The 64,283-nt window shown below is 40.7% G+C and overlaps 2 protein-coding genes across 2 annotated transcripts; both read left to right on the top strand.

Annotated features, from left to right (window-relative positions):
* The first annotated feature begins 1,409 nt into the window (after positions 1 to 1,409).
* LOC121349505 (cytosolic phospholipase A2 epsilon-like) lies at positions 1,410 to 32,858 on the top strand. Its single transcript, XM_041460018.1, has 21 exons — positions 1,410 to 1,805; positions 3,014 to 3,103; positions 11,685 to 11,757; positions 14,945 to 15,081; positions 15,559 to 15,690; positions 16,750 to 16,790; positions 18,178 to 18,220; positions 18,891 to 18,948; positions 19,346 to 19,512; positions 19,632 to 19,718; positions 20,689 to 20,726; positions 22,563 to 22,710; positions 23,564 to 23,700; positions 24,626 to 24,848; positions 25,258 to 25,372; positions 26,447 to 26,584; positions 27,527 to 27,634; positions 28,827 to 29,018; positions 29,785 to 29,951; positions 31,333 to 31,519; positions 32,650 to 32,858. The coding sequence occupies exons 1-21, from the start codon at positions 1,410 to 1,412 to the stop codon at positions 32,856 to 32,858; spliced, it is 2,886 nt and encodes a 961-aa protein (XP_041315952.1).
* A 4,521-nt stretch (positions 32,859 to 37,379) lies between these two features.
* On the top strand, positions 37,380 to 54,057 carry LOC121349479 (cytosolic phospholipase A2 epsilon-like). The gene is made up of 20 exons (XM_041459968.1): positions 37,380 to 37,457; positions 40,146 to 40,218; positions 41,154 to 41,290; positions 41,687 to 41,818; positions 43,315 to 43,355; positions 44,102 to 44,144; positions 44,791 to 44,863; positions 45,354 to 45,523; positions 45,682 to 45,762; positions 46,498 to 46,535; positions 47,179 to 47,314; positions 47,963 to 48,099; positions 48,503 to 48,725; positions 49,416 to 49,530; positions 49,858 to 49,995; positions 51,248 to 51,355; positions 51,892 to 52,083; positions 52,537 to 52,703; positions 53,108 to 53,294; positions 53,849 to 54,057. Exons 1-20 carry the CDS (start codon positions 37,413 to 37,415, stop codon positions 54,055 to 54,057), a joined length of 2,445 nt encoding a protein of 814 aa, XP_041315902.1. The 5' UTR covers positions 37,380 to 37,412.
* Positions 54,058 to 64,283: the final 10,226 nt, after the last annotated feature.

Below are 64,283 nucleotides of genomic sequence, written 5' to 3' on the forward strand. Positions count from 1 at the left end.
CTGGCAAAATTGTTACGCTCTAATGAGAAGTATCCTCGTATTTTTAGTATCTCATGGCAGGTTTTCCAAGGTCAACCAGGTCTTCTTTTCTGACCAGATTTAAAGGAGAAAAAAAAAAAAAACCCAACAAAAAACCAAAACAAACAAAAAACCCCCCCAAACATCAAAAAGAAACCTCTGAATGACTGTTGTTCTCTAAAAGAACTGCAGAAGGAGTTCTCCAGGATGCAGCTCAGAGTGTCTATGACCTGAGGCCAAAAGATGCTCTTGTACTTCCAGTGTGGCCAGAGCTACTTTTCATGCTGGGAATGCAGATGCTATGACAAAGCCTACTGTTACTGGAGCTTCTAGTTTGTTATTCATTTGTTTTTCTGTGTTTGAAGATGGTAATTTCCATTGGGTGAGCCTGGAGATGTTCATCTGCTCTTTTGTTCATGTCCTTTGGTTGAACAAATCTCTGTAAAATAAAAGTGATAAAACTTAACCACTTGATCATGTATTCCATTCATCGTGACATGAGTTTCCCACAGTTGTCATTTAAAGTTCAACTGCCTTTCTCTGGAAAATGTATAAAAACATAACTCTTACCTGCTTTGCACAGCTATTACATATTTCCTTGTGCCTCTTTTGCTAGATTTAAGGTATTGCTGGATGCAGCAGTGGTCCTGGGTCATGCCTGGAGCCATAGGCATTGACTTCAAGACCTCTGCTACCCTCTGGAAGTGTCCTTCTCCCCTTCTGTCCTGTCACACCCTGGTGCTGCTGTTCCCAGCCTGTCATCACCTCTCAAAATGAAGCCCTGTCCCTGCACCCACACCATGGTCTCTCTCCCCTGGGAAGAGGGAACGGGAGCAGCCCAGGAGGAGCTGGGAGCTGCATGCCCATGCAGTGACCTGCCAGGCAGCAGGGATGCCATCTCCAGGCTTACCCTGCGGCACAGGGCTCTGTCCCTCTGCAGGCACTGAGCTCAGGTGCCCTGCCTGTGGGGAGACATTGACCAAAGTGCACAGGGCCGTGCCAGCATGCAGAGAAGTCACTGCCAGTTATTTACATGTGCAGGCCTCTTTCAGGGTCCAGTTTCCCCCTGCCTCAGGGCAGGGAAGAAGTGGGTTTGAAGGAGCAGGCCTCGGTGGCAGCAGCCTCCACACACAGAAAAGGGTGGCAGCAGTGCAGGACCTGTGGGACAGGCGCTGGCTGGGAGAGGCTCCCCGCCAGAGGAAGGTACCACATTCCTTTTGGCTGTGCTGCTTGTGCTGCAAGGTCCTTCCCTGGAGCAGTCCATCCTCAGCGCTCCACTGCCTTCGCAGTGGGAGGGGAGTCCTTTGCTTAGAGAGATGAGATGGGTGGGGCCTCAGGTAATTTTATAAAATAACAAGTCATTGACTCCCACAGGAGTACATCCTGCAAACATGTCTTGGGAAGTGCTGCCAGTGGAGGTACCAGGAGCAGATACTGAAAACGTGTCTCTGGAATCACTACCCACTGAAGTGCCAGGAGGAAATCCTGAAAATATGTCTCTAGAACCGCTGCCCACGGAGGTGCCAGGAGTAGAGCCTGAAAATATATCTCTGGAATTGCTGCCCGTGGAGGTGCCAGGAGTAGAGCCTGAAAACATGTCTAAAGGGCTCCTGCCCATGGAGGAGCCAGGACAATGTCCTGAAAACATGTCTAAAGGATTCCTGCCCATGGAGGAGCCAGAAGTATATGCTGCAAATATGTCTCAAGAATTGCAGCCCATGGAGCTGCCAGAAACCCTGTATTACATGAATAAAGGGAAGACCATGATACCATCAAATGCACTAGGGGTAAGAAAACAGCTTTAAAGTCTCACTTAAGGTCCTCTGCATTTGACAGAAAACAAAATCCGCTTTGTGAGTGTGTTTGTATTCAAGCTAGTGTGCAAATCTGCTGTCTGACTGGACTATACAACAGTTCCTCTGCCTGAAGGAGTTTAGGGTGAAATTTTCTCTTCAAGGCTGTCAGTGGAAAAACTCCTTCTGGATCCACTGGAGGCAAAGATCTCATTTTCATAGACAAAATGAGAGAAGTCAAAGTAGTATAAGGACAGAAAAAGATAAGAAAGGGGAAAAAATGAACAGGGGAGATACTTTCTTCAGGGGACTGAATTGTCAGCTTTTTTTCTTCTGCAATTAAATGCTACTTTTATTAAAAGTTTCTTATTTCTGTATAAATAGCAAGATTTTGACATGTATAATAATGTGTCAAACTCATTTTTTTTTGTTGTTGATAATGGGATAAGGACAGGATAGCGACCAGGAATAGAGAATTGAATTTCACATACACATTTCCTTTTTTGTTCTGAAATTTTTCATTTTGCTTTGCATTCTCAGCATTATTTCAAGATTTGCATTTAGTTTTAAATGTAGTACATTACGCATTGTTCTGTGTGCTCCCTGACTGGATGAAGGCACATCACTTCAGGAAGAGCTTTGGACATAGAAGCGGAACATCTTCAACATTTTTTTGTAGAAACTGTCCTTTAATGGTGCTCTATGAAGTGCTTCCAAAGGGAGCACCCTACATTGTAGAAGTATTTTGGAACTTCTCTTTCCTGAAAAAGATTGAAGCATTTGATTTAAAATTTTGCAACTGCAGTGTTTCGCATTCTGTGTTCAAAATCACAGATGTTCTAGGGTATTTTAAACTTTAATATTGGTAAGAGCATATTGCAAAAGATCATATTCAAAACAAAAAGCAAAACCTTTTTTACTGGATAGAGACACCTTCTAGGAACCTTAGAGCTGTGATGGTTTTCCTTCATTTTCTCATTGAAAGGGTACCCCTGACATGGACTTTGTGCCAGTGTGTACCAAAACATGTGGTGGTTTGTTCATTAATCTGAATGCAGTAACACAGCTGGGTGTAACCAGCAGCCCTTCTAATCAAGGTTTCATCATAAATTGTTGCAAGTAGAAATAAATTATCTATCCTGATAATGCTGCTGCTGTTGTTTTAACATTATCATTTATTGTTTCTTTCTTCATTTCTTCAGGATGGAAGCTCAGGCCTTGGTTCCTTGGGAGATGGTGAATGGCAAAAAAGGAAAGACGATGGTACTGGGCCAGACCAAGGTGATTTCAAGGTATTAACAAGATAATTCAGAACCAAAGAGAGCTAAGGGTTTTGTTTTTCTCAAAAGGGGAGAAAGCTCAGGTGGATAAAGAATGATGGCAGCAACTTGAGTGTTACCAGGGAAATGCCCCTAAATTTATTGCTTGAATCATTTTATTCCTCTTATGTTTATAATTTTCATAGAACATAGAATGTTTTGGGTTGGAAGCCACCTTTAAAGGTCATCTTGTTCCAAATTCCTGCAATGAGCAGAGACACCTTCAAGTAGACCAGGTGGCTCAGTTTCCTTAATTGTTTGTTTTATTCCTCTGTTACATTTTCTTTGGAACAGGCTGAATATTTAGTATTTTAATGTCTCACTTGTAGAAGAAATCCACTGGTGAGCTTTCTGTTCCACAATGCTTTTTGTAACTGAAAGGGCCAAAAGTAACAGTGAGACATGCTCTGCTGCAATGCTTTGGTACCATGATCTCCATCCTCACAATTTATGAGGGAGTCCTAGATTATTGAACCCTGATCTTTTATGACTTCTGTGCTCTATCAGGAAAGAAACTGAAGTGGGATTCTGTAAAAGGAGTGATGCTTGAATGTGCTAGGGCTATTTCTGGGGCATGAGTTCCAGTCAAAGTTTTTTTTCGGTTAGAATTTACTGGTTTTGATGGGAGTTTTCATTCTGCTACTGTGTGATGAGTCTGGGCATTATTTCCTATCTGTCAATGGACAAGTTTGAGTGATTCATATAACAATTTTGCCCCATGAAGTGCCTGCTTCTGAGGCAGATAATTCTGTGAAAATTTGCACTATAGTCAATGCAGACAAGTTCTACTGAGGCAAAATTAAGCTGAAAAGGAGTTTTGTCTGAAGGCTAAAATCACTCTGTGAACAGGCAGATAGGTGAGCTTTGTGATAAGCTGTGTAGTTCTGCTGCAATTTGGATGCTCACAAATTTAAACAAATTCTTATTCACATTCACAGTATTTTTTGTTTTTTCACATGCACTCTTCAAGATTTAGCTACTGTGTTTTCCCAGTATGAGGATTATTACTATTAAAAAAAAATAGTAGTGTTAAAAGATTATACTGTATTTTCATAGGATATATTATGTAATAAATCTAGGCTCTTTGTGACATTTCATCTTGCAAATATTTCAGTTACAATGTCTGGTATCTCCAGCCTGGGAAGATACTAATATTCTGGACCATATCTAGGCTGAAGAATTCTGTAAATAGTAAAAAAAGGCAGAAAAAAACTATTGATCAATTTTTGGTATAATATCTCTTCCTTACAAGGGGTCAGGAACTTAAAGCACAATGAGAGAAAGAAAAAAGATACGAGCTCCTGGGTTATAATTACTTAGGATAATTATACATATGACAAGTAACTTCTTGTCTCCATTTCTTAATCCCACATGGTGATGTGTTTGTTTTTCCATAGTGTGCTCAGGATATAGACTTAGATCAAAGATATTTAAGGGTCATGAAATTTCAAGGGGACAGATGTGACAGTAGCAGACCAAAAGAATCATCTGATATATCCATAACCAGGACCACTATATTGGTCCTGTCTCACACTGAAGGATTACTTTTTACATTATAAAATTACAAAATTCATGACAATGCATTGGTGATGGACTAAGTTGTTTTTTCATGTGGTTACAGAGGCACTGTTTTTGTCTGTGTTCAGAATTTCACACTCCAGTCTATGCACTTGCATGATCATTATTTGGCTACACCAACAATCATTCATTCATGTAAAGGATGCATACATATATATTTTTCTTTCCTCCTAATTTTTTCTCAAATATTAATTTTTCATCACTGAAACTACCAGAAGACTTAAATATGAGGGTCTCTGTCTGCTCAGAGGGATTGTCTGTTAGAAACCTTTGCCAGCAACTGCATGTGTCTTTACACCAACATGATGATTTTTATCTGCATTAAGAAATCTGTATTATTTGGGCCTTGGCTGGTACTTAAGCCCATGCTAAGGTAACAGGCAGAGCCAGCTCTGGTATTTTAGACATCAGTGTTTGTACCAAAATATTTGAGGATTGCAGCAGGTCTCATATAATAATGTGTGTGAGGGAAGGGGAGGGGAACAATTGGATGCATAGTTCTAAATTCACCATGAGCCATCTTTTAATAAGGCTAAGACGCATCATATCTCAGGTCAAGTCAAACCTCATTTCCCTACCAGACATGGGCTCCTTGTTCTTTCAGGGTTGTGCAGCTGGGACAGCTGCAGCCCTTAAACAGAAGAGGGACAAGTTAAGCTCTCACCCTTGTGCAAAACAGGAGCTCTGGTTCCTGTGTGTTTTGGAAGCTGGAAGTAGCTCTTGAGATCATGGGAAGGGCGGGGAGCTGCCACACTGCAGAGCAAGATGTGACATCTGCTTCTGGTGCAGGTTGGGCTCGGTAATGTGGGCAGGAGCTGAGGCAGGCAGGAGGGCTGGGACCAGGCTCCTTGGCATGGGCTCCTGGACTCCCACAGGGGCCAGACCCTGCTGTCAGGAGCAGCTCCAGCCCCAGGCTCAGCATCCACTGGAAAGGCAGGAGTCTAGTCCTGAGGCACCCCCAGCCCCACAGTGCTTGCAGCAGCATGGCTCCAGCAGCTCTGCTCAGCTGCAGAAGCTGACTGAGCCCAGGTGCCTCCTCTGCCACCCTAAGTGTTGGTATGGGGTTGCCTAAAATACAGACTGCTGAAATTACATGTTCCAGCACACCTCCCACTTCAAAAATGAACCTCACAGAATCAAGTGGGGCCACTTCCCATCAGCTCAAAAGTTTGAAATATGGTTTGTCTAATCCATATTTGACATCAAAAATGCAAAACATCTGTACCTGAGATAGCCCTACAAATGTCCTTGAGAATCAGTAGTCAGAAAGAGAGATTTTCACAGTGTGATGTATGTCCTGTGGTAATATCTACCTTAGGATGAGAATCCAGAAATGTTCAACAGCTGTTAGACATAAACACTAATTTTACAGCTATCTGGAATTAGGTGTAAAGAGTCTCAACCCTCAGATGGTTCATGCTTAGCCTAGTTTCTTTCTGTCATATTTGTTCTACTTAGGGAGGGCAGAGCACTATAGAAGGGCACTGGGGTTTTTTTACAGATGGACTATCCTATTGCTCTGGATACAGTCTTACATACAAATAATTTTGAACATGCAGTTGAACAGTTGAAGTTTTCAAATAGACCTATTTTTCAAAATCTGAAGAAGTCTGATTGTTAAACATCTGCAAACACTAAAAGGTGAAGGTAATGTTAACAGTACTGAAAGGACTATGCAACTAGCCTGAGTTATCAATCAAATAAAACATCTCTGCAGATTTATATAATAAGTATTAGAAATAATAAATAATGTTTGTATTTATTAAACATAATTATACATCTCTGCATTTATGGGACCACTGTGCAGTGAAAGTATCCATCTTATGTTGATCAGTATTTGAAGTTTTGGGGTTTTGGGAATGTCTTTCAAGCACAGTATACTGTGCATAGTCTCATTCCTCCAAATTTTTCTGAGTACCATGATGAATATATGTATGAGGAAGCAATAATCTGAAGGATACAATTCTTATGACCTTGCATATACCTGTCATGCTCCTCTGGATGTGGAGAATTTTTCCCTGCTGGAACCAGGGTTACTGTGGCTGTGTGCCTGAAAAAGGCTTTTCCATCTGGGTGTTGGCATTTTAAATTCTTTGGTATCCAACCAAGACTTCTGCTACTCGTCATGAAAGGGTGGTCTGATCAGAAGAAGAAATGTTACTAATAAAACCCATGAAACACAGCTGGTAGAAAGCACTGCTGCGGCAGCAGTGATCATCAGCATCACCAGCATGCCCACGCACAGCCCCACAGCCCTCAGCTGAGGTGCCCTCCCCAGCCTGGAGGAGGTGAAGGAAGGAAGCAATTAAAGCATCTTTTTCATCCTGGAGCCTGATTTTGTCAAGAATGAGGAAGAACTTCAGAGAGGTGGCCAAGAGCAGCAGGTCTGGGGAGCCTGCCATGGGGTATCCCAGCACATCCCACAGCATCCCATGGCTGTAGCAAGCTGGGGCAGGGATTGGTGAGTGATGTTCACAGCCTGAAGCATCCTGACTGCAACTGTAAAAAACTCACACTCTTTAGGGAGACCTGACTCTCCGACAGCTGAAGATAGACTTTGACACACCACCAGCTCTAGATGCACCATCAGCAGGGAATGATTTGGTCTCTGGCTACCATCTAGTTAAATTAGCACTTGGAGGTGAAGAAAGGAGTGCCCTGCAACATCCTGGGAGTGATTTCATCTCAGCAGAATGCTTTTCCAGGCCAGCAATGCAGGAATACCTTAGACAAGGCAAGGAATTGATCTTTGCCAGGAAAAGCTGCTGAGCTAGTAGATGACATAGGAACACATAGAGGAATTATTACTGGGTGATTGCAGGAAAAATGTGTGGATAGAGATGAAGTTTTTTTTTCATGGGTTCCATAGATGACACATGTTTTTTCAAGTTGGTGTGTAGAAATGGCTTTTCCAGTCATTGTAAAAGTAAACTGATTGTGCTAGAGGTATTTTTAAATCTTGTCTGATCTTTGTAGGATGGTTTGTGGAATATTATGCAGTGCAGTTGCACTGGTATAGGTAATAGTACCAGCACACTGATGCACATAGTTTTCTTTGCTTCCTCATCACAGTTTTGCACCTAGCATGACAAAGACCACCTACTCATGAGACCAGGTGGAACACATTCCACATTTCATGTAGAAAATCAGCAGCTGAATATCTGGTTGGAGGATACCTGCTTATTGGTGATGATACAGTTTTCACACACACAAACTGAATATGAATTTCAGGATCTCTGCATTATTCTTCTGTTAGTTTATAACTGCTTTGGAATAAATACCAATCTAAAAACAGCAATAATCAAGTCTGAGAACATGTTGACTGCTCCTGAAGGTTCAAAAGTAAGTTCTCTTCTCTGGGTCTGTGTTGTTGGATGACTGGACTCTGCTTTGAAGAGGCAGCTACAATATTCCGCTACCTGATGGAACATCTATGCTAAACCAAGCATCTAACACTAAAAAAAAAACCTTAAAAGCATTCACTCAGCACACATTTGACTGTACTGTTGTGGAATTGTGTGACTGGAGTAGTCTACAATAAGTGAAGGGCTGAATGTTCATACTATTGATATCACAAGCTGGAAAGATGTAGCTAGCAGTTGTCCATGCTGGCAGAGTCTGTTAGATGAGGAAGCCTAAAGGCTGAAGAAAGAAAGCTACTGAGAGAAAAGCAAGTTGAAAAAAAAAAATACAAAAAGGTAAAGAAGTAGAGTCACCCTCTGGTCTCATGGACTCTTGCCTCATCATTAAGGAGTCCTGCCATTTTAGAGCTCCACAGCCACTTGTGACAGGATGTATTACACAGCTAAACTAGTGGAGTAATTTACAGCAGTGCTTCTTGAGATGGATGCATGCCACACATACCTTCATCTGAATATAAGCATGACTTTAAAGAGGCTGCAGAGGCACAAATGTTCCAGGAATGCAGACAGCCTGCATCACCAGAGTGCTCATGAGAGAGAATGTCTGTTTTCAAATTCTTACTCCTCATCTGGGAGAAAGTGGGCATCATTCACATGACGAAGGAATTCCTTTCTTATACCAATGTAGTAACTTAGTGCCAAGTGTCATACCATGTTGCTCTTTTTTATGGGAAGAGCAATAACATCGGAAGAAGAGACTATGAGGTCTGTTTTACATTAGATGGACCTGCTGTTTGGAGAATCCCAGTAAAACTTCATTTCCCTGGGACTTCAGAGAAACTAGCACTGTACAGCCTACTCATGCACTGGCACCTCAGAGCGCTGTACTGCATGCATACTGCATGTTACACACACATGAGCACAAGCTGGGAAACACCAGATTGAAGACAAGCTGACAAGTTGCTGTGGTGGAAACCTCTCCGTATATGGAACCTCATTACCAAACAGCAGGTTTTTTTGGGGTTTTTTTGGTAAAAATATCATAATAGGTGTTAAGCAAACAGAATAACAGAACCCCTGTCTTTTGTTTTATACATGCATGACTGCTATTTTCTTTGTCTCTATAACTAGACCCTGGTACATCATGTTGTAGTTGTCCCAACTGCTATTTAAATGCATTTCTTTTGTTTAAGATGCTACCGAAATTAATTAAAATAGCAAATCCTCCAGGGAGCAGAAGAGCTGGCAAGGCCTGATCACCGGGTGAATTGCACCCTCCCCATTGTCTTTGCTAGCGCCACGGGCAGGTGCCGGGGCTGTCAGGACGCCTGGCTCCTGCCTTTTCCTGGGGTAACTGCCTGCTGGCATCTGCTTCTCCCCAAGTGCAAGCACAGGTCCTGATTACTGTAGCTTCTGTTAAGCCACTGTTTGTTTGTTTTTTTTTTTTTTGAGGTTTTTTTTCAGTAAAATTTCAGTAAATCCTTTTGTGAGTCCTATGTCTCTGAGAATTGATTTCCCCATGCCAGATAGGGAAAATCTAGCTAACTTGTTAGAAAGTCATTGCATAGGAACCAGGAAGAAGGTGATCAGATGGCAGAAACCATCTAATATTCCTTTAAAAAAAAAAAACCAAAACCCCCCCAAGTTTTCTCCTATCTAAGAATCACAAATTGTTTTGCAAATAATGAATTCATTGATTCTCACTCAAGCAATGCCTCTTGTCAGTGGAAGTGTTGCTAGAGCTGATCCAGGAGCTGGCAGCACCTTACACAATCTTTGGAGATAAATGCCTTCGACAATTTCGCCCATGTTTATGCAGAACCTAAGGAACAATGAGTTTCTGCCTTCCAGGGCATATGCTGGGGTGCCTAAGCTAATTCCTAACATGTGAGTGTGGTGATCCACTTTGCTAATTACCCAGCTGAGAATAAGGGTAAATTAACAGGGTGTAGAACTGTATTAACATGGCTATACTGTTTCTAAAATCTGAACCAGTGTCTGCATGGGGTAGCTCTGAGGACATGTCCTTCCACCAGTTGTCTGCCAATTTTGTAGCTTCTGTAAGGATTTTTCTCTTTTGAGAACAATTAAAATAGAAGGTAAATAGATTTTGTTGGTTGAACTTCAAGTAGAAGCACTAAAAAAAGAAAAAAGCCATCAATTTCTTGAGATACCTATAAGAGGGGTGGAAACAGCAATGGTTTTTAAGAGCTCTGTAAAAAGATTTTAACATAACATGATATGTTAGAGGAGAGAATAGAGGATTCTAGTCGCATATTGGAAAAGTAATTTGTCGTGATGAAAGAGGCATAATTATCTGTCCATCTGTAAATAAGACCCTTTTGCTCTGTTCTCTTGAGAAAAAAAAATGGGTTTAAGTGAGGTTCTTACAGTTTCTGTCTTAACATCTATTTTGTCTGGTTGTTTATAATGGTTATAGGAAGTCTCTGAAGTGCTATAGAAATAGAAGGATGCTTCTAAATGAGAGGAAACCTGTTTATAAAAATAGCAGTTGTCAAAAAGAATGATTTGTGGGGCTCTGCTGTAACCACTTATGCAGGTGGAAATGTTTCTAGAAGTGTGAGGAAATAACCATGTGTCACAGCCACAGGAAATGCTGATTTATTTATTGGCTTGGTCAAAATAACCTTATGCAGATAGCTCTGAGCCAGAGACAGGTTTATGGAATGAGCCAGCAGGAAATCGTGTTCCTTAGAAGAAGGAACTCACATTTGTCTTCTAATAATAAATAGGAAGAGGTCCCTGCAGCCACAAAACCTGGAGAGACTTGTTTTATAGAAGATTAAGGCCAAGATATTTAAAGGGAACAAAGGAAATTTAGCACTTTCAGTCTTCATGGTTTTTTTAGAGGAAGGTAGTATGCTTTATTTTTCTCCAAAGGCAATTTAGCTCCATAGCTAAATCTTTGGATCCTAAATCCTCTGGAAACAATTTGCAGTCATTGGCTTATCTTGTAGTTGTGATTTACTAAAGTTTACATTACTATTACTCCTTTTCTTGTACAATTGTAAATTGCAGTGAAACGATGTTTCTGAAGCAGAAAAACACTCTTAAAAAGTGGTACTTTGGGTTTATCCCATGGGAGTCCACAGCAACAGATATTCTCCACAGCATTTTTTTTTCAATGTTGTGGGACCATATGGGTGGTTACTAGGGGGGTTGACTGTAACTCTGACTAAGACTGATGGCATTTTGACAACTTCATCATGGTGCCCACCAGTGCATTTAATCTGTTCAAGAGACTTACTGTAGTTATGTTGTAGCCCAAACTCAGCAATTTCATAGTGAAAGGTTTTGCAAGCATCTCACAGGCTGTGTAAGTTGTCAGGGATTTATTCCTTTTTGGAATTCACAGTCTTTTCTGCTCTGATGAGCAATCTGGAACCTCAGCGTAACAAAGCAAAAAGACAGTGAAATATATAAAATGTTAAGACATTTTTAACAGCAGAAGCTTCATTCTGCAAAATAGTGAGATAATTGGCCCGTGTTTTACTAACTGTATTTGTGCTTTGTGGAACCCAATCAGTTTGCACATTTGAAATTTTTTCCCACCAAAGGCTTATTCAGACCCCCCTTTTACTGTTCCTCTCTAGATAGAATCCTCTCCTTGCTACCTGTTGACTGTAAGGATCATCCGGATGAGAAATCTCCAGCGAGTGGATGCCTGTAAGTGTCTCCATTCTTAGTGGTAACTCAGGAAACAGGCAAATTATATCTTTTTTAATTGTGTAACAACCTTTTCTTAGTGTTTCTGAAATAACCCAGTGTTTATGTAAACTAATTGTTATAAACCAGTCCTTGCTGCTTGCTGTTGTTCCATTGTTCTCCCTGTGCTTTCTGACTGGTTTCAAGACTTGAATGTATTTTTGGGAATAAGTACTTTCTGCCAAAGAAAGGAGAGTTTCTGACAGAGGTAGATTAAAGACTCCATTCCATGTTTTCAAAAACAAGGGGTAATTCTGCTGATGGGTTGTAGCCCCTTGGGAAATGTGGCTGGGAGGAGCAAACTTTTTCAACATCCTGTCTTGATTCTGACAAAGAGGAATTGAACAGGAAAAAGTTTTTCACAATCATTACGAGCGCAGGCTAATGCCATCATTAATTACCCTGAGAACAGTTAAATAAACATACTAACTGAGGGCTGGATGCTTGGTCCTTTCTAAGGCTTCTGCAGCAGACTTACAGTTGAGCAAGAGTGTGAGTCACGTGGCAGGAAAGTGGTGGGAAGGGGAGTAAGTTGGAAAGGAAAACACCACTGTTTTGTAAAAGAACATGGACTATCCACATGTGTGCTGTGGACAGGTGTTCCACACAAAATAGACAAGTTAACAGTTTGTTTTGTTTGAGTAAATAGAGCTATGTGACTACCCATGAAAGGATGCTGAAATTAGTTTGAGTGAGCTTGGAAGGGAAATGATGTAACCCTCACGATTCTCTTGATTCTCCTGTTTCGCTGTGAGCAGCAGTGATTGACTCTATAATGTCCTGCACATGAAGAGTCAGGAAAGATTTTTCTGAGAGACAAAGATCTGGATTTACCATGTAGTACCATTCCTGTCTTACCTTGTGCTTGTCCCATTTTTCTGGAAGATGTATCAGAGGACTCCCCTGTGTCACAGTTCTGAGTGAGGCAGAAAACAGCTGTATCCTAAGTCACATCACTGGGCTGTGTGCTCTGCACCTCCCTCCTGGTCCATGGCTGTGGCACATGTGTGGTGAAGCAAGAACACAAAAAGGCCTCATCAGGAACTCATCTCAGATCTTCTGCATGTCAGGCAGCAAGGCAAATAATGAGGTTGTAGAAACAGATTGTGCAAGCAGAACTGAGGCAACATTTTGCATTAAATACACAGCTGACTAGTTTGGCTGCATCTACTCATATAATTAAGGATTGCTTGATATGCTTTGTATCTCAAAGTACAGTTAAGATATACAGAAATGATGAATCACATCAGCAGAATAAAGTACTTGCCAGCCAAACAGCCATCAGTCATTGGTCTTGAATGATAAAGCCAAAGTCATATAGTAGTTACAAAAAATCACCTTTAATGCATTTTAAAATCAGTAGCATTACTTCTAGATTATCCAGATATATTCAAATACATATTTTTGCAGTTTCAAAATTCCTCAAAGCAGTATTGTCTGCATGGAATTTCCCAGATTTAAAAAAAATTAAAAACACTTGAGGAAACAAAATAACTTGAAACAACTTTTACATCTAGAGGGACTGAATAGTCTACAGTCCTTAAGAGTGAAAGTGAAGTTATTGAGGAGGACATGGAAGCTCTTGCTACAAAAAGGAAGAGGCAAAGAAGGTGAATAAGGATTCATTTTCCACAAGGAGGCTAAGAAACAAGAGTGGTGGGAAGGTAGAATTAAAGCAGATGATATGGCTCTAGACAAGTACAGTGAAATTGCTGTCAGAATCTCATTTTTAAAGGCAATAGAGCAAGACAGGCAGAAGGCTAGGGCCTACTCAATGTTTTCCAAACAAACTTCTCCAGTGGAGGAATTCTTTTTTTACTCAGTAGGAATATGTTGATTTCTCAACAACTTTTTTTAGAAAAAACAGTTGACAGAATTAAACTTTGTTGTTGTTGTTTCTGCATTGTAATGTTAAAAAGTTGAAAACCAACAATTGTGGTGTCTATTGACCTATATGTCTATATTCATATATAATTTTTGAAGCAATTCCGGATTTTTTTCCCTCTCACTTGGACAGAAAAGCAGCAAGGCTTCTTGAACACTTTCAACAGCACGAAATGCAGCCTCCAACCAGTTTGAGAGAGTCAGTAGCTGTAGGGTGACATGGGGCAAAACCTGGTGGAGAAGCAAAGAAAAGAAGAAGAGAAAAAGGTCCTATTGCAGACAGGCAAGATTTTGCTTTTCCCCACAGGTCGGTGTACAAGCTCCTGTTCCTTGCTCTGCCTGCATAGTCCTTACCTGCTGCTGGAGGATCTTCTCCATTTACTGCTGCCATTACTTGTCTCTCTCAAAAGTCTCACATCACAGGACATCCATTCTCAAAGCTAGTTACCTTTTGCATTACATAATAGCTGATCGTTTTATTGTTGACGTCTACATTAGAGAGGTTTTCAAGGACCCAAAGTACCTACATAGGTTACCTGCATAACCTCCAAGAAGAAACACAGTAAATGGCAGTTTTGTCTGTAGCTGTTTGAGATATACCTTAATTTAGGTGCCTGTGAGAAAGGGGATGTAAAATCCTTAACTAACTTTCTCCTGGTGCCTTTTGGGAGAGAGACTTGGTCCCCCTTCTTCCTGTTAGTGGCAGTTAGTGGCAGTTAAATTCCAATGTCTAATTCAGTGAGCTCCTTCTGGAGGAAGCTTCTGCCATCTCATACAGCAGGTGTAGTTCTGCAGCTCCTTTCACAAACTCTCACAAAGAACATCACTGAGGGCAAGGCAGAGATGAAGACCTTTTGCAGTTGTTCTCAAAAAGTGGAGTAGGGTCCCAAGCCCTCTTATCAGACAGCAGCTCAGGGTTTGTGTGTGTGTGTGTGTGCATGCACACATGAGCACAGGAAAGCTTGTTGGCTGAGAAAATGAAGTGGCTGACTAGAAGAAAAAATTCTCAGCATTTTTTTTTTTAATATCAGTGTTGTCTGTAACCCATGCAAGGAAGAACAGAAGCTGCCTCCTCTTCTAGATCATCTTGTGGTCAGTGCTTTTTCCCTCTCAGGAGGGAATCCTGGAAAGTTATATTGCATCAGACTTTTCTATCTTTAAATAACTTATGCTTGTTTTCGGTACCAGTAGCTGCAGTAACCTCTCCAGTGTCCTGCAGCTCTGCTGCCTTTGCCAATTAACAATTGTTTTCTCCCCTGCCCAGTAAGCCAGGCTGATTGCTACGTGTCCTTGTGGCTGCCGACTGCGACGTGTGAAAGGTCACGCACTAAAACCGTGAGAAACTCCGACAATCCGGTGTGGAACGAAACCTTCTACTTCAGAATCCAGAGTCAGGTCAAGGTAAGGAGCCAAAGTTGTCTGCTTGAAGCAACCTGAAGATTTCATGTATGTATCTCCTGAACTGTGCCCAAGAAGTGTTTAAAAGATGGCACACGATAAAGGGCTGCTCAAAGCATTTAACAGCAGAGATGACAGAGTTCCTGTGTCTGTTCAATGTGCTAGGTAGGAGGGCCAGAAAGTGAGCTCGGTTTTGAAGTTTTAGAAAAACAAGAGACTCTTACAGGTTGATGCCAGATGGATACAGAATCTGGGAGTTACCCAAGCTGTTGTATAGGCATAGCCAATGTATTTCATCACAGCAATTAAAATTAACTAAACAAGAATTAATAATGCAGTTCAAGTATATATTTTTTAAGGGGGCTGATGTTTAATTTCTCAACTTTTCTTCTCAAGCTCATCCTCAGCAGTACTTTTTGCCTGGAGCTAATGATGTCCAGCCTGAGAAACTATAACAAATTCTTCTCCCTCTTTTTCCAGAATGTGCTGGAGCTCACAGTGTATGATGAGGATTTTGCTACTCCAGATGACCATCTCCTCTGTGCACTCTTTGATACTGCTAAACTTCCACTTGAAAGAACAGTGATCTTGTACTTCAAGCCTAGCGCAGATGTGAGAGCAACTAAGCATCTAAAGCGACTGAGAAACCAGTGGAGAGTTACAAAACAGTTTCAAAATCTTTCTAAACCTGGCATGGATAACTTATCCCAATAATGAGCACGTTAATTGCCATTCAAATTATAACCACAAAAATTTGGCTAAAAAATCTGAATTTGAGAATCTTCTTTGCAATATTTTATAAATTATTAAAGACCATAGGGCTGAAGCAGTGCAGTAGGTAGGGGAGGGATCTAATTGTGAGCTACCTCTGAGCCAACACCAAGGCCATATAGCTGTTGCAGGGTGAATAATCTGCATATTTTTTACCATGTAATTCATAACCTGAGTAATTCCCATAATTCATAAACCCCTGCCCCTTTTCTTGTGTCTACTTTCACCCCAAAAGGCAAAAATGAATTTGCCCCACACATACATAGTATGTATCCCACTATGAATGGATGACGATTCACTCTTTCTCAGTTTCCCATATGTAAAATGGGAAAAATAATCTTGATTCCCTTTGAGATCTAAGGATGAGATCAGCAAAATATCTCACATACAACTTCTTGCTACCAGGGACAGGTTCTGGTATCCAAACTAGGTCATTCACAATCAGCTTGTACACATCAACACTGCCTTACTCGGGGTTGCATAACACGAATTCTGAATCACTCACTGTTCTGTGTCTATTATGGTAAAGTAATGGGTGTAGTGTTTAATTTCCAAGATAATAGCCAGTACAGGAAGTCATGGCAGGACAGTGACAGGAATAGTTGGAAGAAAAGGGTGGAATTCAGAAAGTATAGGAAGTTGGAAATTGGTTTTTTTGCAGCAGCTTCACATTAAGAAATATAGGTTGTTTTGGTGATATTGTAAAGTCAGAAGAAGACGAGGAGGGAATCATTTAATCATCTGACTGAATTGTTGATTCAGACCACCCAGTCTGAAGTATTTATCACAGGCTACTCATTGCAACCAATAACTTCAATATTACCTATCAGGGACTTGGGTTTAGACTAGGGACAAAGCATTATGTAGCTACTTCATTTAATATCTTCTTCTTGCTTTCAGGCCAAGGAGGAACTAGAGGTTGAATTCAAATTGGAGGTCGCGTAAGTGATACAGAAATTATTTTAAAAATGCAAAAATCATTAGTGATAAAACAAAAAAACAGTATTAGATGTCATGCTTTGAGTATTTCTGTAAAAAGTTCCAGCCTTGTCCTATATTATTGCTGCAGTCCCCAACAGCTGACGGATTAGCTTGTTCTGTAGCTTAGCTGCTCTCAGCAATGCACCTAGCAGTTACCCAGAAAACTGTGTGGATGCCCCATCCCTGGAACTGTTCAAGGTCATGCTGGATGGAGCTTTGTGCAACCTGGTCTAGTGAAAGGTGTCCCTGCCCATGGCAAGGGATTAGAACTAGATGACTTTTAAGATCCCTTCCAATCCAAAGTATTCTACAATTATATGATTTACCTACCTGGGGACATTTCAGAAGGCTTTCTGAGTGTGCGAGCATTCCTGCCTATCTATTTTTCCTTGCTTGTTTCAGGTTATGTATTTGACACAGTTTTAGTGTTGAAACATCCTAGTTAGGTTTTCAGTGTATCTCCTATTCCTTCAGTTTTCCCTTGCAGTACTCTTTGAATCCTAGCATTTGTGTTTTCTTTCTGCTTAACACGATCACTATGGGATGGGAACTCTTGTAAGGATGTAAGGCTCCTTCTCCAGCATGGTCAGCCTGCCACCCATGAATCACCATTTTTATTTCTGTGTTGCCACAAGGTAACTAAATCATGGCAGAAATAAAGTGACTAGCTAAGGCCAGCTCTTATACTATTGGAGAGCCAAGGCCAGAAGTCAAGTTGCTCCACACCATCTCCTGACTTCACTTGAATGATCTGGAAAGCTTTTTGGGTTTTTTCCCATGTAATTGGTACTGGCTGCATTGTGCCACTTTGAAACAGGCTCCCCAGGAAAGTGGTCACAGCACCAGCCTGCCAGAGTTCAGGAAGCATTTGGACAATGCTCTCGGGCACATGGTGTGAATCTTGGAGTTCTCCTGTGCAGGGCCAGGAGTTGGACTTGGTGTGGATCCTCATGGGTCCCCTGCAACTCAGAATATTTGCATGCCAGCAAATATGTATAACTGTCTTCCCAACAAGGACATACTGGTGTATCAGCTGAAATACATTTATTTCACACATTACAGTGAGAATAATTTGACTGCCTAACAGGAGATTCCATTTTAGATGATCATGAGATTGCACTGTATAAAAATACCATGTTACACATTGCTCAGCTTTGGTACAGAGATGAGTCTCCTCAGAGCAGTGCTCAGTCCATGCAAGCAAGGAGAGGAGCTTGTTACACGCTTGCTGGGGTCCCCTCAGACTGTTGGGTTTTTTTAAGTGGGAAGAAAGGGCAACATCCTGGGTAAAGATGAATGGGATTTGCTTAACTTTAAAATATCCATGTTTTTAATTTTCTTTCCCAGACCTGGTCCTCATGAAATGATTGCTAGCAATGGAGTGCTGGTGGTATGTGTCTGTCCCAAGATATTTTCTATAAGTGATTCCTTAATGTAGAGGGAAATGGAGGGTGGGAGTTAAAGAAGCCAGTCAGCCAGTTCTTTCTCTTTCTTTCCTCTTTCCTATTTAGATACATTCAGAATGGGACATTTTATTTACTTTTCATTGGAGATATCCCATTTGTCCTATACTTCCCTATTTCTGATTTTTCCTATACTTCACCACACCACACACACAAAATTTTTCTCTGGTACTAGTACAAAAACACATTATGTTGAAGAAGAGTGAGCACCATAAAAAAAAAAATCAACCCTCAAAATGCTGAAAGAAATGCTTCTTCAGAAAACCCTTCCTACTGCTAACTCTTGATCTCTCAGGACACATCTTTATTTATTTCCTAGTTTAACCCTTTGTATTTATGCTACTATCATGAAAATTATTTTCTTCCTTTATTTATTCCTCTCACTGTGCTCAATCTTAAGTCATTGTCACACACAGTTCCTACAACTCCCTCCAAAGCTTTACCTTTTCTTTAGTCAGCAGCTAATGTGAAAAAGCCCAGAGACATGAGGGAATTCAGAACTCCAAGTTACTCCAAGCTGAGGGGTCCAGAGCTCACTATAATGAGGATGGGATGTGATGATCTTTCTCACAAAATCCTGCAATCTGTCTTTCCCAGTGTCGTGAACTTTGCTGCTTGGAAGTTGAAGTGGCAGAGAAAACGAAGCAAAAATCAAGTAAGGTTATTGCTTTGTCATCTATTTACCAGTAGTTGCATGCTTACTTATGAGAAGATGCCCCTTCCATATAATGTGTTAGGGAAATACACAGTGCTTACAGTATTCAGTGAAGTTAATGTCAGGTAAACACATTAGGATGTTATAGACTCCAATGACCTCATCTAGATATATGTTAACAAGGCCTATTACATGCACAATGAAGTTGAAATCCCAGTTCTATATCACAGCAGGAATATTCAGAGTCCCCTTTCTATCAGAAGAGCATCTACTTTGCTCTTTTCCCTGTAGTGCCACCACTTTGCCCTGGGCAAAGCTATGCCACCTGCACCCCACTTTTAATCAAGCTAGCATATTTTTCTGGTTAATCATATTAATCTTTGTTTTGCTGCTTTAGAGAAAGAGCTTTCCCTGACTGTGAAGGGCTCCTTTGAGGGGACGCAGGATATCGTGCTGGGCCCCAACGGAGTCGTCAGCCCAGCGTGTCCCACCGAGTTCCACTACATCAAGTACGCGGAGCCAACGCTGGATGTCATGCTGCCAAAGAAGAGGCGCTACCACCCTGTATGTTGGAGTGGCCTCAGTGATGGAGGGATTTTCTTGAGTGGCTCTCAAGAAAGGGGGAGGAAGGAGAGAGGGTAAACCCATTCCTGGTTGTGTCCTAAAGCATGTTGTTTTCCCAGTGGTCCTGTAGGTACAGTACAGAGACGGGCTCACCAGTTGTGATGCTGAACTCGCTGCCCATGGGAAGGAAAACAACCATTGCAGAGGTAAGCATCCATTCCAGGTGTTGGTAATAAAGGGTCACTCAAATAGAAACCATTCCTCATAAGGTTGTCCCAGATGGCCACTAAGAGTGTCAGGAATGTTCTGATTTTCTATTAGACTTTCAGAAAACAGGAGCTTTGTTTCTCCAGATGTTTTCTCCACAGAGCCAGGTTGTCCCTGCTGTATTAATCTCTATTATGTGCCAGTAGTGGAGACAGAGATGTACAAGGATGTAAGAAAATACCATATTTCCTTCAGAACATCCCCCGCTCTTTACCCAAAGACTCATTGACTCCCCTTTTGCTTAAGGTCCAAACTGAAAGTTGCTCCTCGGGCACAAAATAGGAAAACATCAATAAACCTGTCCTTAGTCAACCATATATTTAAGAGGACAATATATTGAAATATGCTTAAAATATTAGTCATAGGGTATGTATTTTAAATAATATAATGAGACTATTGATTTAAAAGAGCCATTAAGATATCCTCTCAGAACAAAGCACATTTTGTAACTTAATATGAAGATTGAAATAATGATTTTTAAGAGAGGATAAAGTGTGGGCAGAAGCAAATGCAGACTTTGCAGTCTCTTCGCTGTGAGACTATGGCCAGGATGTCAAAGATGTGCTGGGTACTAGAGCATGAAGAATGGAAAGCACACAAAAAATGGTAATTCAGGATGCTGCAGAAAGCTTGTGAGTCTTACAGGAAATGGGAGCTACTGTGTGAGTCTCGGAAACCTCTTATACCAGGATGCTTAATGGTTTCTGCAGCCTGGGAGGATTTAGGATCCGTAGGGAGGGATGTTCCACTAATGATAAGTGAATGCCTTTGGGAATATATGCCAAGATCTCAGACATTTAAGTTTGTGATTGCCAGGCCTTGCTGGGTTATAAATCAAGCTCCAACCCCAAGACAGAAAGGGAAAATAGAAAATTCAAAATTAAAAAATTACACATTCTTGTTTTCCAGGAGAAAAGATTTGACTTGAATGTGACAGCAAAAACTTGGTAAGAGATTTTCTTCTATTCCTTAAGACTTGGATAATTGATTTTGATATTGTTTTAGCCACATGGAAATGATACAAGCAAGCATTCTCAGTCTGAAAACTAGAATGTGCTCATAATAAAACATAAAATACATGCACAATATATAAAACATAATTAACCTTAGGAAGATTTTACTTTAATCAGTTGATAAAACATTAAAATAAACATGTGTTTCTTTAAGCATTATCCCTTTCCTTCTGACCACAGAATATTTTCTTTGGTCAATGTCAGTCTCTGAAATTCACAAAAAGAACAAAGCTAGCTGACAATGACAGAAAAAGAATAGTCAGATGTAAACATTAAGTTTAATCAGGAATTAAGAATTATTTTTTTGCTTTATTGTCAATATTCAATGGTGATGAACCTTGCTTTCTGTCAAATCTAATTATACTACATATTGAGTAGAAACTAAAGTAAACAAGTTAACTTGTGATTTGATATCTGTAGACATGCTTGCTAATACTCATCAGTAAACATGGAGATACTTCAGGTTATCCATGGCTACATGGAACACACAGAACTGGGCAAACTGGCATTTTTGTATGTGTCTGACTAAGAAATAAAAGGAAAATAATAATTTTTAATTCAAAAAGAGTTTTCTGCCATTCATTTCAAAATGACCAGCAAGTGGTCAGTGATAACAGGAAAATCAGTGTTATACCACAACAGGAAAAACACTTCCTGCTTATTTATTTTACTTTCAGAGAACTTTAGAAACAGTTTGTTTGGATCTTGCTTTACAATAGAAACTGGCTTTTGCGGCTCCACCTAACTCAATTCCCATTGTGTGTCTTCATTTACAAATAAGGTTATAATAATTTGTCTGATTTTATCCAAATGTGGTGATGGAGAAAGCTCATAATTAAATTTCTTTACTAGTTTCATAGACATTATGGACTCAGTAGAAGAGAGAGGTTCTGTCACTGGAAGAAAAAGCAAACCCCTGGCATTTGGCAATGTAGCTCTGACCTGACCACGACCATCTCTTGCCTATTGATGTCTTGTAGGAGCAGGGCAGGGAGAGCTAGGAGGGAGATTAGTGAGCAGAAGAGCCAAAATGCCCAGGGAAATAAACTACAATTGTGGGGCCTTAAGCAATGACTTACTCAAATTTAAAATAGACTCCAATGAAATCTTCCTCTGGGAAAAGATGTGCCTTACAATTTTAGAGTCAAGGCTGACGTGGCATAGAACTTGCAGCAGTGACCCCTGAGTGCCGTGCACGTGTGGGCACACAGGGCAGCAGGGCTGGTCCTGCCCAGCGACCCTTCCCTGCCCCTCGGGGGCTGCATGGCACCGCGGTCTCTCCGCCAAGCTGGGCCGCCCTCTCCAGAGGGGCTCACCGCTACAGGGGGGTGCGTTCCCACTCCAGTTGCTCTAAAGGAGAATTTTCACTCGCATTGAATATGCCAGCCTTTGAAAATTGTGTTATTTCAGATTTTGAATGAGAAAATACCCTGTGAAATGGGAATCGATACTTTCACTTTTGACAATTTCCATGGATTTTCTAAGCTTGTCAATCTTTTAATTGTAGAATATTTATTTAAATATTTTTAACTTGTAAATACTGTACATTGTTTCTTCCAATTAGCAATAATTAGGAATAATGACACTAGTTAGTCTTACGAATTGACACGAATTTCATGCTTTTAAAAATAGTAAAATTATTCTCTCTTGTTCCTGTCGTGTTGCATCATCCTGTTTGAAGGGAAGGATGCTGTAGATTATCTTTGATCAATGTCCTAAGATTGATATGGGTGTGTTAATATTTAATATATGTGTCTGTTTTTATCTTAGCAATTGTTCATGCCACCAAGACCTGGACATGCGCTTTGGGTTTAATTTATGTTCTGAAGAGATGGCTTTCCTGGGGAAAAGAAAGAGATATGTAGCAAGTGCTCTCAAAAATGTTTTTCACCTACCACATGATCTGCAGGATCAAGAAGTACGTGTGTGCTGGGGAGACAGAACTTGAATCTCTAGTGCTTTCATGTTCTCCTGTAAATGAGTGGTCAGCAAAACAGGCCACACCTATCTGTTTGTGCAGGTACCAGCTGGTCCATGTGTCTTAAGTACATTTGCTTCTGCTGCCAAGGTTTGTTATTGAAAACATTAGTTGCAGTCACCATCCTTCATTACTATCAATTTGGAATTTTTCATGGTTGAGGTGTGTTCATTCCTGCCAGGCTGAGCTGTCACTGCCTTGATTCAGAAATACTGAATACATTCCACAGCAAAGATTTTTTTTCCCTTATTCCAATTTTTTTTCCCTTATTCCAGTTTACTTTGTGAGAGTTTAGGACAAACATCTTTGAGTGCTTCTTATATCTTCTGTTTCTTGCGGTTTTGAAATTCATTAAAATAAATGTAATTTATTTTAAAATAACCTCAAGATACTGAAGAATAGCAGCATTGCTGAGGGTACCTTAACAGTAGCTGTGAACTGAATGTATTTCTTCATGGGATTGGCATGCAGATTTTCATACAGAAGTCATCGATGTGTGAAATAAGAATGGCACATTGTTGTTTCCACAGAAGGTTTCTTCTTGTTCATCTGTGCCTGTATTTGCCTTAGAGATGAGCAAGAATCCAAGTTCGGGTTAATCTCTGAACCAATATTTATCCAAAAGGAAATAAGTGGCAGTAGCAGATGTTGCTGGGTTTTGGTCCTTCTGAAAAGGGACCTGGGCTCTGAGCTCAGGACCTGGGCTGGCTGTGGTGACCAGACCCCATTGCAGTGTGGGCTGCAGTGTTGAATGCTGTCAGTGTGAATGTCCCATCCTCTCTCTGCCCAACAGGTCCCCGTCGTGGCTATCATCACGACAGGCGGAGGACTGAAGTCAATGACAGGGTTGTATGGCAGCCTCATGGGACTGAAGAAGTTAAATCTCCTGGACTGTATAACGTACATCAGCGGGCTGTCCGGCACCACGTGGTAAGCCAGCTCGGGCCAGGCCTTCTGAGAGTCACACTGCTGCAGAGAGTAGCTTCTAAAAGCAGATAAGATCAGGAGACTTTCTTCAAACGTCATATAAACAAGTTTCTCAGTAACAGGCCATTAAATACTAGCTTGATTTAGTGCACACTTTTTCTGTAAGCAGCTCTTTACTGTGCTTATCAACTCCACATGTGCAGCAGTTAAATGTGCACATGACAATTACACTCACCAAGATGCTTTCTAGGTAAGTAGTTACTGTGGATGCCCATAGCATCATGCCTCTTCCTTTCATCACTGAATCCCAGCTATTGTGGTCCCATTAGCTTCTGATACTGGCTGTGATTTCTAGCTGGAAAAAACTGCTGGACAGTGCACACTGTCCCCTGCAACCTGACAGTTTTGTGTTTCCCTGGGCAGTGTTATTCCCTGCTCACAGGACCTACAGCTGCCTAATGTCTGATTGTCCCATGCAGAGCAGTTTGGTAAAATAGAGGTTGATGCTTAAAAAAAGCATAGTGATATCATAAGATTAACACTAAGTGAATCAAGGCAAGATACAGCAGCTAATATGAATGAATTTAAAGTTCCAAAAAACAAGCAAAGAAAATTTATTATAATTTTCTGCCTAATTTATGCTTCACAAATATATCTATGTTCACACCTGGCAGTTTTATACCTTAAGCTTCTGCCTGTTCTGCTCAAAAGAAATAGAAGGTTAAGAACATAAAACCCCCACCTTATTCTTCAGGGCCATTTTTAAAAACAATCATAGAAACTGAAGTGTTCATTCTGCTGGATGGAGCAGCAGAGTATGTGTGAGCAGAAGGGAATCCCTAAATGTAAACCTTTGTTCTGAAAGCACAAAATTTCCAGTCTTTTTTTGCTCCTTTTGACTTTTGATGTCTGTATTGTCTTTCTCCAGGACCATGGCCAACTTATACAGAGATGCCTACTGGTCGCAGAAGGACCTGGACTCACATATTGGTGAAGCCCAAAAACAAGCAACAAAATGCAAGATGGGCTGTTTCTCTATGGATCGCATGAAGTACTACAACAAACAGCTTTGCCAGCGGAAAGAAGAGGGATATAGGACATCATTTATAGATCTTTGGGGTCTCATGATTGAGTACTTACTAAACGATGGGGTATGATGTCTATTCCATTTCTTAAAGAACCATGTGTTTTTCCCTTAGTGGATGGAGAGGAAACTAGTCCATCATTTCAAAGAAAGTACCTCAAAGCAGAGGGGAAATCTCTGTGTTAACAATATAGCAGATTATAGTGGTTTTGGATCGCCCAGTCATAGACATGTGCAGAAATAGTTGTCTCCCTCCTTGTCTTTTTGTGAATCCACGCACAAAGCCAGGCTGGAGCCCGGGAGCCTGGTCTGTGGTGGTTGGTGGGGGTACCTGCAGTGCTCTGTGTGGTGGAGCTGCCGGGGCGCATCCTGTGTGCTGTGGGTGGAGCTGCCTGGCTCCTCCCACACCAGGGCCAGTGAATTCACCCTGTGCTCTTTCCATCTCCTGTCACCTAACACTTTTTCTTCAAAACCAGAAAGACCCCCACAAGCTTTCAGATCAGCAAGAAGCACTGTGTGATGGCCAGAACCCACTGCCCATCTATGTGTCAGTCTGCGTCCGGGACAGTTACAGCACCAATGATTTCAAAGGTAAGGATGTTCAAAGGTTTGGATCCTCTGAGGCTAAAATTGGCAACTGAATCCCTGTCATCACTCTTCTCTTCTTGGTAGCACTTTGAGAAAACAATCCTGATGTGTTAGTTGCTTTTTGGAGAAATAACCATCGCCTCCATACCTTACAATTTTAATACAAGGATTTTGGGGAGCAGCATTTCCCTGTCTCTACATACACAGTAGAAATTCTGCTAGAAAGGCCATTTTGGGAAATATTTGAATTATCCAATAATTGCTTTTTCTCAATGGCCAGTTATTTGTTCAGTATGAAGAATGACCACATAGCTATGGTAGAGTTTGGGAAGGCTCCCAACTGAATGTGTTGCTTTTCTCATTGTTTTGTTTGTTAGTGTTTCTTTCCTATGGAGGGTCAGAAGGAGGAGAAGGGGAAGAGAAAAATTCAGATCAAATTTTTTATTGTTGAGGCAAGAAAATGAACCATTTCTGAAATGAAAACGAAATTACAGTCCATGACATTTCTGTCCCTGTTTTCACTCACGCTGCAGTTATATCAGACAACTTCACTTCACTTGGAGAGGATATCCAAGAAAGTCAAGAACTAGTTCTGTTTCCATTAGTACCACACAGAGAGAGTATAACTGGTCTCTTACAAAAAAAAAACCAAAAAACCTTCTGAGGAGCTGAGTACCCATCTTTGTACATAAACAGTTATTTGGGGAAGATAAACTAACTGTATTGGTGAAGTACTGGTCACCTGGACATGGCGTACAGCAAGGCAGAGCAAAACTACCTAGGTGCTGGAGAACCCTGGACTGGTGTGTGCACACAGGGTGTGCAAGGTCTGGAGCCTTGCCATGTCCCCAGTGTGCCACTTGTGCCACCAGCAGCGCCACCATGACCAGCACAACTGCTTCTGCCTCATCACCACCAAGCCCAAGCTCAGACCCCTCCCTGGAGATCTGCATTTAAGAGTGAGGCTTTGCAAAGGCAACATACTAAACATAACTCAGAGCAATGTATGCCCGAGCTTCCCCTCTCCCCACAGCTGTCTGGGAGCCCTCTGAGTGTCCTGTTGTGGCTGTATTGCAGAGTGGGTGGAGTTCACTCCCTACGAGGTGGGACTGCTGAAGTACGGCGCGTTTGTTCGCACGGAGCATTTCGGAAGCGAGTTCTTCATGGGCCGCATGTTAAAAAAGCTCCCTGAATCCCGCATCTGCTACCTTCAAGGTGATGTATAGTGTTGTCCTGGCACAGAGGCACTTTGGAGGGGTGCAGTGCTGTTAACCAGTGAGCAGATAGTTCTGTCCTTATATACCGAGCACTGCCTGCTGGGAAATGGGAATAGTAGTTTATCCAAAAGAATACAGTAAAAAACCACGCATATTTTTTCAGTTTCTTGTCACTGTCTTGGTAGATGAGTTGTCTGTGTCTTAGAGATGGAATAGATGAAGATCCTTAATTCTTTCATTGTAAGTAATAGCTTTCACTTCTTTGTTTATTCTTCTGATTCCTCTTTGAATACACTCCCACCTGAGTCCAGTTGTGATAGTCAGATTCAAATTTACAATGACTGGTGATATAGTGACACTGTTTTGTCAACAAGGCCACCAGTGCCCCTGTGGTGAGGCAGAGAGGGGTAATCCTGGATGGACAAAAGAGTGTACAGTGGAGCTGGAGGCCGCTGCATGTGTGAGCCTTTACAAGCTGTGATGTGAGATCTTGTCGTACAAACAAACATCTGAAAAGCCAGTTCATCCCCTTGTGAAACAGTTCAGGGTGTTTGAAAGAGTTACTGATCAGAGTAGGTGCAGAAAAAGACAAGCTGGAGAAAGGAAGATGGGGATGGAAATGATGTGTTTGTGGTGTATGTGTTATCTGAATTCTTTATTTTGCCTCTTGAGCAAGTGTGTCTTTTTTTCTCTTTTACTTGCCTCACTTTCTTTGCTCTCTTTGCCATGTGGCAGAGCCATGTAATACGTTAGGCACAAAGTTGGTGGTAGCATGACCTGAATCAATGATATAGACCATTAAGAGGAATTTAACAGCATGGAAGTTTAGAAATATTTGTATTAAGCCCATTTAAAAAAAATATGCCAGGAGGTCAAAATAGAAGGAAAATGGCATTTTCTTGTTAAAATATGTCCTTCTGTTCACTATTTCCTTTTACAGGTATGTGGAGCAGTATATTTTCTGTGAACCTTTTACAAATATGGGGGCTGTCCCACAGTTCAGAGGACTTCTGGAAGAGATGGACGCAAGACAGAATAGATGAAGTTGGTGAGAAATTACTGAGCCTTTCATTTATGGTCGTTTATTTTCCTATGTGGCTTTTGGCATCATCTGTTCAACTTTGCTGAAGCTGGTGTCATAGGATCTTACTCAGAGATAGTGACTTCTCCTCACACTGAATAGAGTAAGAGGAAGAGTGTAATCAGGGAAAAGCTGCTGTAATTGCAACAATTACTAAAGCTCTGCTGGTTCCTTCAAGGAAAGTTTTAGAGGCGTCAGACATTTCTCAGGAAGTGTTCTGGCATTACAGCTCTCACTTAGCCATACAGAACCAAGAACCAACAGCAGAGAATTTGGTACTTTTTACTGCCTATGAGGAGAATAAACCTTAATATCAACTGGTTAATCAAGATTTCCTGGGTTTTTATTTTATTACTCAGTACAGTAATTACTGCATTGTATTCATACTGACACAAAGATAAATGAGGCCCAGAGGGAATTTTCTGAAGCAATACAGAAACCGTGATTTTGTTGCTAAATCACCTGAGATGATAGTAACTATGATTACAGATATCCTGAAAAATACAGAAATACAATGTGCAATCGTGGAAACCACCATGTCTCTCCTGCTCCACTGTCAGCCTCTCAGGCTGGCAAAGTACATTGTCATTTCTGGAAACCACACCTTGTGCCCGATTTCTGCTTTTCACCCATGTGCCATCTACCCACCCCCTAAACTACCCATAGTTTCTGAATATGAATGTATGCCCCAGGTTTTCCTGGGGTGCTCTCACTCTGCTGATTAAGCATATGCTCATGTAGCCATGAGTGATTATTGGGTTGCAGCTGTCACTGTTGCAGTGGACCCCGTGGTTGCTGTTGTTGCTCATCTGACTGAGCAGTAGCCTATTCATCAGCCCCATTTTCTCCAGGCTTGTGTCTGTTTCATGTTATCTTCCTGTGAGGATATTTAAGTTTTGACAGAACATTTTCTGGATTGCTTCATTTCCTTAAGGTGTCCTTTTTCATGACTAAAGATTGCTTCTGACGAACTGTCTTCAGCCCAAAGCTTAAGACCATCAGCAGAGCTTTGTCCAGCATCCATTCCTTTCCCTCAGAAGAGTTAGTGTGTGCTTAGGGAATCATCCCAGAAGAGCCCCTGAGAACTCCTTTGCACCAGGGCAGCCAGAAAGGAGCATAAGCTACCAAGCAGTTCACCAGTTTGTCTCCCCTGCCCTAGACGAGGACCCGGTGCTGCCCACGAGACCCCACGAGCTGAGGACTCGCATGTACACCCCCCCTGGCCCCCTGTCCAGCGCCCTTCGGGGGGCACTGACCGACCGCTTCTCCGTGGCCCAGCACCACAATTTCCTGAAGGGCTACCAGCTGCACAACAACTACATGGAGAACCAGCACTTCTGTCGCTGGAAAGGTGATGGCGACTGATGTCTAACTGGCATCCTTTTCAGGGAGTTTTGGGGTGGGGAGTTTAGGAAAGAAGCCTGTCAGACTTGGCAGGGGATAAAAATCCTTCCAAGACAACATTTATTTTCTGAATAGAGAGAAGACACTAAGAGTTGTCAGGTACTGAAGACTTAATGTTTGTATTCATTTGCTTCAGCTGACACCTCTGCAGTCCAGACTGAGATGATAGACTTGAAGCTGACAGAACCAAATTAAAAGTGGCAGAGAGCAGAGTGAACATAGGAGAAAGCTTAATTTGGCAAGATTATACTTCTAACTTCAGATGCAGCTGAAATATCCAAGAAAATACTGGCTATAAGAGAAAACTGGAAATGAATGGGGCTTTCTAGACCAAAGAAGAGGGGACTAAGTAGGAAGTATAAGTTCAGATGTATAAAGGATCAAAAATACTTTGTTCCCCAAAACAATGACAGATAGAAGATTAAACAATGACTGAAATGAAGCAAGGCAGATTTAGGTTAATTATTAGACATAGCTTATTGGCACTAATAGGTGTGCCATGTTAATGCAGTATATTGCCTGGAAACTCAACACAGATTTTTCAGAACAGGAACTTAGGTGTTTTGCAGTGCTTCTCATGCCTGTTTGATGATCTAGTAGTGTGGCAATTAAATTAAACCAGGCCTCTGGAATGGCCAGTTGAACCTTGCAGTTCTTTTTCCAGTCAAAATACCCACAGATCTATTTTTATTCAAAAAATATTTTCCTTTTAGACACTGTGTTAGACTCACGTCCCAACCAGCTGATGCAAAATCCTGCTCAGCTGGGCATGATAGATGCTGGATTTTTCATCAATACCAGCAGTGCACCACTTTTAAGGCCACAGAGAGAAGTGGATGTCATCATCTACCTAAGTTATACTACTGGATCACATACATCGGTGAGGATGTTCTTGTTACCATGTGTTCTGTCTCCTTTTACTTGTAAATGCCCAGCCTGTAGCATCCAGAACTGCTGGTTTGATCAGCGGTTTATAACACCTGCATTCCCCTGTATTTTTCACTGTAGTGATTAATACTGTTCCTATTTCTTCCTGCCATTCCTGGACTCTTTTTTGCTGGTTTATGAATGTGTTGAATTATTCAAGGAGGTGTCAGCATGGTCTTTTCTAGAATAATGGGAGGAGCCTCTTCTGCTTTATACTGAATCAAGCAGGTTTCAGGCACAGGAATATTCATAAAGATGAAGAAGTTATTTCTTCTGACTTAAGTTAGAATATAAAAAGGGTTAGTTGAATATTAGCAGCAGATCCTTTCTGGGATGATAAATAAGACACTACAAGTAAAATTCAGTGATGAACATCTTCCTGCAGAAAACCCATTTTGTGTAGATAAAGCTAATTAACTGTCTATAAAAGCTGGCATAAAAAAAGTTTGGATCTTTTTATGTCAGAAACTGAGGTTAGTTGAAAACTTACTGTTAAGCACTTTGGCCTTAACAATAAATCCTAAGCAGGATTACATTTTGAGAATGAGAACAGCTGTGCTACTGCTAACCATCTGTTTGTTGGATGAGACAGATATAATGAAGTTTTATTTCAGCCTCATTCATTGTCTAGATATAACTTACAAAAAAAGGCTGCTACAATTTTAGTAGTCAGCCTCATTCATTGTCTAGATATAACTTACAAAAAAAGGCTGCTACAATTTTAAGTATTTTAGTAGAAACCTTTTTCTGCTTCATAGTGTTTGCTATTAGATGGTCCAGAGTAAATAATACAGTGCATATTAGTACATGATATTTTGTTAAACATTTCAGGGAAAAGATATAGCATAGCCTAATAGTTCAGATTTTCTCAATAGCATATTAATCTCAATTAACACTGTGCCATAATGACTGCACAGGCAGAGATAAAATTGGCAATTAAACTTAACTATCTTATCTCCTGGCTTCCAAGCACATAAGATACCTTAAACATTTTCTTGCTTGGATTTCCTTCTCTAGTTAATTCTATACAATGCATTAACACAAGCTCTTTCATTTGCTAAAACTAATGCTTTATCCTAAACTTCTGCAAATTGCTTCAATTTTTTTTTTTTTAAAGCAGTGCCCTGGGTGAATTCTTTAATTCTGAAATTGTGTTTACAGTTTGTGATTAGCAATGTGGTCACTATGTGTGATAATTATATATAGAGTAACCCTTGATAAGACAGAACTCGCCTTTTGGATCTGAGTCACTAAACCTTAATAGTAGATAACAATTTGGGCTCTTTGGACAATGAAGTTGATTTCCAGTGCTGACCATTTTTGTGATCCTCCAGTCTCTAGATAAGGCATGTAAATACTACTCAGAGCAGAAAATCCCATTCCCAACAATTTCTTTGACTGATGAAGATAAGAAGAATCTGAAGGAGTGCTACGTCTTCCAAGATTCAGATTTGCCAGGATGTCCGATTGTGATTTTTCTTCCCCTTGTGAATGATACCTTCCAAGAGTACAAAGCACCTGGTAAGTTACAAGTAGTGACAAAGCATTAAACAAAAGACACCACTGCTTCCCTGACTTAGACAGAGACTTCTTCTTTGCTGCTGGCTGTCTTTTCTCACTGGGTTCATGGGGGAACACTTTAGCTAATTAAACTTGTTTTCCCCATCCCTGCCAAAGCTATAATGTTCACTCATGCCTTCATTGTGGCTTTAAGAGAACCAGCACAGCCCATGTCTTCTGGATGGTGTCTACCTTCACCTCCCTCCCATTTGTTACTTGAAGTGGTCCTACCCAATTACCTACCCAAAAGTTTTTTTCCTGTGAAAGGTACAGCTCTCTCAGATTATTTCCCACTGCATATATTGTCTATTGTTCAGGTGTTAATTCTACACTTAAGGACCTGTAGTGTCACATATGAGAGGTGGGGGAGAAAGAACCTGGCTTTCAGTCTGGACTCCAGTAATGTTAAGATCAGTGTGTCTCATTTTAGTACAGAATCAGCCTAGGGATCATTTTACTGACTGTGCTGTGTTCAGAGCCTGTCACTCCTTTTCTGTCAGGTCATCTGCTTTATACTACTTTACTGCAGGTTACTAGATGAATTTGCTCTGCTCCTTGGTAGCAGGGAGGTTAAGCCCAAAATACTGCTGTTGTGGAATTTTTGTGACACAAAAATCAGAAAGGCAGAGCTGAATCCTGGTGGCAGGTGCCCTGGACATTATTCAGCATTGCAGGAACTCTCAGTTTCCACATGTTTCTATTGCTCCTTTCTCACTTAAATTCTATTCTCTTACTAGCAATTACTCTTCCTCGTCTGAGGTTCATAGAAATCCCAGCTGCAGTGCATGGACGGTGGCTTTTGGAGTGCCCTTTCAGGCTGACATCCTTGCCTGATCCATGGTTTTAATGAGACAGATGTTTCTGAGTAAGCTGTAGATGAACATGATGATGCCATCCCTCACTTCTCCCTTGTGCCCTCCTTACTTCAGACTCACAATGCTCTTTCTCTTGACTAGGGTGGTGATATATGACCTGCATTGTTTGCTTTAAACCCTATGAATTTTCTTCAGGGGAAAAGTCCTGCTTTATGGACAGTTTGTCACTGGTTAAGATAAACATCATGTCACAGCAGCAACAACTCTTTCTCTCAGGTGTCAAGCGCTGTTGCTCAGAGATGGAGGAAGGCCAGCTGGATTTGACCAGCTCCTGTTCTCCCTACTGCATGTTCTCGGTCAGATACACCGATGAGAACTACCGCAAGCTGCTGAATCTCAGCGAGTACAACATCCTCAACAACTCCCAGATGATTATGCAGGCCTTGCAGACAGCGATGCAAAGGAGAAGGCAGAAGATGTGCTGATTGCCTGTCCAACTGCCCTTATCTTCTCAGAGGAGTTTTTCATGCTCTAGGACCCAGAAGGGACATAGCTTTTTCAAACACTGGCCGTTCTGCACTACAGAAACCACCTCAGCTGGTGCAGTGGTTTGCTGGGGTTTTCCCATTCCCAAGAAGTGGTCTCTATAAGCAAAGACGTTGTGTGGGAAATTTTTACTTACGTTTTGTTCCATAAATTAAGGTTGTCTGTAGAACACTCTTTGCCTAAAATACTTGTTAGATTATTTTTTTAAACAGCGGGATTTTAAGCCTAACTTATTATAATATATGACATAAAGGAAAATAATTTTTTTATCGCCACAGTGCTACAGTTATACAACCCAGCCAACACACCTACAGGCGTTAGAAGGGAGTACAAACTTCTGCTCCCACAATTCTGCTTTCTGGAACACAAAGTGCTACCAGCCCTGGAAAACAAAGAGAACCTGAGACACAGCTGGAAGCTGATACTGGATCCCTGGGTCAACTCTGTTTTGCAAGTGTCCCAAAAAGCAGCCACAGAGGCTGGAAATATAAAGAGAGACGAATGTGTGCACACAACCAGCCCCATGATTCGCTTCCACATCCTGGGCTCTCCTGGGCTGTGAATGAATCATATGTGATGGGAAAGAGCAACTTAGGAGGAAGTGGTGTAACACTTTTCACATTTTATTTTTTTTTTAAAGCAAAGGGTGTAATTTGGGCACGTCAAAATTCCCTGTTGATTTATGTCAGTTTTAATTGGTTTGTACTGAGACAATATATAAAACCTTAACACTTCAATTTGAAGCTTTCAAAATAAAACACCCTGGATCTTGTTTTCCCTGTTGAGTTACTTCTCATAATAAAACACCATTCTTAAATTAAAAAGAGAAAGCACTTGAAAATATTTTACTTCCCATAGACAATGAAAACTTTGCTATGTTACTCAGTGTAACAGTTTAGGTCATATGCCTATAAAAAAAACCCCTCTTATTTGTTTTTATTTGTTTAGCTCTGCCTGTACAAACTGAGTAGAAGTGAGTCAGAAGTCTGAAACAACTAAGACCATCTTAAAAGAATCTGAAGGCCTTGCATGGGATCTAGCACAAAAACACCAATTACATTTGTTGTGGGCTTGCATTTTTAAACTTCCTTCCTTTTCCCTTCTATTGAAATTGCCTTTTTTAAACTGTTCTAAACTGTCCTGAGGGTGAGCTGTAAAAATTATAAATGCATAACAACTCTTGCATTCCAGGAGCAAGTCAAATGGGAAACACACTTTATTGATAAGTTTTATGTCCTAAAGACAATTGGGAAAATTTTGAACAAAGAGTCTATTCAGTCAGAAAAAAAGTTTATCAACTACAGATTATAATGTGGGACTAAAATAAACCAGGGAAAATGCTTGGGTAAGTTGAAACATTTCATGTTAATATTTTACAAAACATCTTTGTTTTGAAACATAACTTCTTTTTAATAGACTGCCTACCTCGTCAGCCCAGGGAACCCAACCTGAAAATAACAGGGTTCATTCACAGCCAAATAACGTTTGGCTCGTTGCAAAATGACACTGAGGATTTTCATTTTAGCAAGGAGTGGTGACAAATTATCTTTACGAATTGGTTCACAATGACTTTTCCAACATTTTAGTCATTTATTATGTCAAAACAAAACTTACATTTTTGTGCAACTGTAGCCTAATATTGCCAGCCTAAAGATCATGGCGCAAATGTTAACATTTGAAACTTGTCAGGTTTTGAACTATGCACTTCTCTTTTTTCTTTTTTTTTTTCTTTTTTCTTTCTTTCTTTTTTTTTTTTTTTTTTTTTTTTTTTTTTTTTTTTTGCATATATGGTAGTTTTATTAGTCATAGTCAGAAATATAATACTATGTGCTCTGCATATAATCCTGGGAATTGCCTCCATTTTTACCATAAAATCCTGTTGTGAAACAGCAAACACAGGTTTTAGCCATAAACTCTTGCCGCCTCCAGTTCTGAAGAAATGTTATTTCCATGCAAAAATTTTGTGTATACAGTACAAGACAATAAAGGCTTGTTTGCAAAATGAAAATTCTGCCTTGCTCCACATATTCAGGCATTTCAGTAATATACTTCAGGTTCACAGTGTGAACATTCCTCGTTCTGGAACACAAAGCTTTTTATCTCTGCAAAGAGCATACCAAATACTTTCTGTGAGCATCATGGATAAAGGAATGTCTCAGAGACAGATTGCAGGAGTATGGAGTGAACCATGGTCCCTCCCTCATGCAAGGGCTGTCTCTAATGTGGATTGCAAATGCTGTCCATGAAAATGAGAGTTTTTGGCCACTGACACTGTGGGAGTGAAAGCCCCAGAGGTCCAGTCCTGGTAAGCAGTCTGGTTAATAGTTTTGCCCTCCAAGGAGACTCTGTAGTAAAGCACTGTCTTTAAACATGACTGACATGCCAATGCTGTGACCAACAATTTTCTGTGACCTAATGAAAAATGCATTTCACCAAGCTACAGCATTGAGCTGGCACCCAGAGGAAACATGCCATGTGTGTAGACACAACCTTCATGGCGTCACAAAATGCTGTACCCTATGGCAAAAATGTATTCTACCAAGTTGGCTGTGGTGACTGTTGGTATTATTTTGCATGGGAATGTGCAAAGGGGACCTGTGCTGGCTGCTGGCAATGTTTGACCAGTAAGCTCAAGAATACTCAGGGAATGAGCATCTTTTTTGCTCAGAGATGGAGAAGCAGGGAAGCAAAAAAAATTCTTTTTCCCAGAAAGTTTGATCTGTTATGATCTCTTGATGATGTATGTAACAATCTTTGCCTTTTCTAATCCTCTTCCAGTGAGCTGTGCCGGTTTCAATGGCACAGGGGTCAGCCGTGTGTGGACAGGGGCAGGTGTCCTGCCCCTGCAGTGGTGCCACAGTCGTGCCAAGGACTTTGGGGAGGGCAGCGTACGGTCAGGGTGAGTTTTGCATCTGGCTGGCAGGTTTCATTGAGTCAGACACAGGCACTTAAATGCAGCTAGTTTGCAGCCAGAGTCAGTTTGAGCTAGAAAACGGTGCAGAAGTATTCATGGGTGTGGAGCTAAGCTATGGAAAGTCATAGCTTCAGGACTCCACATCTAAACACAAAAATAATAATAAGCCATAGGAAAGGAGAGGGAAGGAATACAATGACTTCAGGAGAGAAGCAGCCCTGCTGGACCTTGGCTGAGTAGATATAAACCACCATATGAGTGTGCTGCTCTGCATGCCTAGACCTGGGATTGTAGGGATATGTGGTTCGGGAAGCCTTAAAATGATTTTTGCAATAACCAGGTTAGTCTGAGAGCAATAGTGTTCTCTTTTGTTTTGGTTTGGTTTTGGTTTTTTTTTCATTAGATGTCTTATTGTATCTGCTTAGTGTCACAGATAACCTAAATTCAATTTATGAACTGTTGCTGTATCTTATAGCAGAGTATATATTTCTGTGAGCTTTGAGGTCTTGCTTAGTTGAAATTTCAGTGCTCAGGTAAAAGGGCATCCTTCTCTTATGTTTAGTTTTAAACCTACTATTGGCCAGTACAGAGCAAAAGTGACTCAAACACAGTACTTCCACCTGTTATATAGGCAAAGGTATTTTTTCCTACTTATTTGACCACAGGATTCAGCTTCCTACCATAAGAAAATGGGAGGGGAGTAACTGGTTTTAAGAAACCAGTCAGAGGTGGGGCTCTGAGTCAGTTTATAAAATAGTTGCTCACCTGCACCTGGGACATTTGAACCATTGGTGTCTGTGGAAGTTGGGAGATGTGAGATTGCATTGCCAGAGATAACGCTGGACGTGTGTGCGAACGCAACAATGGACCAAGATGGCATTTTGTCTCAGGTAAGAAGGGTGCAGAGCAAAGCAAGGCATCTGGGATCTCAAGTGGTTGTGCTGCAAGTAGTGCAAATATGATACTACTTTCCTGACCTACCATTGACTGTAATGACTCTATGCAGGATGAAAAAGTCAAGGCTTCAAGACCTCAATATTGAAACTTTTAAAGTTATAGTAAACCACAGAAAGAAAAAGAAAACTACCTGGGGAGTAAGAGCGTGTTTACAGGGGGAGCATTTTGAATATTTAGGGGTTTTATAAATTTGAGAGACACCATATATGCAACTTCAGAAGAAGTATTACGTAACACGGAGGTGTACTTCAAGATGAAAGATTAATAACAGGGTGTGTTAATGGGAGATGGGTTTGCTGTTCCTTTAACAGCCAGGGCCAGGAGCTGCTTCCCCTCCCCGTGTGTCATGAAGGGCGGACCTTACCTGCCTGCTACGCCTCTGCTCAGGCTTAGTGGGGCAAGCACAGCCCAGGCTGTGGCACCAGGCACCGCAGGAAAGCCCGGGTCCTGCCAAGGCTCTACAGCCAGCACTGACCATGGGCTCCCTGTTCCTGTGGCTCTGAAGTTCTCAATTCCCAAAGAGGATTGCCTTTAAGAGAAATGATGGTTTTTTCAGGGATAACGTTGGCCCTTCTTGTTCCAGGAGCTAATCACTCAAACCTCTCAACAAGGAAACGGAGCTATGCAGCTGGATCCTGGTGGGAAACAGTGGACTTCTCTTCCAAAGGTACCACAAAGGAGAATTTCAAAAGGAAGCTGTAAAGGGGACTTTCCTGCTGGGTGGAGGCTGGGTGAAAGCAGATAGAGTTCAGCATCTGCCAAACAATGTAATTAGCTACTGTAACCCGTTCAGTTCCCTCCATGAGACACTGTCCCTCTTATCACTTTGATCATTCTACTTACATAGTCTTGCTTCACGTTAAATTCCTAGTGTGGCTTCCTGTCCTTGGCACATGGGGAACAATGTCTGTTTAAACAAGACTGATATCTTTAAAAGGATGGGTTTCAATAGGCTTTTTCTGTACATGTCTTGTTAAAGCACAAGGACAAGTTTCCTGCCAGTGTAGATAGCAACAGCTGGGAAATTATAGCATTTATTCTCATAATAGTATGGCAGAATCTTAAAGTAGATTTTCAACACCTGATTTCCTGAATTGACCCCTCTTCTGGTCTCTAGTGAAAACTAATAGGTTTCCAGGAGCCTTCAGACTCCTGAAGACAGATGAAACCTCTCCTCTTTTTGGTGAGAGGACTAGATGTGCTAGATGTGCTAGTAAAGATTTTTACCTTTCTCTAGTTTGAGGCCATTTAGTAATAATTAGGAAATCTCCCTTGTTCTGCTTTGTGATGAGTAAAGTTGCTGAGCAGCAGGTGTTGTGCTCACAGTTTAAGGAACAGCCAACCTTTTCTTGATTAGCTGAATGGAAAACCCAAAGATAAGAAAACACACCCTGCAATACAACTCTCTACACTTCAGGGGTTGCAGCAGTTTCAGAAGAACACACCAAACACCTCAAATTTTTTAGGCAAAGCTCACAAAGCTGACAGGATTTTGGTCATTTGTTATTTATAGCTCTGTGATGTCTGAGCCAAGGCTCCTTGGTCATGACAGGGCACATCCACATGCCTGAGTATTTTATTCAGTCTGCACTGCCTTCTTGACACATTGGGATTTTCATGAAGGGGGCTACAGGGGATCTGATCCATGAAACTGAGTTGAGCCCTTCCAGGAATTGCCTTCTCCAAAGCCTGTCACTGGCAGCATCAGTTATTGGTTCTGTAATTACTGAGCACTTTCTGTACCTGCCTCATTTCTGTGCCTTTAGGAGTTAGTTGTAGACATGAATTCAAGTGCCCTTGGTAGTCTGATCCACAGCTACTCTTGGGACCCTTAGCAGTGGTTTGACACCCTTGATTTGCACACCCAGTGACCTGGTGTGCAGCTGCGCAGCACAAATATTCTTGGTGCCTTTTCCCAGAGGATACTTTGATTACTTGAAGGCTGATTTTACCTTTTTCTTCATTAGGCCACTTGCTAACTGTCCCCAGTCTCAACATCATTGTATTCATTAGCCCTGGCTGCCTGCATTGATACACTCAGGTTAAACATTTGGAGAGACTTCACATGGATGTACATTCCATTAAGCCTATGAACATTGATGCACTTCCTTTTTTGTGAATGGACATTATCAACAGAGCACATACCAAATTGTTCTGCTCAGACAGTCCAGCTAAGTCTTGCTCTCCTTTCCTGCACTGCCTGTGTCACACTTCTTTCTCAGTGGGTCTGATGAGCTCAGTGTCATGCTAATGCTGCTACGGGGCTGGCAGTGGTCTTTTATGGTCTTTTTGCAGTGTAAGTGAAGTCTTTACCTGTCCATGGCCCTGTAGTTGTGCTATGTGTCTTACAGATCTTTTGGAGCAAAATTTTCCCTTTTATTTGGCTTTATATTCCAGCATGTTGTGTCTTTTCCCCCCTCTCCATGATGGTAGAAATAATAAGTTATGTGGAAGATATTTATTTGTTTATTTTATGATAAAGGGAGAGGAGATACAAACTCGTATCTCCAATATGAGACCAGAACTGCAATATGAGAGGCTAAGAAGTCATGCAGGAGGTCAGAAACATGGGCTAATATGAAAGAGGAAAGCCGCAAGAGAAAACAAGGGTTTTTTATCAGGTGTGAAACACTGTTTACACTTCTTAGGCAAAACAGTGCAAAGAAGCTCGAGATGTGAAGAGTTTACATACTTCAAAACTAGAGAGAAATTTCTCACAAAAAGTCAGAGGGGACCTTAGCTCAAGAAGGCAGCTATACCCCTGTAAATTAAAAACTCATGCATAGTAAGTAGCATGGTGGAAGCTCAAAGCAGCAATCTCTCAGATCTTAAAATCAGTGTGGGGATCAGAGGTCAGCTTTTAATTCTGCAGAGTACTGTACATTTAAAAGAGCAGGAAAATGAGAAAATCATATCTCATAAACCAGGAGGCCGAATATATGTAATGACTGGATAGAAGGTAATCACCACAATAATAGTTTCATCATCATGAAAAAGGTCTAAAGCATGTCTCAATTTTTTACCTTGGAAATTTAAAAAAATAAATTATCTCCCAAGCTGGGACTGAATCTTAGCACTTAATCTGTGCAGACAGATTTTAGATAAGAAACAAATAAATGCTCTAATAAGATAAATCTTCATGTCATGCTACAGAAGAAAAGAAGTATTTCAGTCTAGTACCTGATTTAGATGTTAGCAGGAAAACAAATGTATTGGCTGTTTCATAATCAAATACAAAATTTCAATCGTTCCTAAGTTGTGAGTTTATCTCTCTTGATCACTTCTGTCTTCTAAATATGCTATCTAACTTTAGCATGCATTCCTGTCTTTTATGTGTTTGTTTTTTTCCCTGCAGATAGAATCCTCTCTGTGTCACTTACTGACTGTAAGAGTCATAAGAGCAAGAAATATCCACCAGGCAGATGTCTGTAAGTATCTGTAGTGCTCTGTAGAGGAGCTCATGGAGGTCCCTCTCACCTCCATGGGCTAATAGCTAGTCCTGCTCCAAGAAAAGGTGCTTTCTGGATTTCTCCATGAATGGTGACAGTTCTTTTGTTGGTGTGCTGGTTCCAGCAGTGAACATAGAGTGTGTTGCTCTTCTTTGCATGAGCCCTTGTTCTGAGCTGAGGTAACTCTGTAAGGTCACAGCTGTGCCTATCACACATATTTCTCTGTGTCCCCAAAAAGTGCAGTAAAAGCTCTGCAATCTGTTGGAATGAAAAAAAAAAAAAGTGGAAAGATCTCCCATGTTTTCCTCTGGAGTATAATTATGTGACAAAGAACACAAAATGGTTGCATTAATTGAGTAAATACTGAAAGATGAGAAATTTAGCTTGTATTCAAAGTTTTCTCAATGCTAAGTAATCCAAACTACCATACCCTAATTCTCTGTGTGCCAGCATTCCAAGATAAAAGCCCATCAGGTGTTGTTACATTTTGTAGCTACTCTGGCCTGGAACCAAAATATAATAGAAGATTGTATCTTTACTTATGCAGAAATCAGAAAGCTTTTTTTTAATGTTCTGTTTGGCTAAATGAGAAGGTATCACTTTGTTTCCTTAATGCTTGCTGCATTTGTCCTGGATTTTTTTTTTATCCTTGGCTAAACTTATTGTTTGATGACATAGAAGGAGGAGAAAACCTTTTGAATATATTTTTTATATTTCTAATAACATTTATTTAGAAAAGAGTCATGCCACCCTTCCTTTTTCTCCATTCCTCCAACCTAAATTGTATTGTTTATGTTGAACAAATATGCTATTTTGTATCATAATGTCTCTCTTTGAAAGCAGAACTTCATATTCTTCAATTAATTCTTCTAGAGCAAATGCTCATTTTAGATGTGTTTGTGTTTTTAATACAGTGAGCCAAACTGATTGCTACGTGAGCCTGTGGCTGCCAACTGCTTCAAACAAAAAATTTCAGACTAAAGCTGTCAAGAATTGCAAAGATCCAGTCTGGAATGAAACCTTCTACTTCAGGATCCAGAGTCAGGTCAAGGTATTGAACTGGGACTTTTCTGGTAACTGACCAAGGGAGTTACTGAGAGTTTTTATGCTTTTGCAAAGGGACATAAGCAATTTTCTCAAGAGGCAAGGAAAGATGCAGAAAGATGTGAGAATAACTCATACCTCATGATGGTTTTCCATGCCATGAAAGACAATTGTCTCTCTCAGCTTAGATAGAATATGGCATTTGAAATGTCTGTGATTTCCTCTCATTCCACCTCATAGGTGCTGACATGGATTTGACTTCTTCTCCACTTCCTTCTCTTCTTGTTCTTTTTCTTGATGTCCTCCCACTTCTCACAACAGCTGACTAAAACAATTGTCTCCAGGATCTCTTGTTTCCAATAAAACCTGACACATTCCTAAAGCAGTTTCCTTCCTTTCCCAGAATGTGCTGGAGCTGGCACTCTATGATAAGGACGTGGTTACTCAGGATGACCACCTCTTCACAGTGTACTTTGACATAGCCAAACTTTCCCTGGGAGAGGAAGTCTTCATGCACTTCAAATGTGATTCACAGGTGAGGTCTGAAATAAGAAATTAAATAGCTTGGCAAGAATGTGTTTGTTAGCTTTTCTGCCTAAACTGTTATTTGTAAAATTTTGCCTTTTTTCTTTGTTATGTTCCAGCTGCCTAGCCACATAAAAATAAGTTGGTTTTCACTCTGACATGGGAAAACCTCTTTACTCCTGGATCTGTAGGCGCACTGAAGGGTTTGGTGTTGGCCACAGAGGCTCACCAGTTTCAGGTGTATTGGCAGAATTGTCACTTTGCTGAGCCTGTCCCCATCAAGGGTCAAGGAGGGCATCCATGCCAGTAGCTGATGCTTTTGTCATGACCTATCACTTAGCCTCGTAATTAGGAAGTAAAAACTCTGTGATCAGAACTAAATGTCGAACCAGACTAGTTGCTAATTATGGAATGTGGCATGGGTGTTTAAATAAAGTCTAAGTCATGCCACCCAGCTTGGCAGCAAGAAATAATCCTTGAAATCTCCCTTGAATGTCCAGGGAGACTCAAAGTTGTACATCCCATCTCCCAGTATGTTCTGTCTATCATTCTCCTTTTCCAGTTCCCTTCCAGTTTCTTGTGCATCTGTCGTGTGCCACTTAGTTGAGGAATTACCTTATCTACACACACCCAAGCTCCACTGCACTTCATTGTCTTTAAATGTCTTATTTGGCAATTTAGTTCCTTGCAAAATACCAAAGGAGCAGTGTGTGGACTTCACTAAGCTCTGGTGAAATTAAAATCTTGGCTAGTTGTAACCTGGCTGATCACTTTGAGTGGTTACAGGTGCCATATCCAAGCCTTTTCTTTTTGTGTTTGCACAGCTACACCAGTTAGAGCTCATACTCTTCAAGCCTTTGTAAATTTTTTTGTCCTATATTACTAACTTCTAGATGTCTTTAATTCAGTGGGTAATTTGAGCAATTAAGTAGCCTACAGCATGATCTCACTTTGCTGTTCATCATCCCTTCTCTCTCCAATTTTGTTTTTCTCTTGCCTGTGCTTTCTTTCCCCTGAGGATTATACTCTTTTTCACCACTTCATAGACCAGGCCTTCATGTGAAATTTACCTCTATCCCAAAGCCCTCAGCTTGTTGCCACACAAAGAGATTTTCCTCTTCCACAGCTGCTTTGCATGTCACCATTTCTCTTCCTGACACCAGAAGGCTTTGGCCCTCCCCTTCAGCACATCCCCTTTCCTTTTGCTGGCAGACTCAGAAGGAGACAACTTCTCTTCCTAGGTCTGTCCCATAGGACCCAGCAGAAGCAGGCAAGCCAAGCAATTTCTGTGTTAAAAACTGCTATGACAGCCATCCACAAGCTTCCTATCAGTAGAGAATCTTGAGGCTCAGGACACACAGATGTGGGGTGGTGTGTGCCTCTGTTGTAAGTGCTCTGCTGGTCACAAACAGAACATGCATGCCCAGATTGTGAGAATGAGACCTTGCATTATGAGAATTGCCAGTAAACTAGTACCAAAGTAATTTTCCTTCCTTTATTTTCCAGAGACAAGAGGAGTTGGAGGTGGGATTTGCCTTGGATAATATGTGAGTAAACATGAAATGCAACATTGCCTGGAACAAAAAGAAACAGCAATTCAGAGGCATGAAATAATTTAGTCTGCTTGTTCAGAGTGCATCATTCCCAAGGTATCTGTGCTATGAGCTGTGTCGACAAATGGGTGAATGCCAGAGTGACCTCCCGTGAACTTCAGGCAAACAGGGAGAACACCCTAAAACCTTTTCGTTGTCTAATGTAGTGAACATTATTTTAGACCAGAATGTTGCTGGTTTGTTATGCACTTGTGTTTGAGATCAGCAAGAGGGTCCACCTCCCTTTGAAACACAACATGGAATAATGCACTGGATTTCTGATCCAGTGCCTTTATTGTTCCATAGTCCAACAAAGCATGTTTTTGCGTTTTTTTGTTTTGTTTTTGTTTTGTTTTGTTTTGTTTTGGTTTTGTTTTGTTTTGTTTTTTGTTTTTGTTTTTTTAAAGTGGGTTCCATGAAACCATCCTTGGCCTTAGCTTGGGACTCAGCATAAAATTGCTACATGGTTTGGCCTCAGAGCACCTTTGGCAATTTTTTTTGCTGAGCTCCAGGACTGGATGAGCCAGTAGGGTGACAATTGTGCCTTAACATAGTAGAGTGAGGAAACTTGTATGACAAGTCTCCTGGGACTTTTCTTTCAAATCCAATATGCAGGTAAAATCAGGAGAAGGGTAGGGCTCATGAACTATACTGTAATTTTAATGAGTTATTGTAAATGCATTTGTGTTTCTGTTTCCTAGTTCAGGCCCTCCTGAAACCATCATTACTAATGGAGTGCTAGTGGTAAGTGTTGTATGTCATCACCTTTCTTGTCCTGTTGCCACACTTGTTTCACTTGACTCACGGTCATCAGGACAACATACCCCTTGACTGAGACAGCCAGCACTGAAACATTGCCATTTCCCACTTCATCATGACACATCCTTGTGGATGGCACCTCTGGAGACACTGTGGCTGCAACAGCATGGAGATCCCCCATCCCAGCATCCCTTTGCTGTTGCAAAGGAAACACGTAGTTTAGGTCTGAGACATCAGTGCAGCAGTGAATTCTTCCTTAGACGTCACTCCTCCCAAATTTCCATATTGCCAAAGTGAGAGGGTTTTTCCTGTCCCATGCACATATAATTTCCCACATTCAAAACAGTGCTTTTTACACAGGGACTTCCCATCCCTGACATTTTCTCATTTATTACCTTTGCTTGCTCATGAATTGTGTTTAAAACAATCCTCACATCCCTGGGATCCTGAAAGTACTGTTTTTCACTTTGTCCTCATCTTCTCCCTTCTGCAAGCCCTGTTCATCCACACTGCACTCCTGCCTTGCCCTGGTTATGTCCCATTTAGACTAGGAAACAGAATGTCATATTTTTGGAAAAATTAAATTTGAAAATTCCCTGCCATGATGTATTTTACTGTTCACATCTTATAGTCTCGCAAAATCTGCTGCTTAGAAGTTCAGGTGGTTGAGAAGAAGAAGAAGAACAAAAAGGAGAAGAAATCAAGTAAGGTTATTTCTCCATCAGCTATTTTTAACTGATATGCTAATATTATGAGCACAATTGGCTTAATGTAAGAATTAAAAAGCCCAAACAAATCCAAAACATGAGTGTTGTTTTAATTTTGTAAAACTTTGTTAAGTTTTTTGATGTTTACATTCTTTCAACAAACTTTCTCACACACAGTTCTGTAAATAACCCATGTTTTACATTCTTTCATAGAAGTAAAGAGAATTAATGAACCCTTAGTCTGTCCAGTAGCATTGGAGAGGTGGCACTGTCACCCTCCAATCCACTGTCACCTTTAGAAAACTATAAATATTAAAATCAAAAAATAAAAGTGCTTCTTTTTGTTCCCCTCAAGAGCAACAGTGTCTGTGTCATCATTTCATACCTTATCACAAGAGAACAGCCTTGTGATAGATTCTGTAAGAATTTTTGTTAACAATTTTGATGAGAAAACTAATCTGTGTCTGCTTTTGTGTCATTTCCTTAGAAAAAGAATTCTCCTTTAAAGTGCAAGGCTCTTATGAAGGCACCCAGGACATTGTGCTGGGATCTAATCTGGTCTTCAGCTCCTCCTCTCCTGCCAAATTCCACTATGCCAGATACAAGCAGCCAACGCTGGATGTTACACTACCAGGGAAGAAAGGACCTCCCTCCTCAGTATGTTATAACTGAGCTTTAAAAAACATAATAATGGCATGTAAAATATTAGACACCATAAATAGACGTTAATTAATGCATAAATGCATTAATTTGCATTGTGGGCAGAGAGTAACATTCCTTACAATATAAACCTGGGTTTGTTTGTATTTTTTCAGCACTCGTGTGTGTATGATACAGGCTCTCCAAATGTGGAACTTCATTCCATTCCAAGTGGCAAAAACATGATCTTAGCAGAGGTGAGTGCCTGCTTTTTTAGTGGGAGAGGCTGAGAAACCTGGATGTGGAAGTCTGCATCCCCCTGGTGATTACCATGGTACTTTCTGCCAATGAAAGCCTGCAGACAAAAATATCACAGCCTAACAGTGGTAGGTCTTTCAGCAATTAGGCCAGGTTGTGCCTTGTTTTGTTTGAATAGACGTGGGCATCTTGCTACTCCATCCTGGTATTAGTTCACATGAATGTTGAAGCTCTGCTCTTCCCCTTCTCACACACCAGTGGGGCACCTGAGCTGACTGAGGTAGCGTCAGACTCCTGCTGATGCTGACAATGCTTTACAAAGCACTTTTAGATTCATGGTTTAAAAAAATCCATGTAGAATGAAAGGATCATGACTGTTTTGGGGTATAAGCCACAGAAAGAGGGGAACAAATACTGCTGTGTAGAATCATAGTCCCAGCTGGCTGCCTAAGAGGTACTGTTAGTAGAGATGGGTAAGGTGTTCATTATCATGACTCTGTAAACAGCAGTTATCCTCATGTTACATTTACTAGACAACATTAAAAATTATTGAATAGCTTCCCTTTCAGTAAAACACTACAATCAATTTGCATAGGATTATTTGAGTTCCTGATTATTCAGAGCTCCTGATTTGTACCCACATTGCTAGGATGGCACAAGATAAAATTCCTCCTCAGGCTGCAGGGAAGAAGCAGATTGTCAGCACTCACATTGTTCACATTCTTGCTTTCCAGGATAAAAGATTTGATTTATATGCGAAGGCAGAAGACTGGTAAGTGACTTGGCCACTTTTGGAGGTTAACTTTTACTAAGCTGAACTCATCTCACCCTAGGCTCTTTACTGGGGAGGAGGCACAGCAGGACTGTAGGTGGTGGGTGGCATTCACATGAGCTGGAAGCAACTGCATGTAGTGTAGTGTAATACATGTAGATAATTCATACTGACACATGAATAATGAAAAAAATGCATAAAATAGAAAAAATAATATTACAAGGCAATTATGCTACCTAGTGTTATGCTCAGCACACTTTTACCTTTTCTTTAAGACTGGACTAGAGCGCAGCTGATCACGTGGCATTGTTGATTATGAAGTAGGAAAACTTTCTCCCTAATTCAAGAAAGTGTGAGAAGTTTTTCCTATAGCTCTCAGTTCACTAAGACAGACAGCAGGTATCTCAGAAATTAGCTGCAGGAATGTCTTTCCTTAGGTTATATTTTGATAACTGCTTAGAAATTTGTCAGTCTTTTTTTCTATCCTTCTTTCATGCAGCATTGTGTACTTGCTTGGGAGTGTAGGAAAGGGACCTCCTGTAAATACAGTATTTTGTGGATCAGGTTCATTTTATTACTTTGGAAACTCTGAGTTTGTCTATGAACAATAAAATGGAATGTTTTTTCCTGATCTCTGCTTCAGCCCAGACCACCTTGATGTGCGTTTAGGATTTGACCTCTGCATACAAGAACAAGACTTTCTCTGCAAAAGGAAGAATTATGTTATTCCTGCTCTGAAGAAGGTTCTGCAGCTGGAACAGGATCTGCTGGAATATGAGGTCTGTAGGGAAAACATTTAAAACATCTCACCAGTGCTTAGCAGTGAAAGCTTAATGGTGCAATACAACCTCGTTTTCTTCACAGTTAAAAGTTTTTCTGATATTTCCTCATCTTAAAACTTAGGTATACCTCCAATACTGCCCCTAAATACCTCTAAATTCACCCTGCTGTTTGTGTCCTTTGCGGTTGCTATCCTGAGTTTAGCCTTTATCCTGCTACACTTCCTTGGAAGCCAGACCAAATATTCCTAATATAGGAATGGCTTCTTCCACACTCTTTACACTACTATTGTTGTCCTTGTGGATAGTCCCTCCTCTCTTCAGTCTGTGAGCTTTCTTTCTGATTCCTGTTTTTTCAACTGATTTTTTTTCACTTTTACTGTCTCTTTTGGTTTGAATGAATGCATTTTTGTTTCATATCAAATATCTCTGTTGAACACATTGGAGACAAGTGTCAGATATCTAATGGTCATTGCTTCTATTCCTGTTCTCCTTTATAAAATAAATGGTAGGTTATATTTCAGTAGAAATCGTTTAGAAAGGAGTCTGTGGCTGGGCACACGTGGTGCTGCCAGGCTGTATGTATCACTCTGCAGTCAGGTGCAGCCGCCGTGTGACACTGGCCCTTTCTGTCCCTGTGTTGCACAGAGCCCGGTGGTGGCCATCATGACCACGGGAGGAGGGATGAGATCCTTGACTGCACTCTATGGCAGCCTGAGGGGGCTCAAGAAGCTCAATGTCTTGGACTGTGCCACCTACCTGACTGGCTTGTCTGGCACTACATGGTGAGTGGCCCTTGGCTGGAGGCTCCCTCATGGCACCAAAGTGCTGAAGGAGGCTGGGCCTGATGTACTGCGGTTTGCCTGTAATAACTTCTCAGCAGTCCTACTTCTTGATCTTCTTCCAAAATTCTTCTTCCAGAATGAAGTCCTTTCATGGGGGAAAGTCACATAATTTGCAACTACATGAAAACAAGGGTTTTTCTACGAATGGTTTATGGGAAATTGTTCATGCTGGTTTGACAGGGGTAATGACTGTGACTTAAAGGGAACATGACAGTTTTATAGGGAATTGAAGAAAAGAAACATTAATCAAGAACTTAAACCAGAAACATTGAATGTATCTATTGCCTACCTCAAGCTTTGGTGTGCTTTTTATCCCTCTTCAATTTGTATTTCCTCTTCCTAGGACCATGTCAAACTTGTACAGAGATGCTGACTGGTCACGAAAGGATCTCGACAAGCAAATCAGTGAGGCTCGAAAACATATGACAAAATGCAAAATAAATTCCTTTTCCTTGGAATATTTGAAGTATTACAAAAAGCAGCTGTGCCAGCGGAAAAGAGAGGGCCACAAAACGTCTTTTATAGATCTCTGGGGGCTTGTCCTGGAATCTTTTTTGCATGATGGGGTACAGTATATCATAAAGAGCATTTACTGTGGCTTAGCATTTTCTGAAAATTTATTTCTGGAGAAGATATTTTTCTGTTGGCTCTGAGAAAAGCAGTTTGTTACGAGACTGTGCAAGCAAATGCACGGCCATTTCCAAAACATTTTGTGCCAGCCTTGTAGATACTCATCCACGGTGGAAGTCAGCATCCTTGCTTATGAAATTTTGAATATGTTTGTCTGAGAAAATTCCAAGACTAACATTTTGAAACAGTATTACAGTTTTAAGAATTTTTTCCTATTCTGCAAGTTACTTGTTTAGAAATAACAAAATTGCAGACATTAGGCATACCCATGAGAGGTGTTAACAAAAGGACCTGCAGAGTTTTGAAAGGTGTGAGGTCTTCCATAAAGGCGCAGCACAATGCAATAACGTGTTTTATATCAAAAGTATTGCTTTCTGCTCTTTGTTATTTCTTTCCATTTTCATCTTAATGCATCATCAAATAATCTGGCATCAGATTGGAAGGCTGCAGGTATTTCAGTAGCAGAATGTCTATGGGAATTTTGAAAAATATGGAACATTTCAGAATATAAGCCAAGCACACATTATACATTAGAGACAGGAGTTTTTCTGCCCTGCAGGCTTAGATGCAGAGAATATTGCCGTGCTAATTTTTGTCTCAGTGTAACCGTATTTCTGGAATCACAGAAAGACAACCACAGACTCTCTGATCAGCAACGAGCCATTGACCAAGGTCAGAACCCACTTCCTATCTACACTGCAATCAATGTCAAGAACAACTACAGCACTCTGGATTTCAAAGGTAATTATGAGACTTCTGGGAGTCATTTGTCTTTATATTTAAGGTGATAAATCGTGGAACAGTCTTTTTAGACAGCCTAAAAACCCCCTCTTATTTGAACACCAGATTCTCAGCTGATGTGTATTCGTATAATATCCTTGTGGTCAGGTAAAAGTTTGGCTGTCTATGCAACAGACTCAAAAATATTCCAAAGCCTTTCCATGTTCATGAGTTTTTGGTTGTAGCATGCTTATATAACTCATTGCTATTGGTCCAAAATATTAGACTCAAAAATTATTTTGAGGGCTGTAATAAAACATTGTGGTTTTTTTGGGTTCCTTTTTACAGAATGGGTGGAGTTCACCCCATATGAGGTGGGATTGCAAAAATATGGAGTTTTTGTTCGCACTGAGGATTTTGGCAGTGAGTTCTTCATGGGACGATTGATGAAAAAGGTCCCTGAATCCAGGATCTGCTTCTTGGAAGGTAAGCTATTAAAAAACAACAAATTATTTTATTGCTTGTTTTGTTTTGGGGGTTTAGGTTTGGGGTTTTTTCATGGTTTTGGTTGTTTGGGTTTTTTAATGTGAGCTATATAAACTACACTCTAATAAAGTATTGGTGCAGGATGAACATGGCAGTTTCACCAGAGAGGATACATATCTCTGCTGAATTAATACTTACTATAATGGATTCAGTTTACAGTAAAGAAGAAAATTCAAAGGGATTGTCAAATAGTTATTTACACTATTAAACCTAGTTTTGAATTAAAATATAGTATGGCTTCTGGTACAACAATTAAATTGAGGTCCTTGGGGATCCATGGTTCAACCCATGCTGCCCCATAAGGGTGAACTTCCGAGCCTATTTCCTGTCTCCTGGGTAGTCAGTATTTTGTATGCTCCGAATAAACATTTCACAAGAGCATCCAGGCTGATTCTCCACTGCATCAGGGTGTGTTTGATCATGCCAGGCTCTCCTACTCCAGAGAAGCAGGCCACATGTCCCTGGCTCCAGTTTCCACACTGCCTGGGCAAGGCTGGGGGGAAAACAACACAGCCATCCTTGAAACATTTTTGCTGTTGACTGCGGCGGAACATGGCTGTGTGTTCTCCTGACAAATAGACAAGCTTGTCTGTGACTGACTTCACAAGCAAACTTCTCTCTGGCTGGCCACTTCACTGAGCAGGAAGGAGACACTGTACTATTTTAGCCTCAGTCTGTGCTGGATTGTCACACATTGTCACACTCCCCGAATGAAAAAACAGTGAGACCTTGTGCCCTAATGGATAACCAAAGAAATTGCTTTTCAATCTCAAAAATTCATGGTCAAAACTGATCCCTTGGTGTGTTAACAGGCTTATTCTCAAAAAGGGAATCCTACAAAAGCAGAGGCTGTAAGATTATGTTGTAGTTATGCCCTTATCAATGTAATTCCACATCAAATCTCTTGGATTACAAACTTTCATCCTTTCTTTCTATATAACCTTCATGATACTTGGGGTTTTTTTCCTAAAAATACAAATGCCTTTTTAATTCTCAAAGATCTCCATCCCTAAGCAACATAAGACAAAAACTGGATACCAAAAAAAAGGTCTAAAAACCAGCAGCCAAATAAAAATGACACATTATGCTTTTAAAACAAAATGACAAAAAACAAACTGCACAAGTTTCATCATAACAGTTTGAGATTCATGATATGTGAATGTTTGAGTTAGAAAGCTCTTTTCTTTTACAGGCATATGGAGTAGTTTATTTTCATTCAATGTGTTATATATCTGGAATTTGTCCCATTCATCAGAAGATTTCTGGCACAGGTGGACCCGGGATCATATTGACAATATAGGTAAATGGCCATACTTCTTTTTCACTGTGTATTTGTTGTGAAATGGAGATATATGTCTCATACTGCAAAGTACAAATAAATAATTTAAAATTTCTGGTCCTGTCATCTATCAGGGGTCAACACTGATGCTAGTAAATGATTAAAATGTTCAGAAATAATAAGATTGATCTGTAAATTATTAATAAAGCAAAATTATTTTGGCTGCTTCAAGTGGGAGCTACAGTCATACAAATAAGTCAGTCCTTTACCAAAGCCTGCATTCAGTCTGTTCCACAAATGTGTGTATGTCTGGAGCAGGCTTTTATTGCTGCTTGACACTGTATCTTGGGGGTTTTTATCCAAGCCCAGACTGTGTAAGGAAATGGTATTTATCTAGTTAGAGTAGCTTATCATTTTCTGTTTTGTTTGGACACCTCTGCTTGGTGGTCTTTTAAAAAAGAGAAAGCATCAGGGTTTATTACTTACCTTGACTTGTTGAGGTCTGACCCTGCTCTGGGAAGGTGGAATTTAACATAATTTTAATTAAATCCGGGCAGAGGAGGAGCCCGCGCTGCCCGTGAAGCCGCAGGAGCTGCAGACGCGGCTGTTGACGCCGCCCGGGCCCCTGGGCAGCGCCCTGCGCGCCGCGCTCGCCGACCGCGTCTGCATCGCCCAGGAGCACAGCTTCCTCAAGGGCCTCCAGATGCACAGCCGCTACCTGGAGAACACGCACTTCTGCAGGTGGAAAGGTAACTGGAGACCCGTGGGCCTGGGGACACAATAAACCAGCTGAACGGAACAACCCCCCAAATTTGATATTACTGGGGTTGGAGGCCAGGTTTCGGCAGAATCTCTATTAGATCAGTCTATGATTGATCATGCTGCATCATAGGATGTAGCAGGGCGTGGTGTTGAGTTACCTGTCAGTGGTTTGCTGGTGGCACTCACCTCCAGAGGCTGGGCCACCAGGTCCTTTGTCTTTTTCCAGACACACTCGGTGGGGAGGCACGGTAAACCCCCTTCATGAATGTTGTTACTGCAGGTCCAAAGTTGAGAGGGCAGAAGAGAAGGGATATGGCAAACATTCCTTCCCCAAGGACTGTAACCAGTTAAGGCTCTGTGGACGTGGTGTAACAGTGGAAAAACAGGCCAGCAAGTTTGTGGTATTGTACTTACAGCAAGAATTATTTTTTTAATTTCAGATACTGTGTTAGACACATTTCCCAACCAGCTGACACAGTCAGATGAATTCCTGTCTCTGGTAGATACTGGATTTTTCATCAATACAAGCATCATGCCACTTTTAAAACCAGAGAGAAAGGTGGACGTCATCCTGCATTTAAATTACAGTGCAGGATCCCAGATACAGGTGAGAGTATTAGAAACAGTCTTTGTGTCTTCTTCTATATGTATATATATATTATTATATGTATGTTTATAATTTTTTAACACTTAGGTGCTTTTCATATTGGTCCTACTAAAAGTCTTAACCTTTAGCATTTTTAGCTTAATGATGAAGTGCAATACATCTTTTATAGTCTGCACGTAGTCTCGTTTGTTTTTCTTGTACGATAAACTGTCTTGTGCTAAGACTCCGGAAAACAAAACAAAAAAAAAACACACAAAAAAACTGTCTAGTGTCACAGTGCTTTTGATTAGGGGTTAAGAGCTTTTGCACAAGCAGCTTAGAAAATGCCTATTACTGGACTCCAAGAAATTCTGAGCCTTAAAATGCTATTTTAAGTCTTAGTACTGCTCTGTTCCTTGATCCAGGCTTTGGACCAGACCTGCAAGTACTGCTCTGAGCAGGGAATAGTTTTTCCCAAGGTGGACTTGAGTGAAGAAGACAGAAAAAAGCTGAAGGAGTGTTACCTCTTTGATGGTGCTGAGACTCCAGGAGCACCAGTACTGCTATTTTTCCCACTAGTTAATGATACCTTCCAAAAATACAAAGCACCAGGCAAGTACTCAAAACATGTTAAAAAGAAGTTTTACGTCATGGACAGCTTATTAAAAGGAATATATTTAATACTCCAACTCCTGAACTTCACTGTTGACTCTTTTCAGTACATCAAATGTTTCTGTTTCTTAATTTTTTTAGCCATGTGAGATTTGATGCCAGGGCTGTGATGTTTCAATTCCTAAGCTAGTTATCTTGCAGGTAATTAGCTTCAGGTAACTTTGCTGTATCTACTAATGTGTACATCCATAGATACATGCTGTAGGTACTTTCAGGTACAGCTAAGAGCAAGGCTGCAGACCCATGTAAAAATAATCACCCTTTTTTGTCCCCTCATCCTGTGAAGCCCCTGGTATGCACTTGAGCCAGGGATTGAGCTGCCAATTTGAATAAGGATTATTTGGGTTTTTATTTTTAATTCAAGCCAAAGGAGTAATTTACACTGTGAACTCTCTCTGTGGAGAAACACCTCCTTTCCTTCCTCTGTTAAGAGTTTGCTTGTTTATGACCAGGGTGATTTCTCTCAGCAGTGATTTCTCACCCCTTCCTCGTAGGTCAGAAGCGCTCGGAGTCAGAGATGGAAGATGGCAAAGTTGATCTCTACGGCTGCTGTTCCCCATATTCAACATATTCCCTTCAGTACACTGAGAAACAGTATGACTGCCTGGTTCAGCTGGGTGAATACAACATCCTCAACAATGAAGACCTCATTATACAGGCCTTGCGCACAGCAGTGGCACGGAAAAGGCAGATGAAGAAATAATGCCAGACAAGACAGGGTGCTTTTAAGTCTCTTAACCTGCTGAGAGACTAAAGGTCTCTTACTATTAGCTAGCAGGCTTCAAAGCATTCCTGCTCAATCCCACTAAATGGTAATCTCAGGTGAACAAAACAGACTGAAGAAAAACTTTTTCTCCAAAGAATTTCACTGCAGAAATCATTGCAATTCAGTTAAACAATGGAGTATGAATCATTGTATGGTACCGAGGATGGGCAGCCACAAAGAAGAAGGTGCTAAAATATAATAAACATGGTGCTTGTTGCCCTGGGAAAGAGCTTTAAGTGTTTAAGCCTGACATCTTCAGTGCAGACCACATTAAAAGCATATTTTATTAACTTGGCTTGTGTTTTGTATTTGCAAGCTGGTGCTGAGACAAGCAGCAATGATTGGGACAGGTTTGTGACTGGTATCATGGCATGCTGCATGCTTAGAGAAAAGCACATGCAGTGTGGAGAATAGCACTGTGGAAAGGGACAAAGGGACCTGGGGGTCTGTGGCAAGCTGGGTATGAGCCAGCAGTGCCCTGGCAGCCAGGCAAGGGAGGGGATTGTCCCGCTATGCTCTGCACTGGGGTGGCCTCACCGCTAGTCCTCAGTGTGGTTTTGGTTGCTCAATGTGACAAGACAGATATTAAGCTGTGAGAGAGTGTCCAAACAAGGGCATTGAAACCATGAAGGGCCTTGCGGGGAAGCTGTATGAGGGGTGACTGGAGGTCACTTGGTCTGTCAAGCCCGGAGAGGAGGCTGAGGGGAGACTTCATTGCAGTCTGCAATGTAAATGTCTTGTTGGTTTGTCAGGTTTTGGGTTGTTTTTTTGGTTGGTTGGATGTTTTTCTGTGGGTTGTGGATTTTTTGGGATTTAGGGTTTTTTTGCTGTAGTGCTTTTAGAAGGTGACGTTGAAAGGTTAAATTTAGGCTGAGTTTCTCAGAGTACCTAACAGTAGACTATCTACAATTTATTGCCTGCTGAAACCACCTGTGGTAACATTTAAAATTCTTTGGAATGCAGAAGATACAGACTAGAATGTGAAATGCTGTGCTTGATGCACCCCAGGATGCCAGTGTGCACTGCTGGCCTATACTGAGCCTGCTGCTGACCAGCACCGCCAGGTCCCTGTTCTGCAGGGCTGCTCTCCAGCCACTCCTCTCCCAATTTATACTTGTCTCTGGAGTATTTTGTGTCTTCCTGTATTGGGTTTACATGGCAAAACGTTGGTAGCAGTGTGGGCTGCTGCTGGGGTGGCCCCTGTGGCTGCCAGCTGCATTTCAAGGCTAATATGGAGGATTTTATCTCTGCTTTCCAAATAAGTACATAAAGATATTCACAGTGTGCTTGGCTGAGTCGTGTTATTCTGGAGCTTTAAACAGCATCATCAGTCTGGCAGAGGGAGCAGCACGCAGCGTTTCTGCAATGACAGGTCAGCCAAGGATAGCAGTGCTGTGTGCAGCTCCCAGTTCTAGAATTCAGAGCAGAAGAAGTGTCAGTGACAGGGAGGGGTGCCTGTGAAATGCCTGCCTTGTTCCTACAAAGGACCTCTCTGACTATACTCATGCTTTTATTTCTGTACTGCTGAAAAGTTGTAGCTTTAATAGTACGGTTTGTCCAGGATAAATTCTTGGAAGATACGTTTTTATAGATTATAAACAGGTTCTGTCTCTCAGCAATTCTTCACTTTGCATCTATCCTTCCAGAATTAGTCTGAGAATTGGTGTTGTTGTAGTGAGGCTGGACTGATTTTCTCATGACGAGTTCACTTTCTTTGCACAGTAAGTGTTCACATCTCAAGCCATGGTTCTTACAGCTACAAGCAGGGCAGATGCAATTTCTTTACAGAGTATCACTAATGCTTCCAGCTCCAGCCAGTCCCAAGCTAGTGGGGAGCTGGGTATATCATATGTGGCTCTGTGCTTGCCTTTTCTTCTAGGATGCCCATCAAATGGATAGGCTTTTTGAATCCACTATGGTCATTTAAAAAAATGTCTCATTTTAGACATTTTCTGATAGGTGTTGCTCAAGATGCATCAGATTTTAGGGAGGCTTTTTACACCTCTTGCATGTGAAAACCTATACAAAGTTCAGCAGGGAGTGCAATAAATAAGTCTGGAAGGTCCTAGGAGAGGTGAAGAGCGCTTGCAAAATTGTTGGATGTTAAATCGAAACCTGGAGGGATACCTAGCTTGACTGCATCCTTTGCCTTTGCAATCCTTGTTTGCAAGTGCATAATAAGCCTTTAGCAGAATGTTGGGGGATAGTTTTCTGGGCTTTCCCACTTTTGCTTGCTAAATGGTCCTACCAGCTTGCACTTCTTTGGTAAGTCCATTTTATAAAACTACAGAGTTATTTAATTGTGTAACTCTGGTGAATTGCTATGAGGATGTGAAAGAACAAGTAAAATAGAAAATGAGCTTTATGTTGTACTAGATTACTGATCTGATTTCTTTCTGTGGCTTACAAAAGCCAGAAGTACCATCAGATCATCTTGTTAGACTTGACTGATGTCAGACTGTTACCTGCCATGCAGTTACTGAAATGTCAGTTTTGATGATCTGTGGCTGACCAAAGTCTATCTTGAAGAAAAATGATCCCTCTTCTATTATAGATATCAGGAATGGTGAAATCACCATATTGTGTGGAGCTATGTTGTGGTCAGTGATCATCTTCCAGCAATGGGTATGCACCTTGTTTCCAGCCTCATTCATTTTGGCCAGAGCCCAGATATTAGCACATTACATCTTTTCCTAGTACCCTAAAAGCCATTGCATAAGCACTGTTTCTTTATTAGGATCAATTTTATAAAATAGTCTACATCACAACCTTCTTTTTGTCAAACCAATAAATGCAAGCCTTCAAATTCTGATTATAAATCCCTCCCTTTATTTGATGTATCCAGCTGTATCTCTGCTCTGGCACTCCCTCCAGTTCTTCATTGTCCCTTTATCAAATGCGGACTCCAGTACCCTTCCCACTACTGCTAGACACTGAGACATTAACATTGTTTTGTTATTCTTATATTCTTACATATAAATGAGTTCCCAGTTTCTATATATAGAATCCAGTTGTCCTCATTTGCCTTTAAAGTATTCTCACCATTTGTTTGTCTTCAATAAGTTGGTCAGTTAGTTTTTTCCACACTCCAGACTTCCCTTTTGTATGGGGGAGTAAATTGAAACATACATTTGGCAGTTCTTTAATCATAACTCACACTCCAGTGCATTAGATTTTACTGTGGTTAATCAGGTCAGTCTATCAAGCAGGTCAGATCATTCTTTATGATTGCCCTGTCCTAAGTATTATTCCATCAATGTTTGTTCTTCTGCAAATCTAGCCAGTCAGGGTGCCTTGTTTACTTCCAAAGCACTCATGAAAATGCTCAATAGACTTTGAGACTGGTAAACTCTTAAAAATTCCTCAAAAGAAAATTTTCAGTGATATTTATCACTGAGGACTACTTCTGAAATCAATTGGAAAAAATATTATTTACCTTCCTAATATATACACTTTCTTTTCAGCCTTTGCATTAAAAGATCTTGCTATCTTTGCACAATAAACTTCTAAAAAAGTGATATTTCAGGATAGAAGAAAATCTGTTTCTTCATGTTGAAAAACACTATTTCCTCCTGAATGGCTACCAGAGACAGCTCGGGGCTTACCAAAACTGCTCATCAGCTTACGGGGAACTTCAAGCTAATGGTAACCCCAGAATGATCTTTTTCCATGCAGTTACCTTTCATTGCCATTTTGATATGCCATGCACATTTCTGGGAGGACATCCTGTAATTACTTTGACATCCTTTGCAGCCTTGGTGCACTCTAGTCACTTAAAGACAGCTTCAGTAACCTGCCTTGCAAGATCAATGCATCCGTAGGACAGCACGTTTTGGTCTCACAGGGGCACCACCTCTATAACATACCTAAAATAAAGAAATTAAAGAAGAATCTCTGTGCATAGTCCAAATACAAGTAAGACTTTTGCAAAGTTTAAAAAAAGAAAAAGAAAAAAAAAAAAAGAAAGGCACAGTTATATCCCTTTATTAATATCAACTTCTACCCCCTTTCCTATCCTTTTTCCCTGTTCTTTTATTTCACAGCTACATCATTCTTAAGCTCTTTACTGAGCCATGTGGCTAGGCATTCAGTTCACATGCATGGGAGGTAGGTCTCTTACTTCTGCCTTCATGCAAAGTGTTTCAGATGTAATTTTTTGCTCCAAATCTCCCCCGGTGTTTTTATACACACACACACACATGCACACACGCATATATATGGAATTTGATTGGGTGGAACCATCTGCTGTGCAGACAGTAAATTGTACTAGTTAATGACTGTCCTAAGGCCAACTAATTACACATCAACAATCTTTTTTTGGCAAAACACTCCCTTGTGTGGTGGAGCGCACTTTTCAGTGTATAATTGCTTTGTATGCTAAAAATTATGTATAATATAAACATGCATACATTAACAAATGCTGTACAAAATTTATAAAGTATAAATGTAAGGAATGTATGCAACTTGAAACCAACTCTCCATTTAACACAGTTATTTCTATCAACTGCTTCAGGGATGATGGAGCATTTGGCATGCATGAGTACCAGCCCACATTTTGAGGAATAGCAAGAGAGCCCAGAGTGGTAATATATGATAATTGATTTTTATTTAGTCAGATATTGTGTTCATTATGGCAATGGCAGCAAGGGTAAACAAACTACTGGCACATTACTACATCCCCCTTGCTACTTTTTAGAATTGGCACAATATTCACATTCTTTTGGTAGTTCTGCAGTATACCAAGAATTAAAATAGCTGAAGCATAGATATGACAGTCAAGAATCCTAGACAACATTTTAGAAACTAATTGGTAACAATGATCTCTGTTCTGTCTCATTACGTGTTGTATGACTATGTGATTATTTTCATTATTCATTGATGAAACATGTAAGGTGTCTTCTTTTTGGACATAGAATTCAAGTGTTTTATTATTATTCCTGATTTAGCTACATAATTAGTAATTATTTTTCTTTTTATATGAAGTAATAAGTCCAAACCTTTAATAGCATTTTGCTTTCTCTTCATAAACATTTCCTTTTGCACATATGAGCTTATTATTTTCTTGGACTTGTGGAAATGCAGCAAATAATTAATTTTCCTTTCATGTCGTATCTGTACAATGTGATCTGAGTAGGTTTTAATTGCTACATCACATAGGGTCAAAATATCAAACACATGTGAGAGTTAATGCAAGAGCTGCTTAGACAGGTTTCCACATGCTTTAGTAACGTGTGGCTCCCCTACATTTATTATAATGGCTATTCACCAATGTGTTGCCACTAAGAATTTGTTCTTCTTTAATCTGTTTTCTTGACTTGACCTAGGAGTCATGCTTGACTTTGATGTCTGTGAGTTTTAGCACAATATAATGTTGCAATGGTGATCTAATTTCACATGTAATAGGATGTACTTACAAAGTTGCCTATCTCGATCTCCTGGAGAATGTTTCTTTCCCTACGCATTTCTGAAACACTTCCTTAAGATGTTTTGCAATGGTTTCTTTAAAGTCATTCCATACAGAGCTGTCGACATAGTATAATCTTTGTGATCAGCCCTTTTGTGAGTAAGTGGCCACACTAGATTCCTGCACAGGTTTGTATTTTATTCAGCTGGAGCATGTGGAATGATGGTGAGACTCTTTTGCTTACCAGTCCCAAATTCTCCCATACTTGGCTCCACAGACAACTGTGAAGCCATGTGGAGTCCCCTAGAAACGGCACTGTTTGGTTAATACCCATGTGAAGTCATGTACTGCAGCATCACTGAGACCCCAGCCCATGGGCAGCTGGCACGAGGCACGGTGATAGCTCAGGTGGAACAAAGGGCAGCTTTGACTCCCAACAGAGCCTGGGTTTGCTAAGCACTGCTTACATGACCTACCAGGAGCCCTGGAAGGGCTATCATTCCATCTTCCCAGTGACAACATACAGTATATGGGGCAAGATTGGCTGCCATGCGCACCAGTTCAGATTGCTCAATGAATGAACAGCACGCAAGGGAGATACTGGATGTGAGAGCTTCTGCAACAGCCAGGCCTTCCTCATACAAGGAAGGGGCACAAGGAATTTCAGCACTGCAAGATGAGCTGGAGTGAGTACATCACCTAACCCTGTGCTTCCTTTTCCTCTTCTGGCAAATGGGGTGGGAAATGCCTACAGTGGCTGGCAGCCTTTTCTCATCTAGGTATGCCTTCCCTAAGGATCTCCTCTTCCCATAGCTTGTGTTTTCTCACCAGGGCTCTCACACTGGAGACATCTGCATCAGATGTGAGCTGTGGTCTCATAATGCACCATTCTATTATCTTTTGTAATATGGAAAATGACAGAAAAATTAGGAATTTCATTATACCGAATCCTGAGGCATCGCCGTATTGAGAAAAGCAGTCTCTTGATGTGTGCTGAAACACGCTGACCATACCTCTCTTGGCTGGAAAGGCAATGCTCTCAGGAAGGTGCTGTGGCCACTTTTACACTGAGGAGGTAAAAGAGACCCTGCTTAACAATGTGGAAGGCTTGGAGGAAAAGCCAGAATCAGGGCTGAACCCGTCACATGCATTGGGGTCCCCTTGATCTTGCCTGGGACTCTCAAACAGTTCTCATGGGAAATGGCATTTTTCTCTCTAGAGTCAGGAAATGCACTCTGGTAACCAACAGATTTATGCATCAACTAGTTTTTTGTAATGTACTTTATCCCTTAGAGCTAACTGCAGTGAACACTGGAAATTTAAAGCTGATGTTAGGCTATGATGTCACATATGTTAGACAAGGATAGTAAATTCAGAGTCGTATCTCTCCAGCACTTGCTGATTTTATTAAGATAGCAAGATACCATTAACCTACTACAGATGGAAAGGTTTAGAGGCCAGTTATTTCTAGATAAGTTGCTTTAGCAGTCCCAACATCTTTTAGTATTTGATGGGATACTGCAGTGATCCTGGCAAGAACTAAAATACTTGAGGCAGGTTGTGCCTTACAAAGAAAGACTAATTTAAGAAATTGATGTATAAGCTCCATAATAAAGTGGTATTGCATTTTTGCATATGCATAGGTCTTCTATGAGTCAAATCAGAAGAGAGATTATGTTCTGTGAAAGAGTAAACAGATGAAATAACTCTGCAAATATGAGGTACTATCAGCATTTGTCCAGGACATTAAGTACTTCTTGGAGAGTTTCTGAAATATTTTCTGAATACACGTTTTTTCTGGGTCTGAGTAAAGTTAGCATATATATAACAACAAATATCTAAACTCCCTATTTGTCTTGGGGAGGAGCATACAGAGACCTTTTAAAATCAAGTTAATATTTCTAGTGAATAGAAGCACTCCTTTTTCTGCTCATTTTACCTTATGGTCTAAATTTTCTCAAGCCATTTCACTTTTTCTTCCCCAATGCCTTCATGGTTTAGTGGTAGACTCAGCAGTGTTAGATTAACAGCTGGTCTCAATGGCCTTAGAGGTCTTTTCCAACCTGAAAGATTCTATTAATCTATACTTGAATTACATATAAATATGTTTATGTATACCTTTCTCATTATGACATATATATTTATCTTGTTCAAATAAACACCATATGGGTCACCAGAAGCAGCCATGTGGATCAGGCACAGATTCACACTCATTGCCACATTAAAGCCTGATTCTTGTGAGCTATATTCAGCATTGCTCTTGTGGGGATGGATATGATCTCTTGATTTCTGACTTGGACTTGAACATTTTTGCTTTTATTCAGATGGGCCACAGTGTGATAGTACTTTCAATGCCTGAAGCATCACACTAATGCACATTAGCTCCATTTACCTGTATTCCTGAATAGAACATGGCTGTTTCTAGTAAAGATAGTAATCAGGAGTAAACCAGAAGGGATTTCAGTGAAGCTCCCTTTCTCCTATGTTCAGAAAGGTGGTCTGAAAAATCTGAGAGGAATATGTGCTGAAGCAGCTGATATCAAAAGCCCATGGTATAGGTATGAGACATAATGAAGAGGCTGTACGCTTCAGAGAAGGTGTAAAGGATGGGAAAGAGTCTGAAGAGAGCAATCATGAAGAATGATTGACAAAAGTGAAAAGAAAACACAAAATGTATCTGATCTTTTATTTGTCCTTATCAGTCACTTTAATAAATCTTTTAATAATTAAATCTGATCCAACCCATGTCTTTGAGCATTAATATTATATTCCTAACTCAGTTGTATTTGTAGTTTTAATATGTGTTTATTGTGCTCTTAGACACCATCAGACTAGTGAGGGAAAAAAATCATTGCAGAAAAAAACCTTAAATGAAAATCATTTCAAGGCAGAACAACTTTGAATGAATTGCATCTCACCACATCAGCTGGCAGACAGACCCCAAAATTGCCATAAGTGTAGTATGTTGGGATGGCCCAGCAAAGCTTCTCTGTTTCTTGAGCTGCACTAAATGTATCGTTTGACCACAGGGGCTCTGCCCCACAAGTAAGGAATGCATTTCCTCAGAGAGTTGTTGCAGCCCTCTCCTGTCAGTCTTTCCCTCTGACATTTCCCTTTTATCCCAAACTTGTCTCGGATGCTTATAAAGCTGCTTCTGAACTTCTGCAGATTGCAGCCTGGGGTTTCACTGAAATCCCAGCTTTATATCACTCCCTTAAAGCACCTGGACATGAGCTACCACTGCAGAGCCTGTTCTTTATGGACAGCAGTCCCAAGTCAGGCTGTCTGCTTCATCACCACGGGGTGGTGAATCCTTTAGTTATCGTTAACCTGAGTATGGCTGGAAGTTTGTACTGGTACTAGCCTCATTGAATTTTGCATTCTCTGCCACCTTGGTAATCACCAAACTTCTTCTTTGTTATTTGAATGGATACCGGAGAGGATTTTTCATTTATATGCTAATAGAGCTTCTGCCCAAGGGTGTTTTGCAGCTTCGCATTGCAACAGGGTGAATCACGTGCTAACAACAAAACCAGGCTCCTCAAAGCAAGGTTCCCTCAGCATCAGTAACTTTGGAAACCAGTGACTAAAGAGGACATGCTGATTACCCAGGGTGAGATTCATCTCAGCTACTTACAGACATTCATAAGTTAGGTGCCGAGTGTGGTCTGGACATTAAGGCTTCTCCAGAACAGTCCAATGTGGAGGTGTTTATTCACTGCTTGCAGTTGCCATGCATTTTTTTCATCCACTCAATACAGAGAAAACACAACCAGCTTCTACTATAAGTTTAACTTTCAGATGATTTAGTCAAGTCAAGCCATAGTCAAGTGTATCCTAAGTGCACACCTTATGAAAAGGATGTGTTTGCCTCAAAAGGAATAGTGCTTCATAGTAAAAAGCAATTTTGAACTTTGAACTAATTTAGGAAATTTAATACCAGTGCCAGCTTTGAGTCGAAGGTACCTTTGGCCACCTCTGACTTGAGCTTAAAGAACAGGTATTTCATATAGGGAAGGCTTGAGTTGGAAAAGAAAAGTTAGTTGTCAGGCAACAAGCAACTCTTAGTTAGCTTCCTAAGAGATGCCAGAGGCTTCTTCCCCCTCCTCATTTCCTTTTGTCTTAAAAGCAAAGGTGCAATATGACAAGGTAAATGAAAACAGGATCTCGTGCAAAAACCTCACACCCATTAGCTTCCATACATATCAGAAACATGACCTCGATCTGACAGCCTTTGCATGGCACAATTACAAAGAAGTCATAACAAATGTTCTCATTCCTTGGTTGAGGTACTGAAACTCTTCTAGGCACTTTAACCAGGGACACAGGTAGGTTGTAGCAGAAGAAATAGAAAATATGTGTGCTTTTGTGTATACAGTTACTTTTGTTTAAATTTTTTTTTGTCACCATTCTAACAGGAAAAAAAAAGATTCTAATATTTTTTTACAGAAATGCAGGTGCTCACATTAGGTAAAGCATCAGCCAAGGAATGGGAGAGACTTGTAAGTCTCCTTAACCTATTGCTGTGGATTATCTAATTCTGGCTTCAGTTGAGCAGCTCCAGAAAGTTTCAATACAATGAAGGTGAGAAAGGAAGTTAAAAGCAAACTTAGCACTTCTGTTTCATAATAAAATTAATGTATTTATTTCAAAAAGCAAAACCAAAAAAAGATAATGCAGGTAGAAAATTAAAACTAAGAAATCAAACTTTTGGAAGGATGGAATACTCCATGTGAGATGATCAGATTGTCTTAACTTG

Source organism: Pyrgilauda ruficollis, unplaced genomic scaffold (assembly GCF_017590135.1).
Source record: "Pyrgilauda ruficollis isolate IOZ18807 unplaced genomic scaffold, ASM1759013v1 scaffold14, whole genome shotgun sequence".
NCBI classification, from domain to species: domain Eukaryota; kingdom Metazoa; phylum Chordata; class Aves; order Passeriformes; family Passeridae; genus Pyrgilauda; species Pyrgilauda ruficollis.

What these genes read in the sequence shown, in the direction of transcription:
- LOC121349505 (XM_041460018.1), top strand. Translation starts at nt 1,410, where the DNA reads ATGTCTTGGGAAGTGCTGCCAGTGGAGGTACCAGGAGCAGATACTGAA. An exon ending in AATGTGACAGCAAAAACTTG is followed by an intron (nt 20,727 to 22,562) that starts GTAAGAGATTTT and finishes TTTTTATCTTAG; the next exon opens with CAATTGTTCATGCCACCAAG. An exon ending in CCAAGAGTACAAAGCACCTG is followed by an intron (nt 31,520 to 32,649) that starts GTAAGTTACAAG and finishes TCTTTCTCTCAG; the next exon opens with GTGTCAAGCGCTGTTGCTCA.
- LOC121349479 (XM_041459968.1), top strand. Translation starts at nt 37,413, where the DNA reads ATGCAGCTGGATCCTGGTGGGAAACAGTGGACTTCTCTTCCAAAG. An exon ending in ACTTCAAATGTGATTCACAG is followed by an intron (nt 41,819 to 43,314) that starts GTGAGGTCTGAA and finishes TTTATTTTCCAG; the next exon opens with AGACAAGAGGAGTTGGAGGT. An exon ending in GGATTTGCCTTGGATAATAT is followed by an intron (nt 43,356 to 44,101) that starts GTGAGTAAACAT and finishes TCTGTTTCCTAG; the next exon opens with TTCAGGCCCTCCTGAAACCA.